The sequence below is a fragment of the Mustelus asterias genome, chromosome 8 (assembly GCF_964213995.1).
Source record: "Mustelus asterias chromosome 8, sMusAst1.hap1.1, whole genome shotgun sequence".
NCBI lineage: Eukaryota > Metazoa > Chordata > Chondrichthyes > Carcharhiniformes > Triakidae > Mustelus > Mustelus asterias.
Window position 1 is genome coordinate 124,252,140 of NC_135808.1, and position 53,950 is coordinate 124,306,089.

A 53,950-nucleotide genomic window follows, 5' to 3' on the forward strand; every position below is an offset into this window, starting at 1 on the left:
AGTAACTCACCCAAGATGTCCGCTATGGAACCCACCAAATCCATAACCTCCACTACCCAGAAGGACAAGGCACATGGAAAAACCATCAGCCCCAAATTCTCTTCCAACTTACGCACCATCATGAGTCAAGACGTATGTTGTCCTTCCTTTATCTTCACTGGTTAAAAATCAGCAAACTCCCTGCCTAACAATACAGTGAGAGCACCTTCAGACTGGGTTGAATTTTACATGGGAGAGGTTTGACTGGTTCACCTTACAGCCTATTTAATGGTGGTGGGGCCTTTAATGAGCCTGAGGCAGGTCCACCTCCAAGTCCCACCTCTGACATTGGCCACTCAAATGGCCAGTGGCTTTCTTGTCCCTGCAGCGGCACTGGGAGCGCTGGCCTCCGCTGGGACTCCTTCTGCAGAGGAGTCACCCATCAACTCAGAAGTCCAGGTCCTCACTCTGGCCAGGCTGCCAGTCTCTGGTGTGGGATGAGGGAAGGGCTGAGATGTCATAGGGAGGGAGAAATGTTGGATTCGGGAGTGGGGGTGGGTGGTAAAGTACCTTTGACAAGCACAGAGTGGTCAAACGGGAGAGCAGACCAATGCCACAAACCTGGCAGCCTGAAGTGGAGCCTTGGAGTGGACCTCCGCCAATGTGGGAAAAACCCCAGCAGCAACAGGAGGAGGCCCTTAAGTGACCATTAACTGGCCCATGAGGTGAGTAGGCCACCGGATGTTTCCCCCGCCACGGACAAAATACCATGCGGGCAGGGAGACAATGGGCATGCATGGAGCTGCCATGGCATTCAATCTTCCAACCACCCCCCTGCCCTCCACACAGCCTGGCGTCCCATCCTGGGGATGGACTGCAATGGTAAACCATGGGTAAGTAGGAATGGGTAATAAGTGTTGGCTCTGCCAGTGATGCCCACTTCTCAAAAATCATTACGGATGTGAAGGGACCTATGGCACTGACTGGAGGAATTTCTTCAGCCAGCGAGTGGTGAATCTGTGGAAATTTGTGCTGCAGAAGGCTGTGGAGGCCAGGTCATTGAGTGTCTTTAAGACAGAGATAGATAGGTTCTTGATTAATAAGGAGATCGGGGTTAAGGGGAAAAGGCAGGAGAATGGGGATGAGAAAAATATCAGCCATGATTGAATGGCGGAGCAGACTCGATGGGCCGAGTGGCCTAATTCTGCTCCTATGTCTTATGGTCTTATGGCATGTCCAGAGGGGATGAAGTGATGGAATGTGGTAATTCCAAAATTATAATCTTGGGCCTATTAAGACTGCTGTGTTTTTTAATTAAAAAAAAACAAATTCAGAATTAGCTTAACTACATCTATTTTACAAAGGACTTGCTTTGGCAAAAAAGCTAGTGAGGGAGACGGCAAGAATGTTTTTTACTTATGTGGTGAGTCGTTGTGGCCTCCCAGAAGGAGTCATGGAAATAGATTCAATAGGAGCTTTCTAAAGGGAATTGTATACGTGAAGAAGGAACAAGATTACAGGTCTATGTCAGATTTTTAAAAATTAATTCAAGGGACATGGGCGTCGCTGGTTGGCCAGCATTTATTGCCCATCCCTAGTTGCCTTTGAAGGGCAGTTGAGATTCAACCACATTGTTGTTGGTCTGGAGTCACATACATGTCGGCCAGGCCAGACCAGGACAGCAGATTTCCTTCCCTAAAGGGCATTAGTGAACCAGATGGGTTTTTCCGACAATCGACAATGGTTTCATGGTCATCAATAGATGCCTCATTCCAGATATTTTTTATTGAATTTAAATTCCACCGTCTGGGATTTGAAACCAGGTCCCCAGAACATTAGTTGAGTTTCTGGATTAACAGTCTAGCGATCATACCACTAGGCCATTGTCTCCCCAGATTAGGGGAGTGGAACTAATGGAGTAGGCCTTTCAATGAGTTGGCACAACACGATGGGCCAAATAACTTCCTTCCTTGCTGTATGGTCCTTTGATTCCTGCCCCGGGAATGCAGGCGACAGTTAGATCGTGGTAATGTTATTGTTACTCGTAATTCGGAGGTCGAGGCTAATGCTCTGGGGGCATGGGTTCAAATCCCACCATGGCAGCTGGTGGAGTTTGATCTCAATCAATAAAATCTTGAAGTGTAGAGCAAGTCTCATTAATGGTGACCACGAAAATATCGTCAATTGTCATAAAAATCCATCTGGTTCACTAATGTCCTTTAGGGAAGGAAATCTACCATCCCTACCTGGTCTGGCCTACATGGGACTCCAGAGCCACAGCAATGTGGTTGATTCTTACCTGATCTCTGCAATGGCCCAGCAAGCCACTCAGTTTAAAGGGTGTTAATGAATTGACAGCAAATGCCAGGCTTAACAGTGATGAAAGAATGAAAAAGAAAACATAGTTCTGCGTGATGTTCGTATTTGCTACAGGAAGCAAGATCAATTGGTGGTTTCAGACACCACAAGGGGAATTCTCCAGCTGTTCATGGCCTGCGGGATTCTCTGATCCCGCTCGCAGTGTCTGCAGATTTACGGCGGCTTGGGGTGGTTTCAATGGGAAATCCCATTGACAGTGGCGGGACAGGAGGATCCCGACGCCAACAAACAGCACGCCGTCTCCCACCGCTGGGAAACACACGACTGGGAGGCGGCGAATGCCACCCCACAGATATTTTCTTTGCAACAAATGACAACAAAATGCTTTTGAAAATGTAAGACACTCGTGTGATGTTTCCCTGAAATGCCATTGGAACAGAGGCAAAAATCCTTTCCAAACTGGTTCACACCTCCAATACAATAATGCATAAAGAAGTTAAATATTACTGAAGAGAGCAGCCTGTTGCAATGATCACACAACTATTTATACTAGATCCCCTTTACTCCTTCTACCCTCCCTTCCCCCGATTTTCTCTCCAATAATATAAATTGTAGTCATCGTCTGAAATTTGGAATTCTTGGCTGAAATTCTCTCTTCTCGCCCACTGCGGGAATTGTAGCGAGCGAGATAGAATATTGGGCAGACCGTCCAAAGATCTGTTGAGCTCGGGTGAGAATTTCCAGCATTGGGGTGTGCGCGGCCGGAGTTACCCACCCCTTGTGTGTGTCCTGATGAGTGCAAAACAAAAGGTTTCAGTAACTTGTCTCTCTTTTCAGCAATATTCATAGAGAAATGTTATACAAGGATATTAAAGGCTTCAATGCTTGTAACACAAAGGGCGGGATTTTCCAGCCGCACTCACCCCAAGGTTGGAAAATCCCGCCTGAGGTCAACGGACCTTTGCATGGTCCGTGCCCGCCCACCACAAATCCCGTGGCGGGTGGGATGGGAAAATTCCTCCCAAAGAGTAACTTCATAGGCCGTAATCTCCCATCCAGCCAGTCTTGTTAAGTAGTTTCCGATTTGCTGTTGCTTGGATTCTATCATTTTTCCTGATGCCGACACTATAGTTAAGAAAGCCCATCAAAGCCTCTACTTTCTCAGAAGACTAAGGAAATTTGGCATGTCTGTTACGACTCTCGCCAACTTTTACAGATGCACCATAGAAAGCATTCCTTCTGGGTGTATCACAGCTTGGTATGGCTCCTGCTCTGCTCAAGACCGCAAGAAACTACAAAATGTCGTGAATGTAGCCCAATCCATCACGCAAACCAGCCTCCCATCCATTGACTCTGTCTACACTTCCCGCTGCCTCGGCAAAGCAGCCAGCATAATTAAGGACCCCATGCACCCCGGACGTTCTCTCTTCTACCTTCTTCCTTCGGGAAAGAGATACAAAAGTCTGAAGTCACCTACCAACCGACTCAAGAATAGCTCCTTCCCTGCTGCTGTCAGGCTTTTGAATGGACTTACCTTGCATTAAGTTGATCTTTCTCTACACTGTAGCTATGACTGTAACACTACATTCTGCACTCTTTCCTTTCCTTCTCTATGAACGATATGTTTTGTCAGTATAGCGCGCAAGAAACAATACTTTTCATTGTATGTTAATACATGTGACAATAATAAATCAAATCAAATCAAAAAAACCAAAGACAAGATCTACAATATGTCCCAAGTCTGCTGCTCCCGCTCTTTGGAAGGAAAATCTCTCTTGGTAGGGTGAGAGAAAAAGCTTAAAGATTGGGCTTTGGGAAAGGTATTTGCAGAGTTATGTTCCTAAGTATCATACTGCAGCTTTGCCACTCCACTCCAGGGTGGCACGGTGGCACAGTGGTTAACACTGCTGCCTCACTGCGCCAGGGACCCAGGTTCAATCCCGGCCTCAGGTGACTGTCTGTGGGGAGTTTGCATGTTCTCCCCATGTCTGTGTGGGTTTTCTCTTGGTGCCCCAATTTCCTCCCACAGTCCAACGTTGTGCAGGTTTGGCCGTGCTAAATTGTCCCTTAATGTCAGGGGGATTAGCAGGGTAAATACATGGGGTTACGGAGATAGGGCCTGGGTGGGATTGTTGTCGGTGCAGGCTCAATAGACTGAATGGTTTCCTTCTGCACTGTAGGATTCAATGATTCAATTGCAATGATGTGCTGCTGAAATATATTGCTGTGCCAATGCTTCAACAGCACAGGTGGAATTGGTCACATCTGTAATTCCCTAGTCAGTGGGTTCCTGATCATCTGGTCATTATCACCTTGCTATCTGAAAAGCACTTTGGAATGTTCTAAGGTCACAGGCAGCACGGTGGCACAGTGGTTAGCGCTGCTGCCTCACAGCGCCAGGGACCCGGGAGATGGAGAGGGGGAGAGGTTGCAAAAAAAAAATCCAGAGCTCAGGACTGAGGCAGCTGAAGGCACAACCACCAAATGGAAGTGATCAAAGTCAGGAATGCCCCAAGAGGCCTCAACTATATGAGCGCACGTATTCAGAGGGCTGAAGGGCTGGAGGAGATTACCGAGGTAGGGAAGAGGGCAGCCACGGAAGGACAACTGGGAGTCAGTGTAACGCAGGTGTGTGCAGGGAATGGGTGAGTGCGACTTGGTGTGAGTAAGTGCACAGGTAGGATGATCTTAAATGCAAGACTTTCTTTCTCAGCTGCGTTCGTAAGCAGGTAGAGATGCTAAGCTGAAGAATTAAACCTGAGATGAGGAGGAATATCTTCAGCCAGAGGGTGGTGAATCTGTGGAACTCATTGCCATAGAGGGCTGTGGAGGCCAGGTCATTGAGTGGCTTTAAGACAGAGATAGATAGGTTCTTGATTAATAAGGGGATCAAGGGGAGAAGGCGGGAGAATGGGGATGAGAATCATATCAGCCATGATTGAATGGCGGAGCAGACTCAATGGGCCGAATAGCCTAATTCTGCTCCTATATCTTATTGTCTTATCGTCTTATATTCCAATGCATGAAGGGGGTATATCCAAAGGCCAAATCAAACCAAATTGCTCTCATACATCTACAAGTAACTGGCGATGGAGATTGGTCATGGACTGCTTGTTTCTTGCTCAAAGAATGGTGTTTGGCAAGGGGCAAAGTGAGGAGACTAAAATTAAAGGAGAGGGCATTTGACAATTGAGGCTGTACATTATTGGGGTCAGGTAGATTTTTGGCATTGTTGGAAATAAAGATCTAGCCCGGGGATCATCATTCTCTTCCATTGTGTACACTGTGTTGCACACAAATTCTGGCAAAGGGAATACAAGTCACTGGTTCTTATTTCTAAGCTTAAAGCTCTGCACATTTCTAGCTTAAAAGATGAAGGAATATATTTTTGGACTTTCTGCAGAGTGTGAGGTGAGGAAGGAAAGCGCTGCACTCTTAGCTGCACACTTCTCATCTTTCCATCATTATCTTCATTTAGTTAAAAAAAAGGCACATGAATTTAGAATAAAACAGTTCAGTGTTAAACTGTACATACAATCTTCTCTTCTATAAAGTACGGAATGGTGTTCACTGAAGCACAGTGGGAAAGGGTCAGTTGGCCCATGCACCCAAACCATCCAACAACAATCCAGGGACAATATACACCACCACACAACCTTCCTGAACAATGATGGAGTAAACTTCCAAGGAGAGGTCTCTGAAATATCCCCCTGTTAACCAAAAGCAATTATAGAATCCCTACAATACAGAAGGAGGCCATTCAGCCCATCAAGTCTGTACCGACCACAATCCCACTCTGGCCCTATTCCCGTAACCCCACACATTTACCCTTCTAATTTGGAGTATTGTGAGCAGTTTTGGGCCCCATATCTAAGAAAGGATGTGCTGGCCTTGGAAAGTCCAGAGGAGGTTCACAATAATGATCCCTGGAATGAAGAGCTGGTGGTATGAGAAACGGTTGAGGACTCTGGGTCTGTACTCGTTGGAGTTTAGAAGGATGAGGGGAGATCTTATTGAAACTTACAGGATACTGCGAGGGCTGGATAGAGTGGACATGGAGAAGATGTTTCCACTAGTAGAAAAAACTAGAACTGAGGGCACAACCTCAGGCTAAAGGGACGATCTTTTAAAATGGAGATGAGGAGGAATTTCTTCAGCCAGAGAGTGGTGAATCTGTGGAACTCTTTGCCGCAGAAGGCTGTGGAGGCCGGGTCATTGAGTGTCTTTAAGACAGAGATAGATAGGCTCTTGATTAATGAGGGGATCAGGGGTTATGGGGAAAAGACAGGAGAATGGGGATGAGAAAAATATCAGCCATGATTGAATGGCGGAGCAGACTCGATGGGCTGAGTGGCCTAATCCTGTTCCTATGTCTTATGGTCTTATGGCCTTATAATTCCCCGGACACAAGGGTCAATTTAGCATGGCCAATCAACCTAACCCATACATCTTTGGATTCTATTTCCTTAGTCCCTATCTAATGTCATTGCATTACTGCTAAGTGATTTCCATTTCACGCTGATGCATTGAGCAGCATTATAGCTTGGCAGGAGCTTGGCTCTCTGACCCAATGACTGAAAGCACCAGCACCCTCTGCTGTTGGACCAGTTGGTAGCCCAACATTGGGTCTGGCTTGAAGGAATCTTCTTGCTTTAAAGGGAAGCGTTTGTAATTGGGCAACCTTATAATCATTGTCATGCTAGAAATATTCACGTGTGAGTATATGTTCCATTATAAACGTGGGAATACAAACCTATAACGGGGAAAATGTCGACACAGATATGTGGTTAAAAATATGTCAACAGGAAGTAAGGCTTTGTAGAGAGCTAGTGCATGCGTATATCTAAACTGACAGAATGGAGCTGTGTACCTCCTGTAAGCAGATGCTCATAGAGTTATCTCTTAAGTCCGTCTACTATGCATTCCACAGTATAACTCTGGTTTGCAGGCACACATTACGATTCAGACCTTGTAATCTCAGATTGGCAGGACATATAATGGCAGGCTTGCATTTTTAAACTTACATTCTGAATTACCCTCTCCCATAAATAAAATAAAGTAATTGTATTGTGTATATATATAATATAATACACGCGTGCACATACAGACACACATACATGCACACACATATACACCCACACACACCCACACATACACCCACACACAGACACACACACAAAGTATATATAGACAGGTGTATAGTGCTTCTTTCCATATTCTCCTTAGAAATAACTTTCATTTAGCCATTTGAAGCCATATCTCTTGTCACTATGCTGCTAATTACCTTGTTGACCACATCACACTGCTTCTACCATGCTTTGCCAACCGATATATAATTGTTAATAAAAATTCCTTGCAATGTAACGAATAATTTTTATTTACCAACAGTTCTTTAGTAGCAGTTCAGTCACCCATCTTCTACAACATCATAAGCACTATATTGAAATGCTACACTGTAGCATGGTCCGTCTACCACTGCCTATACACAGTATAGACGCAGTTCAAACTGACAAGACCATGCACTAGTGTACCTCAGTTCCCAGCTACATGCTTAGCGTTAGTTCCACTCCAGCCTCCAAATATAGGCCTGTTCTAAATAAGTAACATCGAGGCATAATGGTTCCCACCCCAACCCCTCACCAACCCTCCAGTGTCCCTTCCATTGGTACTAGCTCATACTGAGTTACACAGTCAATGGGCCGAATGGCCTCCTCCTGTGCCATAATGACAATCCTTTAGTTTTAGTGCAAAAATCCTATTTTCCCTGCCAGTACGTTGCATTGAGTAATCGATAAACAATCAGTGTTTAAATTGGTTTGTGGTATCTTTGAGTGGTTTAGTGGCATGTTACACTAGCCTGTGCAGCAGTTCTGGGCATTGACACCCTACTAAAGGCACATTTTAAAAAATTTTTCTTGTTAAATAAATAAATTTGGGAGCAATCACCATCTCGTCTGGCCCCTGTTTACAGAGAACAGAGTTCTGATTTTATATATATATATATATCGTATATGTTTTAAAAAGGCTGGTCGTGACTTCACTCTAAGTGCACTGATAAATGTTTCCCAGTGCAGGAAGGCAATGGTCTACTCTGATAAGATTTCTCTGACACTGATCCAGAATTTTTGTAACACATTTAAAGTTCACTCCTTTGAAATCTGTCGACTACATTAGAGGCAAGACGTTAATGACTCAATCATCACTGATTCCATCTGTTGTTTCTTACAGTGCAGCTAAAATGAACACGATGGATTATAAAATACAAGATTCATGTAAAAACGTTGGCAGTAACTCTTGAGTTATACAATTTAAGAGCAAAAAAAAAGACAAACCGGAAGAAACCACAGCCAGATCACGACAGACTCACCCATCAAGGGTCACTTGACTTTAAAAGTGGCGACATTATGGATGAAACTTAGACTCGCCCCTTTTGACCACACGCTACTCCATTTTCATTTGTTCCCTGACGTCGGAAGGCAGCACGTCAAACAAGGCGTCCTCCACCAGGAGACCACTTCGCTTCAGTGCCCGGCAAGCCCCCAACTCGGCCGGCAGTCCTTCGAAGTGGTTCCCTCTCAGTTCCAGTACGGTGAGGTGCGCCAAATTGCCGATCTTTGGGGACAGCACCGACAGGTTGTTCTTGCCAATTTTGAGCGTCTTCAGCTTCTTGCAGAAGTACAGCTCGTCCGGCAAGCTCTCCACCTTGTTGCTGGTGATGGTGAAGTCCTGTAGGCTCTGGAGAACCCCGATCTCGGGTGGGATGAAGCGGATGTCGTTGTGACCCAGGTCCAGGGACCTCAGCTTGTTGCACAGGAAGAGGTGCGACGGCAGCACCTCGATCTTGTTGTGGTTAAAGTACAGGCGCTCCAAGCTTGACAACTTCTTGATGTGCTCCGGGATGTAAGTTATACTGTTGTGCCACAGCTTGAGGCAGGTGAGCTTGCGGCAATGTTGGAAGCTGATGATTTCCTCGACGGATTTCAGGTTGTTTTCCTTCAAGTCCAGGTCTTGGAGATTGATCAGGCTGAAGACGGCGTGGGGGATCCGCTCCAGGTCGCAGTGAATCAGCTCCAGCTCAGTGAGATTGACCATTTTCTTCAAGCTATTGAGCATCACCAACTTGGTGCCATCGTTTTGGATGCACAGCGTTTGAAGGTGACTCGAGGTTTCAACGATTGGCGGCGGGATTTTGGTCAGGTTACTCTTAATGTAAAGGACCTTGAGACTTTTCAGTTCCCGCAGGGAGTCCAGTGTGATGTTCTTAGAGAGGTCGGGACTCAAAAAGCCCTGGAGATGCAACTCTTCCAAACTCTTCAGCCCGTACATCCACTGTGGGAGCTCCCGAAGATCATCAAACTTGACGCGTAAAACCTTGAGGTTCTCCTTCAGGAATGCCAGGGCAGCGCTGTGGATCTTGACCGAGCACTGGTACAGGGACAGCTCCCGCAGGTCCTCGAGCTGCACGATGGTGGCCGGGATGGTGACGTTGTTGATGATCTCCAGTTTCAGCGACTGCAGCTCCGTGAGTTCGAACACGGTGTCCGGCAACCCCGACAGCATAAAAAGCTGCAGCTCCAGCCGGTTCTGAGCGTTGCTCTGCAACCTCTGCCGCAGCTTATCCGGGGTCCACTCGTTGTTCAGGTTCAACTGCTTCAGCTTGTTCTCGCTGACCTCCGACAGGAAGACTGCGAACCTCTTGGAGTACAGAGGGTCGTACTGGTCTATCAGGTGCAGCATGAAGGCAAAGTCGTTCTTGACATCGGGAATGTCATCGATGCCGGTCTCTTGCCGGACGTACTCAAAGGAGTATTCCTTAAGGGAGCGGTAAAATAGCCAGTAGAGAGTGTAAAGGCAGGTGAGGCCATAGACACTGACAAAGCACAGGTAGCAAATGGACAGCTTGGAGAATAGGTGGGCCATGGTGTGATTGCAGGAAAACTTACAGTAGCCTGTCATCTCCTGAATGTTGACCTCGCAATCCACCGTGAAGTTTACTTTCGAGACGAGGATGCTATTATACGCAATGATGAAAATGAACTTGATGACCTTGATGATGGTCTGACGCACGTACATGGAATATAGAAGATCTCCCTCCTCGACGTGCAGTCTGAATTTCTTGACTTTCTCAAAGAGCGCTTTGGCCTGCTCGCCTTCCTTTTTGTCCAGAGCGCTAACTGTTGGCTTCTCCACCACGATCCTCTCGGGGATGGATCGCAAGGACTGCGTTTTCACCAGGTTGCCCTCGGAGCTGGACAGGCCCGGCGCTACTTTGACCTGGTGGTTCTTCTGGGTGCTCTTGCTGTCCTTTTCCTCGGGATTCTCACCGGAGACCTCGGACAGGGCGCGGGTGGTCCACAGCGAGTCGAAGCACTTCCCCAGGATGGAGATGAAGTGTTCGATCTTGGAACTGGACCCGGGGAACTTGAACCAAAAGTTGCTGCACAGCATGAAAATCAGGGTGTGTATCAGGACAAGATAGGGAAAATACTTGGCATACCAGTGCAGCGCCCGCTCATAGCACATTTGGTTTATAAAGCTGTACTGTTGAAGGTCAAGATTTGTTTTCAATCCTTTCATTTCAACAGGAGGATGAGGAGAAGGGGAAGGACGCGGCAGTGGCAACGTTGCTGGTGTCACAAAGGGACTGGAAGAGATGTTGACGAGTGTTTGATTTTGAAGAGGGCGGAGGTTGTGGGGTGAGTTCCGTTTAGGAAGACAAATGATCTTGTCTTGCATCACCTGGGGCAGGGACATGGGGAGGAGAGAGGGAAAAGAAACAAGTCATTCAAAAGTATAACTTCTGAGCAAGTTTAAATGGAAACATTTATCAATGAATCATAGAGTCATCGCAATGATTAGACAGAAAGAGGTCATTGGGTGCCTGCACTCATCCCAGCTTTTCAATTAGTGATACACGTGCTGAAATGTTGCCGCCTGACCACCTGAGGCTTGTCAGGTCCCGCCCGAGGCCAATGGAGAATGCCGTTCCGCGACGCGCACCCGCCCCAAGCGTGCCAATAAAATTCCGGCCATACTCTCCATAACAGTATGTATCCTGCAGTGAAGAAAGAAACCGCTTACGTTGATGTGAAACATTTCAGATCACAAAGTGCCCGACAGCCAAATAAGTGTCTCTGAAGTGATGGATCTTACAATTTGCAGAAAGGAAGATCCCGTAAAAAGATATCACCAAACAATCTGTTCTTTTAGAGATGATACTTGAGAGATAAACATGGATCAAGACACAGGATTACACCGAATAAAAAATCCAGGGACAGGCCATTCGGTCCCATTAGTCCATACTGGCCTTTTTTGGCCCAGTGAAGCAGTTGAGGCTACCTCATTGAATGTTCTTAAGGCAAGGATAGATACATTTTTGAATAGTAAAGGAATCAAGGGTTATGGTGAGTGGAGCTGAGTCCATGAAAAGATCAGCCATGATCTTATTGAATGGCGGAGCAGGCTCGAGGGGCCAGATGGACTACTCCTGCTCCTAGTCTTATGTTCTTGTGTTTCCTCCCCTTGAGTCTCCTCCAAATTCCTCCTCATTATCGGAATAACCTGTGTTCTCTTTTCCATGAGATGCTTATGTAGTCTCCCTTTAAATGCATACTTTTCATCTCACTCTCCGTGCCCTATGCTAGCCAGTTCCACATTCTCACCATTCTCTGAGTAAAGGAGATGTTTCTGAATTCTCTATTGGATTTTGTGAATGTAGCTCAGTCAATCAGGCAAACCAGCCTCCCATTTTTTGACTCTGTCTACACTTCCCGCTGCCTTGGAAAAGCAGCCAGCATAATCAAGGACCCCACGCACCCCGGACATTCTCTCTTCTACCTTCTTCCGTCGGGGGAAAAAGATACAAAAGTCTGAGGTCACGTACCAACCCACTCAAGAACAGCTTCTTGCCTGCTGCTGTCAGACTTTTGAATGGACTTACCTCATTTTAAGCTGATCTTTCTCTACACTCTAGCTATGACTGTAACACTACATTCTGCACTCTTTCCTTTCCTTCTCCCCTTTGTTCTCTATGAACGGTATGTTTTGTCTGTAGAACGCTCAAGAAACAATACTTTTCACTATATTCCTTTTCACTATATATTGTCACTATGTGGCAATAATAAATCAAATCAAATAATTTATATTGATGACCTCTGGTTTTGTCCTCCCCCACTGGCACAAATACCCTCTCTATGTTTAATCTAATGAAACCTTATGCAAGTTTATTAAATCCCCCATTAACCTTCTCTTTCAAGAGAAGAGAGCTAACTCTGTTTTTCCTTTCGATTTGATTTGATTTATTATTGTCGCATGTGTTTGTATACAATGAAAACTATTGCTTCTTGAGCTCTATACAGACAAAGCATACCGTACATAGAGAAGGAAAGGAGAGGATGCAGAGCTAAGGTGCAGAGAAAGGTCAACTTAATGTATGGTAGGTCCATTCCAAAAGTCTGATGGCAGCAGGGAAGAAGCTGTTTTTGAGCTGTTTGGTACCTGATCTCAGACTTTTGTATCTTTTCCTAACAAGATCATAAGAAATAGGAACAGGAGTAGGCCATTCGGTTGGTCGAGCTTGCTCTGCCATTCAATAAGATCATGGCTGCTCTGATTGTGGCCATAACTCCACTTTGCTGCCTTCCCATTGGCTCCCTTGTAGGTCAAATATCAGTCTAATTCAGGCCTGAAAATATTCAAAGACCCAGTCCCCACATCTCTGAAGGAGAATTCCAAAGACTGGTAAATCACAGAGAGCAGAAATTCCTCCTAATCTCTGTCTTGACTCGGAGACCCCTTGGCCAGGATTTTTCAGGCTTACCTGGAAGTCTACGGACTGTTGACTGACTGACTGCATACCCGCCAGGGAAGAACCCACCACAGCGAGGCTGGTAAATCCCAGCCCTTATTTTTTTAACTGTCCTCCCTAGTTCTAGATTCCTCCATGGGCATCTACCCTATCAAGCCCCCTTAGAATCTTATATGTTTCAATAAGGGCCCCTCTCATTCTTTTAATCTCAAACAGGCCTAATCTGCTCAACCTGTCCTCATAAAATAACTCCTTCGTCCCAGGAATCAGCCTAATGAACCTTCACTCCTTCCAAAGCAAGTATGCTTCTCCTTGGAGACCAAAAGTGTACACAGTAATTTAGAAACCCTCCTGTGCAGAAGGAAGCCATTCGGCCCATCACGTCTGCACCGTCTCTCTCTGACAGAGTACCTTACCCAGGCCCTTTTCTTCAGCCTATCCCTGTAACACCACACATTTACCATTTACCACACACCTAACCTACACATATTTGGACACTAAGGGGCAATTTAGCTTGGCTAATCCACCTAACCTGCACATTTTTGGAGTATGGGAGGAAACCAGAGCACCCGGAGGAAACCCACGCAGACACTGGGAGAATGTACAAACTCCACACAGACAGTGACCTGAGGCTGGAATTGAACCCGGGTCCCTGGCGCTGTGAGGTAACAGTGCTAACCACTGTGCCACTGTGCTGCCCGAGATGCGGTCTCACCAATACAAGTATAATAGCAATCACCTTGAAGATCTGGAATCATCCTTGTAAATATTTTGTACCCTCTCTGTTGCTTCTCCATCTTATATATAATATAAAGACCCAGAACTGTATTTTTTTATTCACTCATGGGATGTGGACATCGCTGGTTAGACCAGCATTTTATTGTCCATCCCCCAGTTGCCCATCAGAAGGTAGTGGTGAGCTGCCCTTCTTGAACTGCTGCAGTCCATGCGGTGTAGGTGATGCGCTATCAATTAGGCAAAAGACTACTTGTGTGCCGATACAACTGTAAGCTTTTATTCATAACAAAATCAGGAGCACATCCAAACAGATAACCAACCTGGACTGAACAACGGGGAGGAGACAGCCACCTTTATACTAGGTGACGAGGGGAGGAACCGAACCGGCAGGGGATGTGTCCAGGCATAACAAACACACAACGGTGGTCCATGTAGGACAAAGGCACAACTGAAGTCCACCACATTCACCCCTTCCTTTAAAAAAACAACACGGGGGTGAAGCGGAAACAATATCACAAGTCCAGACGATCTGGTGGCTTGATCGGCCGTCGCGATCGTTGTAGTGCAGGTCGCAGAGTCGTCCGAGCAGGGAGCGGTGTCGGCCCAGGCTCCAGGCAGTGAGCGTCGAGAGGAGGCGCCAGGTGGTGTGAGGCCGACCCATCCGTCGTCCCGTCCAGTCGTCGGGTACTGCGTGGCGACAGCACCGGCGACTCAAGCGAGCTGTACATAGGGGTGAGAGGAGTGAGCAGTGGCCCTGGTGGCATATGGAGAACAATGGGAACTGGAGCTGGGGGGTGGGGGGCCACAATGGGCTCTGGGCGCACAACATGGGAGACTGGGACTGAAGGGGGAAGGGGCGTAGCGGTCTCTGAGTGGACAACACCAGGGACAGTGGGGCAGAAGGGCGTGCTGGCCTCAGGGGCACCCGCGGGTGCCAAGTCACGGACAGAGACCATGTCCTCCCGCCCATCAGGGTATGCTACATAAGCGTATTGAGGATTAGCGTGGAGCAATTGGACCTCCTCGACCATGCTTCCGAAGCAGAACGGGCCCCGGGGACATCAGCCAATCTGGGAACGAAGTACCCGAGGAGGACTTTCTGGGAAAAGAGAACATCCGCTCGTGAGGGGTCGTATTGGTCGCTGTACACAAGAGTGACCTAATTGAATGTAATGCGTCCGGGAGAACGTCTTGCCAACGGCTGACTGGAAGGCCCCTAGACCGTAGCGCTAATAGAACAGCCTTCCAGACAGTTGCGTTCTCCCGCTCTACTTGACCATTACCCCTGGGGTTATAGCTAGTGGTGCGGCTGGAGACAACGCCTTTGGCGAGCAGGTACTGCCGCAGCTCGTCACTCATGAATGAGGACCCACGGTCGCTATGAATATAGGATGGAAAGCCGAACAGGGTGAAGAGCGTGTTCAGGGTCCGAATCACCGTAGCCGTGGTCATGTCCGGGCAGGGGAAGGCAAAAGGGAAACGCGAGTATTCATCAATGACATTCAAGAAATAAACATTGCGGTTAGAGGAGGGGAGGGGGCCTTTAAAATCAATGCTGAGGCGCTCAAACGCGCGAGTGGCCTTTATAAGGTGCGCCCCACCTGGCCGGTAGAACTGCGGTTTGCACTCAGCGCAGACCCTGCATTGCCTGGTAATCGTCCGGACTTCCTCAAGGGAGTAGGGCAGGTTACGGGCTTTGACAAAGTGGAAAAATCTGGTGACACCCGGGTGACAGAGATTGTTATGGAGGGACTGTAGCTGGTCCAGTTGGGCGCTGGCACATGTTCCACGAGACAGGGCGTCTGGGGGCTCATTGAACTTCCCAGGCCGGTACATTATGTCATATCTGTAGGTGGAGAGCTCAATCCTCCACCGCAAGATCTTGTCATTCTTAATCTTGCCCTTCTGCCTGGTGTTAAACAGGAAGGCAATGGACCGCTGGTCCGTAATTAAAGTGAACCGTTGGCCCGCAAGATAATGGCGCCAGTGCCGGACGGCTTCCACGATGGCCTGGGCCTCCTTCTCGACCGAGGAGTGTCGAATCTCAGGGCCTTGTAGGGTCTGGGAAAAGAAGGCCACCGGACGGCCCCTTTGGTTAAGGGTGGCGGCTAGGGCAAAGTCAGACGCATCACTTTCCACTTGGAATGGGATGGATTCGTCCACAGCATGCATCGCAGCCTTCGCGATGTCCGCTTTGATGTTGTCGAAGGCCTGACGGGCCTCCTCCGCCAGGGGAAAAGAGGTCGATTTTAGGAGCGGACGGACTTTATCCGCGTAACGGGGAACCCACTGGGCATAGTAGGAGAAGAAGCCCAGGCATCTCCTCAGTGCTTTGAGAGTAGTAGGGAGGGGAAGCTGCATAAGGGGACGCATACGGGCTGGGTCGGGACCAAGGACACCATTTTCTATCACGTACCCAAGGATGGCGAGGCGGCGTGTCCGAAAAACACACTTCGCCTCATTATATGTCAGGTTCAGGAGAGTGGCCGTACGGAGGAATTTTTGTAGGTTGGCATCATGGTCCTGCAGGTCATGGCCGCAGATGGTGACGTTATCCAGATACGGGAAAGTGGCCCGTAGCCCGTGCTGGTCCACCATTTGATCCATGGCCCGCTGGAAGACTGAGACCCCATTGGTGACACCAAAGGGGACTTGGAGGAACTGGTAGAGGCGACTGTCCGCCTCAAAGGCAGTATATGGGCGATCCTCCGAGCGGATAGGGAGCTGGTGGTAAGCCGATTTTAAATCAATCGTAGAGAAAACCCTATAGTGCGCGATGCGGTTGACTATGTCCGCGATGCGGGGAAGAGGGTACGCATCTAGTTGCGTATACCTGTTTATGGTCTGGCTGTAGTCAATCACCATGCGGTGTTTCTCCCCTGATTTGACTACGACCACCTGCGCCCTCCAGGGGCTGGTGCTGGCCTGGATAATCCCTTCCTTGAGCAAACATAGTACTTCGGACCGAATGAAGGCCCGGTCTTCCGCACTATAGCGCCTACTTTTGGTGGCTATAGACCTGCAATCCGGGGTGAGATTATCGAATAAAAGGCGGGGGGGGGTAATCTTGAGGGTCGAGAGACTGCAAGTGGTGCGTGGGGGGCGCTGCAGTGACAGCGCCTGGCAGACAGAGAGCGGGGGATAAGGGCCATCATACTGCAGGGTGACGCTCCTTTGATGGGTGAGGAAATCTAACCCCAGCAGTACAGCTGCGCAGAGTCGCGGCAGCACGAGGAGCCGAAAACGCTCGTAGACTGTGCCCTGTACCGTCAGCGTCACCCAACAGCACCCGAGGATATCCACTGAGTGGGAATTCGAAGCCATGGAGATAGTCTGGCTCCAGGGTCGCACGGGAAGGGCATATTGACGCACTGTGCGAGGGTGTATAAAACTTTCTGTGCTCCCGCAGTCGAACAGGCAGTTTTCTGCATGGTCATTTACCTTGATCTCCATTATTGACTTGGAGAGTTGGTGAGGCTGCGACTGGTCCAGGCAAATCGATGCCACCGTCGAATCCAGGAAGAATCCATCTTCGTCCGCGTCTGATGACGTCACGGATAAAGCTTCCTGCTCGGCGCGTCTTGATGACAGCCTCAAAGATGGCGATTCCCGCGCATCCGGTGACCGCATCAAAGATGGCGACTCCCGCACTTCCGGTGACCGCACTAAAGATGGCGATTCGCACGCAGCTGCCACCTGCATTAAAGATGGCTGCGCCCGCGGAACACACGTGGCGCCATGAGACTTCAGGATCGGCTTCGCCTGGCAGACTTTAACGAAGTGGCCTAGCTTACTGCATCCGGAGCAGATCGCATCCTTCGCCGGGCAGCGACACCGAGGGTGCTTGGATAGGCCACAAAAGTAACATTTGGGCCCCACTGGAACAGCCGTCGCGGTGGAACCGTCGATGGAGCGGGATGCGGGGTAGGACCCGAGGATGCGAGAGGCCGCTTCTAGCGTTTCAGCCATCGTGGCTGTTTTCCGGAGATCCAGGCCATCTTGTTCAAGCAGGCGCTGCTGAATGTAAGTAGACTCAACGCCCGCAACGTAGGCGTCGCGGATCAGGTCCTCCGTGTTCTGAGCTGCTGAAACAGCCTTACAGTCACAAGCTCGAGCTAGGACCCGCAGGGTGCGCAGAAATTGGGCGCACGATTCTCCTGGCTGCTGCTTGCGGGTAGTTAGGAGATGTCTGGCGTAGACCACGTTAGGGCTCTTTCGGAACTGCCCTTTTAAGAGTTCTATAGCGTCCGCGTATGTAGTAGCGACCCGGAAGATACTGTAGACTGCATCGCTTACCCGGGTGCGGAGCACGTGGAGTTTAGTGTCGTCGGAGTCGACGGCCGCAGCGGCGTCGACGAATGCTTCGAAGCAGTCCAGCCAATGGTCAAATTTATCAGAGACTCCGACCTCTTGAGCGTCTAATGTTAACTTGTCGGGTTTTAAAAGCTGCTCCATGTCGGTCAAATGTTATGAATAAAATTGATGCGCTATCAATTAGGCAAAAGACTACTTGTGTGCCGATACAACTGTAGGCTTTTATTCATAACAGAGTCAGGAGCACATCCCAACAGGTAACCGACCCGAACTGAACAAGGGGGAGGAGACAGCCACCTTTATACTCGGTGACAAGGGGAGGAACCGAACCGGCAGGGGATGTGTCCAGGCATAACAAACACACAACGGTGGTCCATGTAGGACAAAGGCACAACTGAAGTCCACCACAGTAGGTGCACCCACAGTGCTGTTAAGGCATGTTATGTATTTAAAGTGGTTGCATCGCTGCTGGTAGAAGGTCATCTGACCCTGTAGTGTCGTAAGCAGAGGTTTTTGCGGGCCTTTGGGGCAAAATCCATCTTGGACCTTGAACAAACAACATCTCCGAAATAAACCTGCATCGTGTCTGACTTTAATGGGATGGCACGGTGGCACAGTGGTTAGCACTGCTGCCTCACAGCGCCAGGGACCTGGGTTCAATTCCTGGCTTGGGTCACTGTCTGTGCAGAGTCTGCACGTTCTCCCGTCTCTGCATGGGTTTCCGCCGGGTGCTCCAGTTTCCTTCCACAGTCTGAAAGACGTGTTGGTTAGGTGCATTGGCCGTGTTAAATTCTCCCTCAGAGTACCCAAACAGGTGCTGGAGTGTGGCGACTAGGGGATTTTCACAGTAACTTCATTGCGGTGTTAATGTAAGCCTACTTGTGACACTAATAAATAAACTTTTAAAACTTTAACGCATAAGTGTGGCACCTCATTACTCTCTGATTCAATTCCCGGTCACTATTTGACAGGGAGCAAAGGCGAGGATTTTGACCCAGCAACAGTGGAGAAACGGCAACATATTTCCAAGTCAGAACGGCGAGTGGTTTGGAGGGGAACCTCCAGGTGGTGGTGTTCCCATGTGTCCGCTGCCCTTGACTTTCTGGATGGAAGCAGTCATGGGTTTGGAAGGTGCTGCCAAAGGAGCCTTGTCAAGCTTCTGCAGTGCACCTTGTAGATGGTATCCACTGCTGCCATTGTGCATCGGTGGTGGAGGGAGTGGATGTTTGCGGGTGCTTGTTCACAGGACTCCAGCTGTTGTCTAATCTAGTGTTATACGCAATCTTAGCATAACGTTAGATTTTTCAAATCTATCCCTCTAGAAGTCAATCCTGGTGCTTGCTTTGCCTTATTAACCTGAGTGGTTACCTTTAGTGATTTAAACTGGAAAGAGTGCAGAGAAGATTTACAAGGATGTTGCCAGAACTATAGGGAGTTACAGGGAGAGGTTGGCCAGGCTAGGACTTTATTCCTTGGAACGTAGGAGAGTCAGGGGTGACCTTATCGAGGTGCACAAAATACCCTTATTGAGGCGTCTGTGTGGAACATAGAACATAGAACATAGAAAGCCACAGCACAAACAGGCCCTTCGGCCCACAAGTTGCGCCGATCACATCCCCACCTCTAGGCCTATCTATAGCCCTCAATCCCATTAAATCCCATGTACTCATCCAGAAGTCTCTTAAAAGACCCCAACGAGTTTGCCTCCACCACCACCGACGTCAGCCGATTCCACTCACCCACCACCCTCTGAGTGAAAAACTTACCCCTGACATCCCCCCTGTACCTACCCCCCAGCACCTTAAACCTGTGTCCTCTCGTAGCAACCATTTCAGCCCTTGGAAATAGCCTCTGAGAGTCCACCCTATCCAGACCCCTCAACATCTTGTAAACCTCTATCAGGTCACCTCTCATCCTTCGTCTCTCCAGGGAGAAGAGACCAAGCTCCCTCAACCTATCCTCATAAGGCATGCCCCCCAATCCAGGCAACATCCTTGTAAATCTCCTCTGCACCCTTTCAATGGCTTCAACATCTTTCCTGTAATGAGGTGACCAGAACTGCGCGCAGTACTCCAAGTGGGGTCTAACCAGGGTCCTATAAAGCTGCAGCATTATCTCCCGACTCCTAAACTCAATCCCTCGATTAATGAAGGCTAGTACGCCATACGCCTTCTTGACCGCATCCTCCACCTGCGAGGCCGATTTAAGAGTCCTATGGAGTGTGGAGTGTGCACATTCTCCCCATGTCTGTGTGGGTTTCCTCTGGGTGCTCCGGTTTCCTCCCACAGTCCAAATATGTGCAGGTTAGGTGGATTGGCCACCTGCAGAATACCTGCAGAAGACCAACAACCAGTGGGGACGTAAGTAATGAGGCTTGTACTGTTGAAATAAAACAATTTAATCCTCAGAGACAATTGTAAATGTTAAGGACAGGACAACTACTGGAATGGCAAAGTTCAGGTGCTTGGGCCCCGGACTGGTCACCTTCCAGGGTTGTCCGCCTTCAAGGGAAACGCAGTTCAACAATTCCTGCACTGACCACACGATGGCAGCACGTCCACTCTCAATCAACAAGCACCATTGGTCAGAGTCCAACGGTTCAATCTACCCAACCAATTAAGAGAAAACCCATTCAACTGTTGAATATCATTGAAATAACACAACATCTTCACTTTTGTGCCATTGCTTACCTGTGTCTAACATATTTACTGGATTGTTGTAGCTCCTACAACTCCAAATAATGAGGAATCTTTAGAAACAGAAAATAGGAGCAGGAGGAGGCCATTCGGCCTTTTGAGCCTGCTTGGCCATTCATTTTCATCATGGCTGATAATCCAACTCAATAGCCTGATACTGCCTTCCCCCCATATCCTGTGATCTGATATGTGCTCACTATTTTCCACAGCGTACTCTTTTTCACATCAGCTGAAGAATATTACATTATTGTATATTGCTGGCTCATATTTCAAAGATTAAGTTGGAGTGTGGACACGGCAAACTTGCACGTTTGGCTCTTGTTCAGAGTTGTTCAATGGTTGTAAATTCAGCACAGTGTGAAAGCTTGACACACAAATAAACAATGGCCGCCAGTGCATTAATGGTCACTCCTAATCCATTCCAGAGCATAAATCCCATGTACTTCCTGGTTTTAATTCATCGGGGCGGCACAGTGGCACAGTGGTTAGCACTGCTGCCTCACAGCGCCAGGGACCCGGGTTTGATTCCCGGCTTGGGTCACTGTCTATGTGGAGTCTGCACGTTCTCCCCATATCTGCGTGGGTTTCCTCCGGGGGTTCCGGTTTACTTCCACAGTCCAAAGATGTGCGGGTTAGGTGGACTGGCCATGCTAAATTGCCCCTTAGTGTCAGGGCGACTAGCTAGGATAAATGCATGGGGTTACGGGGATAGAGCCTTGGTGGGATTGTTGTCGGTACAAACTCGATGGGCCGAATGGGTCTCTTGCCCTGTAGGATTCTCTGATTCTAATTCACAGAGAAATGTCCCAAGCTGGTGAGGTGACTACGAATCATTCATCAGTGGCCTTTGGGACACTTTCATTGGAATTCTACAACCCGGTCCACCACGGAATCGGAGTGGGTGGGGGTGGACAACGCAAATGTCCATTGACCTCGGGCAGGATTTTCTGGTCTCGTGTCAAGTGAGGCCATAAAATCCCGCCCCATGAATCAAGGCAGTTTGTGCTTTTCTATTCATTCACGGGATGTGGACTTTGCTGGCTAGGCCAGCATTCACTGCCCATCACTAATTGCCCAGTTGAGAAGGTGGCAGTGAGCTGTCTTCTTGAACCGCTGCAGTCCATGTGGTGTCGGTACACCCACCCAGTGCTGCGAGGGAGAGTGTTCCAGGAGTTTGACCCAGCGGCAGTGAAGAAACAATGATACATTTCCAAATCAGGATGGTGTGTGACTCAGAGGGGAACGTCCTGGTGATGGTTTTCCCAGGTATCTGCTGCCCTTGTCCTGCCAGGTGGCAGTGGACATGGATTTGGAAGGTGCTGTCGGAGGAGCCTTGGTGAGACAGTGAGAGTTCGGATTAGGAGAATGGAACAGTAGAAAGAGGCAGAAAGAGTCTTTGGAGCATGTGCCACTCCCAAACTAATAGTTCAGCATCAGAGACTGCCGGGAGTGAGGACATCATAAAGGAGTGCAGTGCAGATGATGGCACCAATGGGCAAGGGACTACAGTCATTATAGGCGGTTGCATAGTTAGGGAGAGAGACAGATATTTCTGTAACCACCATGAGTCACACATGGTATGTGACCTCCCTGGTTCCAGGGTAAAGAACATCATGGAGCGGGTGCAGAACTGGGGGGAATGGAGTGAATTAGAAGTTGAGGACACACCGGTACCAACCACACAGGGGGAGCGGGAATTAAGGACCAATGGTCAGATTTTCGGGAGTGAGATAGGAATTTAAAAAGTAGGAGCTCAAAGGGCAGTAATCTCTGGATTTCTCCCCCTGCCGTGCACCATTGAGATTAGGAATAGGGAGGATCAATGCTTGATGTATATTGCAGGATGGAGGACTTCAGGTTCTTGGGTTATTGGCACCTTCTCTGGGGCAGGAAGCAGCTATTCAAAAGTGATTGGTTGTACATCGACTGAACTGGGACTGTTGTCCTCTTGGGAGGTTCACTAGCCTGGATGAAGAGGATTTTGGTGGGGTATATAAGCACGTAAGTTGCACAAAGGAACGAGAATGTTGGATAATACTTGCATAGGAAGTAGTACCATATTTGATAGGAACAGACTAAAAAGGACAATGAGGAATATAAAGACAGTTTAGAATGAATGTGAGTAAATGCACACAGTGTGGTGAATAAGGTTAGTCAGCTACAAGAACAAGTAGTCATGTTGTGTGGGAATATGATAGAATAGAATCATAGAATCCCTACAGTGCAGAAGGAGGACATTCGACTCATTGAGCCTGCATCGACAACAAACATTATGAATCATAGCTCATCCCATCAAGATAGTCGTCTTCCCATTTATAAATTCTGAACATTATGAATGTTTGTTGTCGATGCAGGCTCAATGAGCCGAAAGTCCTCCTTCTGCACTGTAGGGATTCTATGATTCTATTTTATCATATTCCCACACAACTACTTGTTCTTGTACAAAGTCAGAAATGTGCACGAACTACAGAGTGGCGATATTGGGGGCCTCCAATTACCCAAATATGGATTGGGAAAATGTTAGAGTAAGGGGTATGGAGGGGAAGGAATTTCCAGAATGTGTTCAGGAAAACTTCCTTAACCAGTGTGTCCTCAGTCAAATAGGAAAGAGGCATTTTTGGATCTGTAGCAGGGAATGGGTTGGGCAAAGTGGACCAGGCGACTATGGGGGAATACTTAGAATCATAGAATCCCTATAGTTCAGAAGGAGGCCATTCAGCCCATTGAGCCTGCACTGACAACAATCCCATCCAGGCACTATCCCCGTAACCCCATATATTTACCTCCCCCTGACACTGAGGGAGAATTTAGCATGGCCAATCAACCTAACCCACTCATCTTTGGGCTGTGGGAGGAAACCGGAAGGAAATCCATGCAGACACAGGGAGAAAGTGCAAACTTCACACAGTGACCCAAGGCTGGAATTGAACCCAGGTCCCTGATGCTTTGAGGCAGCAGTGCTAACCACTGTGCCACCGTGCTGCCCCTTGTGCCACCGTGCCACCCTTAATGGGTAAGAGTAATAGTGAAGTGCAAGGAATAATCTAAAATAGAATTTATAAATGGGAAGACGGCTATCTTTGAGGGATGGAATGTGATCCAGCCAGGATGAAATGGAACCAGAGTTCGACAGAAAAAAACTGTTACGGAACAATGGGTGATCTTTGAGGAAAAGGTGTTTCAGGTACAGGCTCAGAACATTCCAGCAAGGGGAAAGGTAGGGGAACCAGGGCTCCATGGAAGATCAAACATACGATGAGTGTGTATGACGCATAACAGGTGAATTCGCCAAGCAAGAATTAAGCCAAATACAATGAGTTGAGAACAGATGTGAAGAGGAAAATAAGACTGGGTCAGAGAGAGTATGAGAACAAAATGGTAGTTGACATAAAAAGGAATTAAAAATTATTCTGCCAACAGACTAGCCCAGGCCTGAACCTCAAAGCATATATCACCTCACAAGGGCCTAACAAGGTGATATACGCTTTGAGATTCAGGACTAGGTTAGGAAACTTAATGAGTACTTTGTATCGATGTTCAATATGAAAGAGGATGCTGACAATATATTGGTAGATGTAGAGATGGTAGATGCTTTCCAATCTTCCCTAGGTGCGAGAGTATTGGAAAGTGGCAAACGTTATATACTTATTCCAGGAAGGATGTAAATTCAGTTCCAGTAACTACTGGCTGGCTAGTGGTGAGCAAGTTTCCAGAAACATAGAAACTAGAATCGGGAGTAGACCATTCGGCCCTTCGAGTCTGCTCCGCTATTCATCTTGATCATGGCTGATCATCAAATTCAATATCCTGATCTCCCCTTCCCCTCATATCCCTTGATCCTTTTAGACCCAAGAGCTATATCTAATTTCTTCTTGAAATCAGACAACGTTTTGGCCTCAACTACTTTCTGTGGGAGTGAATTCCACACATTCACCATCTTCTGGGTGAAGAAATTTCTCCTCATCTCAGTTCTAAAAGAATTACCCCTTATCCTCAAACTATGACCCTGGTTCTAGACTCCCCCACAATTGGGAACATTCTTTCTGAGCCTACCCTGTCCAATAATAGCTTTAAATTGAGGGGTGAGAGATATAGGACAGATGTTAGAGGTAGGTTCTTTACTCAGAGAGTAGTAAGGGCGTGGAATGCCCTGCCTCCAGCAGTAGTGGACTCATCAACATTAAGAACATTCAAATGGTTATTGGGTAAACATATGGGTGATATTGGAATAGCATAGATTAGAGGGGCTTTAGATGGGTTTCACTGGTTGGCGCAACATCGAGGGTCGAAGGGCCTGTACTGCGCTGTAATGTTCTATGTTCTATGTTCTAACCCTGTTAGAATTTTATAAGTTTCTTTGAGATCTCTTCTTACTCTTCAAAACTCCAGTGAATATAATCCAAACTGATTTAGTTTCTCCTCATATGACAGACCTGCCATCCCAGGAATCAGCCTGGTAAACCTTCGCTGTACTCCCTCTATAGCAAGGACATCCTTCCTCAGATAAGGACACCAAAACAGCACACAATACTCCAGCACACCAACGCCCTATACAATTGCAGCAAAACATCCCTATCCCTGTACTCAAATCCTCTCGCTCTGAAGGCCAACATACCATTTGCCTTCTCTACTGCCTGTTGTATCTGCATGCTTACTTTCAGCGACTGATGCATGCATTCAAGTAATAATCTGTCTTCCTATTACTGCTACCAAAGTGGATAACTTCACATTTATCCACATCATACTCCATCTGCCATGCAGATGCCCACTCAGCCTGTCCAAATCACACTGAAGCATCTCTGCATCCTCCTCACAGCTCAGCCTCCCCCCAACTTTGTACCATCTGCAAATTTGGAGATAAAACATTCAGTTCCTTCTTCCAAATCATTAATATATAATGTGAACAGTTGGGGTCCTGACACAGATCCCTGTGGAACCCCACTAATCACTGACTGCCAATCAGAAAAGTACCCATTTATGCCAACTCCTTGCCTCCTATTTGCTAACCAGCTTTCTATCCATCTCAAAACACTACCCACAATCCCATGTGCTTTAACTTTACATAGTATGCTGTTAGGTGAGACCTTGTTGAAAGCCTTCAGAAAGTCTAAATAATTCACATCCGCTGGTTCTCCTCGGTCAACTCTACTAGTTACATCCTCAAAAAATTCCAGTAGATTCGTCAAGCATGAGGGTGATTCTTCACGCAGAAGGTGATGTGTACATGGAATAAGCTGCCAGAGAAAGTATTGAGGCAGGTTCAATAGCAACATTTATAAAGCATTTGGATAAGTACATGGATGGGAAAGAATTAGAGGGATATGATCAAAACCCAGGCAACTGGGACTAGCTGGGAGGGCACCATGGTCAGCATGGACTGGTTGGGCCGAAGGGCCTGATTCTGTTCTGTATTGCTCTTTGACTCTATAGAAGACTTTTTAAACAAATTTGAGGCTCATGCAATAGGTGGGTGAGGGTTAGCTTGGATAAAGAAAATTGAAGAACAGACAGCAGCAAGTCACGACAAATGGTTGTTTTTCAGACTGGAAGGTAGATAGGGGTGTTCCCCGCTATATATCTCTGTATATATAAAATATCAGTTTAAATTCTATTTATCAGTGTCACAAGTAGGCTTACATTAACACTGCAATGAAGTTACTGTGAAAATCCCCTGGTCGCCACACTCCGGTGCCTGTTCAGGTACACTGAGGGAGAATTTAGCGTGGCCAATGCACCTAACCAGCACATCTTGAAGACTATGGGAGGAAACCGGAGCACCTGGAAGAAACCCACGCAGACACGGGGAGAACGTGTAGAATCCACAGGCTGGGAATCGAACCCGGCTCCCTGGTACTGTGAGGCGGTAGCGCTAACCACTGTGCCACCATGCTGCCCAGTACACACGTATACATATGTTGGTTTAGCTCAATTGGTTGGACAGCTGGTTTGAGATGCCAACAGTGCGGGTTCAATTCCTGTACCAGCTCCTCGCCTGAGGTGTGGTGATCCTCAGGTTAAATCACCGCCAGTCACAGCCGATGGTCATTTCAGACCATGGTGACTTTAGCTTTACACATACATATATAACTGATCCTTGGGGAACAATATTCAAATACCTTGGACATTGGAATACAACATTTTATGATGATCCTAAACTTTGAGGCAACGTGGAAAGTGAGGATGATACCGATCAACAGGCCATTGGGGACCAAGTGTAGTGCGTCAAAATTCGCAGATGACACGAAGATGGGTGGCACAGCAAAGTGTTCAGAGGACGCTGAAAGTCTGCAAAGGGATATAGATAGTCTAAGTGAGTGGGCGAGGGTCTGGTAGATGAGGTACAATGTTGGTAAATATGATGTCATCCATTTTGGTAGGAATAACAGCAAAATGGACTATTATTTAAATGGTAAAAAATTGCAGCATGCTGCTGTGCAGAGGGACCTGGGTGTCCTTGTGCAGGAATCTCAAGGAGTTGGTTTGCAGGTGCAGCAGGTAATTAAGAAGGCAAATGGAATGTTGTCCTTCATTGCTAGAGGGATGGAGTTTAAAAACAGCAAGGTTATGTTGCAGCTGTATAAGGTGCTGGTGAGGCCACACCTGGAGTACTGTGTACAGTTTTGGTCTCCTTATTTGAGAAAGAATATATTGGCACTGGAGGGGGTGCAGAGTAGATTCACTAGGTTGATTCCGGAGTGGAGAGAGTTGGCTTATGAGGAGAGACTGTGTAGACTGGGGCTATACTCATTGGAATTCAGGAGAATGAGGGGAGATCTTATAGAAACATATAAGATTATGAAGGGAATAGATAAGATAGAAGCAGGGAAGTTGTTTCCACTGGCGGGTGAAACTAGAACTAGGGGCATAGCCTCAAAATAAGGGGAAGCAAATTTAGGATTGAGTTGAGGAGGAACTTCTTCACACAAAGGGTTGTGAATCTGTGGAATTCCCTACCCAGTGAAGCAGTTGAGGCTTCCTCATTGAATGTTTTTAAGGCAAGGATAGGTCAAATTTTGAACAGTAAAGGAATTCGGGGTTATGGTGAGCGGGCGGGTAAGTGGAGTTGAGTCCATGAGAAGATCAGCCATGATCTTATTGAATGGCGCAGCAGGCTCGAGGGGCCAGATGGCCTACTCCTGCTCCTAGTTCTTATGTTCTTATTAGCAGAATGGATGACAATCCATTTGCTGAAATTTAATAGAGAAATGTGAGAAGGTGCAACATGTAAAGAAGATGTACGGAAAGGCAATGTAGACTCAATGGCCCACAGAGTGTATAGAACAGAATGACCTGAGGTTCACGTGCATGGATCTTTGACAGATTGAGAGAGTGGTTAAAGAAATAAAGATGTCAATTTCTAAAGCTACTTTCATGACCACTGTACGTCTCCAAGTGTTTTGCAGCCTTTGAGGTGCCTTTGAGGAATGGTTCCTGCTGTAATTTAGCAATTGTGACAGCCAATTTTCACACAGCAAACTCCCACAAACAGCAGTATGGCAATGAACAGTTAATCTGTTTGTGACTGAGGGATAAATATTGCCAGGATAACAATGCAATGCTCCTTCAGTAATTCACTCGAATGTCAGCCTGGCTTTTTGTGCACAAGCCCGGGAGTGAACTCGGAACCTTGAAGGTGACAACACGACTAACTTAGCAAATTATATGAGATTCGTGACTTCAAAAATGAGAGCATTGAGTACAAAAGCAGGGAAGTTATGCTGATCCTTTTTCAAGCTCTGGTTCCGCCAGAGTGGGAGTATTGTGCCAAGTTTTGGTCACCACACTTCAGGAAGGATGTGAGGGTCCTCGAGGGGGAGATTTACCAGAATGGTTTCAGGGATGAGGGGTTTTAGCTACAAGATTGGAATTGGAGAAACTGAGGTTGTTCTCCTTGGAGCAAATGAGGTTGAGTTTAAAGTTTATTATTATTTAAGTTTATTTATTCGTGTCACAAGTAGGTTTACATTAATACTTTTTTAAAGTTTATTTATTAGTCATAAGCAAGGCTTACATTAACATTGCAATGAAGTTACTGTGAAATTCCCCTCCCTAGTAGCCACACTCCAGCGCCTATTCGGGTCAACGCACCTAACCAGCACATCTTTCAGACTGTGGGAGGAAACCGGAGCACCCGGAGGAAACCCACACAGACATGGGGAGAACATGCAGACTCCACACAGACAGTGACCCAAGCCAGGAATTGAACCCGGGTCCCTGGCGCTGTGAGGCAGCAGTGCTAACTACTTCGCTACTGTGCCGCCCGCTGCAATGAAGTTACTGTGAAAATCCCCTGGTCGCCAGCAAGGACATTGCAAGGCAAAAATCACCCCGGGATGTTGGAGCAAACACATAGTTGATCAGGTCTCAAGTCTCAGGAGACGTACCTGTAACGTGCATCCAAATACACCAATCATCAACATGGCGATGGCCAGGTAATCGGTGAAAACGTCCCACCATGGCTTCAGCACTCGAAACGCAGGCTGATGGTCAGTAAACTGCTTGAACTCCGTGACTGGAATCATCGTTCCTGTCGAAATAAGATCAATTTCAGAAAAAAATTGAAAATCTGGAGAAGCAGAAGCAAATCCTTATTTGTTAGTCGTTGAGTGAGAGTCTTACAAACGCCTTCAGAACTGATTTTGCACATTAAACCTCTGAGCTGAAATTGGTCGTCTTGTTCCGTACCAAGAGTGCTAATGAGTGGAAGATACCCATCTCATTAGAGATATAATGGCTGCTATTTAACCCAGGGGATTTTACCTATACTGCTGTGTATATACATATGGCTGTACCCACCTGTACTGCACTGTAAAATGTATCACAGCGAATGACTGTTCCAAACCCCTTCAAATGAGGTTTTAAAAACATAGCAGAAGTAAGCTACTCAGCATATCAAGTCTGTTTTGCCATTCAGTATGATCATGGTTGATCCTCTATCTCAACGCCATACGCCTGAGCTCTCCTCATACCCCTTGACGCTTTTAGTTTAAGTTTATTTATTAGTGTCACCAGTAGGCTTACATTAACACTGCAAAGAAGTTACTATGAAAATCCCCTAGTTGCCACACTCTGGCACCTGTTCGGGTACACTGAGGGAGAATTTAGCATGGCCAATGCACCTAATCAGCACGTCTTTTGGACTGTAGGAGGAAACCGGAGCACCCGGAGGAAACCCACACAAACACAGGGAGAACGTGCAGACTCCACACAGACCGTGACCGAAACCAGGAATCAAACCTAGGTCCCTGGCACTGTGAGGCAGCAGTGCTAACCACTGTGCCACCGTGCCGCCCAAAATCTAGAATTCGATCTATTCCTTTCTTAAATATAAATCACTTCACTTGACGAAGGGGCAGCACTCTGAAAGCTTGTGATTTCAAATAAACCTGTTCGACTATAACCCGGTGTCGTGTGACCGCTCATCTTTTCTTAACTACATTCAGTGACCTGGCCTCCACTGCCTTCTGTGGTAGAGAATTCCACAGGATCCCCACCCACTGAGTGAAGAAAGTCCTCCTCATCTCTGTCCTAAATGGCTGACTCCATATCCTGAGATCGTGGCCCCTTCTAGATCCATCCCTCCCCCCACCCCCCGCCTCCCCAGCCAGAGGAAACAACATCCCTGCATCCAGTCTGTCCAGCCCTGCCAGAATTTTATACGTTTCAGTGAGATTCCCTCACGTTCTTCTAAACTCCAGTGAGTACGGGGCCCAGTTGACCCAATCTCTCCTCATACGACAATCCTGCCACCCCGGGAATCAGTTCGCTGTGACCAGCTGCTTTCAGGAGTTTATAATTTGCTGCAGACAGGGTCAAGTTAATCATGTACATCTCAGTGGTAGTTTATTGACTGCGAAGCAACTCCCAGTGTGCCGAGTGGGTAGGTGCAAAAGTTCTTTCTTTCATCTTGGAAAGTTGCAATGTGAGAATTACAAAGTTTACCAACATTGCTTCACCAAAATAACCCCACTTTAGGTTTTCTATGCATTATGTTAAAATAAGCGTCTGATTTTACACGGGCACAGTGCTTTTAATATCTAAGTTAAAGTTTATTTATTAGTCATAAGTAGGCTTGCATTAACACTGCAATGAAGTTACTGTGAAAATCCCCTAGTCACCACACTCTGGCGCCTGTTTGGGTACACTAAGGAGAATTTAGCATGGCCAATGCATCTAACCAGCACGTCTTTCGGACTGTGGGAGGAAACGCACGCAGACACGAGGAGAACGTGCAAACTCCACACAGTCACCCAAGCTGGGAATCTAACCCGGGTCCCTGGCGCTGTGAGGCAGTAGTGCGAACCGCTGTGCCAATTAAGACACTAAGAGGCAATTTAACATGGCCAATCAACCGAAATTGCACATCTTTGGACTGTGGGAGAAAACCGGAGTACCCGGAGGAAACCCACGCAGTCATGGGGAGAATGTGCAAACTCCACACAGACAGTTACCTGAGATCGGAATTGAACCCAGGTCCCTGGTACTGTGAGGCAGCAAAGTTAGCCACTGTGCCACTCATACTAAAAGATAATAGTTATAGTGGTGGTAGAGACTCTAACTTTCTTTCCAATCACAGGAACCTTTCACATATGAACCATCTGCCACTGGTGTGTGTTGGCAGGGTAACACTCAACCTTGCTTGGCCATTAAGCCCTGGGATGGGACTTGAACCCAGAATTGCAGGCTCCAGGGCAGGGACGCTATCCACTGTGCTACAAGACCTTCTCTGTTAAGCTTGTTACACAACACCAATTCCTCTGTTACTCTGGAATTGAATGTGATATCTTTCTGACAAGAGAGCAGAATCTTATTTTCTATATTTGTTTCCTCTTGTTGCCTTTTAGATTTCAGATTTCCCCACCTCTCTTTCTCTCTCTGCCTAGTGTCACAGTTGACTCCATTCTGTACATCTACTCGATGGGACAACTTATTTCAAACTGAGCAACTAAGGTGAAGGGGCCAAGGAGTGACAGAGATGAGCCAAATCAGAGGAAGGGATTAGCTGGTTGTAAGTGCGGATTTTACAAGCTGGAAGGATGGTTGGAGAGCAGCAAGGGTTATGTAGGATAGTGGGAGAGGGACGGAAGAACAGTCGGAGTGATACATGCGTAGCTTAAATTAAAGAAAAATGAAGGTTGTTTGCCCATCAGTACTCACCCTTGATGACAGAAAAGAGGGAGAAGAAAGACTGTGATAAGCTTCTTCTTGTATCTTGTCTAGGTTTATGAGAAAGCTATTTGGAGGGCTTCCTTTGATACAAGAGCAGCAGCTATCTCTTGCCTGGTGGCCTCAATGGCCACGCAAGAATTAAAGAACATGCATGTGACAAAATTGAGGAAAACAAAACCTTGGAACAATAGAGGAAGAATTCCAAGAGTTCCAATTGTGGTCCAAGGAGATAGTGCAGCAAGGAATATCAATAGTATCGCTGAAAGGAAAACATTTTGTTGAAGTTTTTTGTCTTGCACTCATCAGGTCAATTGCAAGAATTTCCTGCAGTGATAGTGGAGTCAGACACTTTAGGAACATTTAAGCGGTTATTGGATAGGCACATGGAGCACACCAGGATGATAGGGAGTGGGATAGCTTGATCTTGGTTTCAGATAAAGCTCGGCACAATATCGTGGGCCGAAGGGCCTGTTCTGTTCTATGTTCTAAGAATAGCAATGTCAGGGAAACAACTTTATACTGTGTGAGAAGAGAGTGCTGATTGGTTGGTCTCTTCGCATACAGCATAAAGTTGTTGTTTCTCCTGACATTGTAATTCTTGCGATTGACCTGATGAGTGCCAGTCAGAAAGCTTTGACAAAATGTCTTTTTTCAGCAACACTCAAGGTTTGCACTACCAAATGATGATTTAAACGTAGAAACTAGAAGCAGGAGTGGGCCACTCAGCCCTTTGAGCCTGGTCCGCTATTCATTTTGATCAGGGCTGATCACCAAATTCATTATCCTGATTCCTGCCTTCCTCCCATATTCTTTGATGCCTTTAGACCCAAGAGCTATATCTAATTTCTTCTTGAAATCACACACCATTTTGGCCTCAACTGCATTCAGTGTGAGTGAATTCCACACATTCACCAGCCTCTGGGTGAAGAAATTTCTCCTCACCTCAGTTCTAAAACGTTTACCCCTTATCCTCAAGCTATGACCCCTAGTTCTGGACTCCCCCACCATTGGGAGCATTCTTTCTGAAACTACCCTGTCTAACCCAGTTAGAATTTTATAAGTTTCTATGAGATCCCCTCTCACTCTTCGAAACTCCAGTGAATACAATGCTAGTCGACTTAGTCTCTCCTCATGTGACAGACCTGCCATCCCAGGAATCAGCCTAGTACATCAGTGGACGAAGAACTAAAGATGGAGCCCTCAGAATCAGAACTAATACCTGCTGGTTGGTCTGGAGAGTCTTAGAAAGACTGGGCCTTAGCAGGATTAGAAGAACAAAGGTTTTAGTTGTCCCACTGTGTGTCATGGAGCAGCTGATGTAGTGATTCGATCAATGCATTGAGAGGAAGAGTTTGGAAGCACGTGACAGCATGAGATCTGAAGGAAGCTGCTGAATTGTAGAATGGAAGCACAAGGAGAAGATTGGATTGAGTCAGATGTTGAGCAGAGGAAGCCGTCGATGTGAAGAAGAAACGGAGTGGCAAAGTCCCAGGAAACCCCTGAGTGAAGTTTCCATCAAGCAGAGCCTTTTCAGAGGATGATAGGTAACATTGGTGAGAGACTGGCTAATGATAATTTGTTCAGCTACACAGAATGCCAGATGTTGTCAGATACTTCACAGATGTCCAAGGTAAGAACAGATGATTTGATTGATTATTGTCACATGTATCGGGATGCAGTGAAAAGTATTGTTTCCTGCGTGCTATACAAAGCATATCATTCATAGAGTAGATAGGGGAGAAGGAAAGGATAGGGTGCAGGATATTGGTCCGGATTTTACTGGCATGGTCGACCGAGGCTCTTAGGGTCGCGCCCAAGGCCAATGGGGAATGCCATCTGCGAGCCTTGCCCGCCCTGGTTTCAGGGCGACCATGTCGGTACAATCATTGCAGTTACAGGTAGGGTAAAGAGAAAGATCAGCTTAATATATGATAGGACCAATCAAAAGTCTGATGGCAGCTGGGAAGAAGCTGTTCTTTACTCGGTTGGAAGGTGACCTCAGACTTCTGTATCTTTTTCCCGACGGAAGAAGGTGGAAGGGAGTGTGTCCGGGGTCCTTGATTATGCTGGCTGCTTTCCTGAGGCAGCGGGAAGCCTCGACATAATCAAGAACAGAGTCCCATAGATGTATATCATTGGTAGCAAGAACATGAAAGGAATGCCCAGAACGAAACACACACTGATGGTAAGGGAACAGATCAGAACATCCAAGTTACTGAATCGTTGGAGACGGAGCAGGAGATGCTGTCGGAAGTTGCAGTGTGAGGGTTATAATGTCACAATTAATAAGTTGAGATGGACAACTGTTGTCTGAGCATGGGTAAAATTCCATGGAGAAGAAGAGGCGGATTGAAGATGAGATTAATGATGGCGGCATGTTCAGGAACACACTTCTTGGGTATATATTGGGAACATTCCATTCAGGATCACATGTTGGAAGCCAGAGAGAAGATGATCTGAAGGGAGCTTGCAGGATTAAATCTTGATGTTAGTCATACTGGCAGAAAAGGAAGCGATGGAAGGAAGTTCACAATTAGTGTGTTGCTGGAGAAAGTTGAAGCCATTCATGCGCACCAAGTCTATGTCTTGCATCTCTATGGCTTAGTGCATTAAATCCACCAAACCGGCCCTGGATTTTTCATTCCATTTTTGAAGGTGTTACCTCCTGCTGGAGTCAGGGCGTTGATAGTCTCTTGAGAACCATCATCCTTTTGGGCTGGAAGGATATTTGGGGAGCATCACAGCTGAAGCTGACCCTGTACTCACCCCCCAACATCCCAACACACATGTAAACACACACATTTCGGGCATCACTCAATCATGATCTGAAACAGAGATCCAGGAAGATTATCATCTTCCGATTTCTTGAGAACAGAGCTTAAAGAAAGAGCTTCTCACTCTACCCCCCACAACCCCCAGCTAGGTTGAATTTAGCAAACTCAGTGTAGACCAGACTAGTCTGGGATGTCCCGCACCTTACACCCCATATTTATCCGACTGCAGTAACAAAGCAACAACGGCCTCTGCAGTGCTCTTCACCCCCACCCACTGTTATTCATAAGCATTCTTGATTAAAGGTCAGGGAATTTCGGTATGTGTGTTTTGCAGACATCTACAAAGAGTGCAGTTCCTCTTTTCTAAAGGGTTATGGACATTGTAGCATGCACAACGAAAACAGTCACAGGTACGCACGTGGGACCGACATCTAGCGATTAGGAGCAAATGGTTTCCAATCTGCCAAAAAGAAAATAAAATAAATAAATGAATAAATGCTTGAACTATTAGATAATTTGGATTCAGAAAATGCATCCACAGAAAATTGGAAACTCATACGTTTAAGCAGCTCTCTGATTCAGCACTTTTTCTTTCAATACTAAATAAAATGGAGGGAGCTACAATTCAGGCACCCTAAAACAATCTCAATGTTAAATGTAAGATGCCTTGATGCAGAGTAAACCTCCTTCTACTCTGGTTTGAGATGGCTGGGGCTTATTTCTCGGACGCAGCACTGAAGGCCGCCTTTCATCCAATCGGCTGCAGTTGAACACCAACCCCTGTCGAGAAAGACCAGTTTCCAACCGTCAGCACGGACAAGACCCGCTCCAGACGCTGGCCTCAGTAACCCCAGTTTGTACGCAGTTTGAATGATCTTTCACACTTGCCTACAGGGAAGGATTGCGTCTTGCAGCAGGGAACCAAAAGAGGAGATGTTTAATTCTACGAATGTTCTTTTTCCAGATCTCCAGCCTGAAGACCTATCAAAACCTGCAAAACACAAAAGGGCAAACGTCTTGTAAAGCTGCTGGAGCAGTGGAAAAATAAACAGTGCAATTAAAAAAAAAACCCATCTGACCTGTTACAAGACCTCTTCTTGGCTCCAATACAGTTTAGATATAGAAGTATTCATTTATGCAGCCAATGCTTAGAATAGTCACGATCTGATCTCATTTTTGCGCAATCATCCAGCGTCACAGAAGGATACAGCACGCTAACAAGAGCATTTGACCCATTGTACCTGTACCAGCTCTTTGGAACAGATACCCAGTTGGTCCCACTTCTTTCCCCATAGCCCTGCAATTTTTTTCCCCTGTTTTAATCCAATTTCCCTTTGAAAGCTACTATTGAATTTACTTTTAGTCAGTACATTCCAGATCATAACAACACGCTATGTAAATGGGTTTTTTTCCTCCTCATGTTGTCTCTGGTTTATTTGCTAGTTGTTTGTGATTCTTGAATATCTCTGTCAAATCGCCCATTAACCTTCCCTGTTGTAAGGAAAACAATCGCAGTTTCTCAACTCTCCCCACTCAGCCCCGGTATGGTTTGAGTAAATCTCTTTTGCGCCCCTTTTAAGAATTTGACAGCCTTGCTAAAGTGTGGTGGCCAGAATTGACCCCAGTGCTCCGTCTTCAGCCTAACTGGAGTTTGTAAAGGTTCATTATAACATCTCTGCTTTGTACTCCAATCCTCCATTATTAAAGTCAAAGATCCCATCACTCCTTTTTCACAGCTTTCCCAACCTAACCTGAAGATACTGGGAGCCCCTGAGAACAGCATGGGAGAGTACCTGTTTGGCAGGCTCACCCTGAACTGACTGGGGTTCTAATGGAAATGGCAGTTTTGCTGCATTTGAAAATAAAAACATTTTGTCTCTGAAATTCAGTAGCTGATTTCATTATTTTGCAACAATAATGTGCACAATCTCAGGCCTCTCTGTTCCTGCACCCCCTTTACATAATTCTACAATGTCGTTTCCTCTTTGTACCAAACTACTGTACATTGGATTGCGTTTGCCACCAATCTGTCATTTCACCAGTGTGTCTTCCTCCTCTTGATTTAAAAAAAATTTTCAATAAAAAATCTGGAATTAGAGGTCTAACGATGACCATGAAACCATTGTCGATTGTCGTAAAAATCCATCTGGTTCACTAATGTCCTTTAGGGAAGCAAATCTGCCAACCTTACCCGGTCTGATCCACATGTGACTCCAGATCCACAGCAATGTGGTTGACTCTCAAATGCCCTCTGAAATGGAGGGCAGTTAGGGATGGGCAATAAATGCTGGCCCAGCCACGTCCCGTAAAAATGAATAAATAAAAAAGAAAGCCTGTTATAATCTTCCTCAATTACTACATTTCCAAAGTTCATAGGGCAGCATGGTGGCACAGTGGTTAGCACTGCTGCCTTACAGCTCCAGTGACCTGGGTTCGATTCCCGGCTTGGGTCACTATATGTGTGGTGGCTGCATGGAATTCAGAAGAATGAGGGGAAGTTGTTTCCACTGGCAGGTGAAACTAAAACTAGGGGGCATGGCCTCAAAGTAGGGGGAAGCAGATTTAGGACTGAGTTGAGGAGGAACTTCTTCACACAAAGGGTTGTGAATCTGTGGAATTCCCTGCTCAGTGAAGCAGTTGAGGCTACCTCATTGAATGTTTTAAAGGCAAAAATAGATAAACTTTTGAACAGTAAAGGAATGAAAGGTTATGGTGAGCGGGCGGGTAAGTGGAGCTGAGTCCACGAAAAGATCAGCCATGATCTAATTGAATGGCGGAGCAGGCTCAAGGGGCCAGATGGCCTACTCCTGTTTCTAGTTCTTATGTTCTTATGTTCCTCCGGGTGCTCTGGTTTCCTCCCACAGTCCAAAGATGTGCGGATTAGTTTGATTAGTCATGCTAAATTGCCCCTTAGTGTCCAGGGATGCATAGGTTAAAGGGATTAGCAGGGTAAATATGTGGGATCGCGGGTATCATGCCTGGGTGGGATTGTTGTTGGTGCAGACTCGATGGCCAAATGACCTCCTTCTGCACTGTTGGGATTCTATGATGTCATCCACACCTCTGAAATTATACCCGTACACCCAAGTCCTGTTCATTAACATGTAAAAAGATAAGATGGTCTCGGTTCCAACCCTTGGTGGGGTCCATTGCTGCACTCCTTCTTCCAGTCAGAGAAATAATTGTTCACCACTACTCTCTGCTTTCTGGACTGTACTGCCAAATTTGCATCCACACTGGCATTGACCCTTTATTCACAGGGCCTTTAATTTTGCTAAGAAGTCCATTATGTAGGACTTTGTCGAACGTCTTTTGCAAATCTATACAAACAAAATCAACCCCATGACCTTCATCAACCCTCTCTGCCCCTCTCAATCATATTAGTCAAACACAATTTGCCTTTAATAGATCCAAGTCTACTTGCATTTATTAACCCAGTCTGTGCTAGCACAGAGTCAAATAGGTACAAAGTAGTTCTTGGTCATTAGACCACAAGTCTCCCCCTTCAAATCTCCCTCGGGTTTGCTGATAGTCATTCTGAAGCAAAGAGTGCAAAACCCTCAGTAAGAGTTTATACCTGAAAAATCAATATGTTATCACAACATCTGCCGCCAAAGACGAAATTCTTTCCTCGAAAGGGTTTGGATTCTTTAGGACTCTCACAGAAATCACTCCGTACAGTAAAACAGTGGGATCATTCATGGGGTGGCTGTGTTGGAAGTTGGGTACAAGGCAACTTGCCCAATTAGAATGTAAGAACATAAGAACTGGGAGCAGGATTCAGCCATCTGGCCCCTCGATCCTGCTCTGCCATTCAATAAGATCATGGCTGATCTTTTCGTGGACTCAGCTCCACTTACCCGCCCGCTCACCATAACCCTTAATTCTTTACTGTTCAACAAATTTATCTATCCTTGCCTTAAAAACATTCAATGAGGTAGCCTCAACTGCTTCACTGGGCAGAGAATTCCACAGATTCACAATCCTTTGGGTGAAGAAGTTCCTCCTCAATTCAGTTCTAAATCTGCCCCCCCCCCCTTATTTTGAGGCCATGCCCCCTAGTTCTAGTTTCACCTGCCAGTGGAAACAACTTCCCTGCTTCTATCTTATCTATTCCCATCATAATCTTACATGTTTCTATAAGATCTCCCTTCATCCTTCTGAATTCCAATGAGTATAGCCCCAGTCTACTCAGTCTCTCCTCATAGGCCAACCCTCTCAACTCCGGAATCAACCTAGCGAATCTCCTGTGCACCCCCTTCAGTGCCAGTATATCCTTTCTCAATTTCCCGAGTGTTCAAAGATGTATAGGTTTAGGGGGATTAGCAAGGTTACAGAGATAGGGCCGTGGGTGGAATTGTTGCTGGAAAGTCGGTGCAGGTTCAATAGGCTGAATGACCTCCTGTAGGGACTCTATGATTCTATGACTGGAGTTTTCCTGTCCCACCCGCCATGGGAATCGTAGTGGGCGGGACATGGACCATGCAAAGGTCCGTTGACCTGGGACGGGATTTTCCGGTTTTGGGGTGAGCGGGGCCGGAAAATCCCACCCAACGTCACCGTCTCCCCGTTTAATTTAGCACAGACCAGACCTGGTTGTTCACTTATCCACATGGAACTAACAATACTGAACACAAGTATCTTTATCCATTGAGCTAACCTGATAACTCCTCTTAGCTCTCCACGATTACACAATAACCTCAGTGCTTCCATGTGTTAGCTCGTTGGGCTGAAACACTGCCCGTATTGTTTTTTTGGACCTCTGTGCCTCAGGTTTTCCCTGGGAAGATGCGGATGAAAGATCTCTGTATTCAGTTCCACTGAGATTTCTTCATTATTTAGAACATGGCTCCAATTTATTCTTTTCATTTCCTGTGTCAACAACTGGACACGGTTTTGGATGTCATCCAACAACGTTTCAGTGCTGAACTGTGGATGTGTTTTTTTAACCGCAGACTAAATTGGGACTGGGTTGATTCATTTTTCATTGGATGTTGAAAACTAGTAGAGAGAGGAGATTTTCAGTTGAAGGGTTTTAAGCAGCATCCCCTGCCCCCCACCTCTCCCCCCCTCGCCCCCCCCCCCCGCCCCACCCCCCCCCCCCCCCACCCCACCCCCCCCCCCCCCCCCCCCCTCCGTTCCCCTGGATCCCAGAAGCAAATCTGTGTCATACCACACAGCTCGACAAAGAACGCCATCAAAAAATCTGAATGCAAACATCTGAATTAAGTCTTCTTTTCCTCATTCTAACTCAACACTTCCCCCCCCCTCCCCCACTACCCCCATTGCCCCTAATTCCCTCAGCACACATTATTCTCCAGCTGCAAAGGGTTGGCCAGGAAATTTTCTCACATTCCCCTTCCAAAGCCGGACTGTCACTGTCTGCTGGAGGATGTCCTGCGATTACTCATCCTTTCATTCATGAATGCCTCTCGCTTTCCCCTCCTGTTCCCTTCCCTGACAGTTTACCGGAGATCAAATGGTTTTAGTTTAGTTAGGGCATCATGATCGGCGCAGGCTTGGAGGGCCGAAGGGCCTGTTCCTTTGCTGTACTTTTCTTTGTTCTTTGTATCAGAAGCTCTCTGTGACTGGGGACTTGCGACCACAAGTCTCTGTCTGATATTGGAGTTGATTTAGCTCAGTTGGCTGGACGGCTGGTTTGTGATGCAGAGCTACACTAATAATATGGGTTCAATTCCCATAGCAGCTGAAGTTATTCATGAAGGCTCAACCTTCTCAACCTTGCCCCTCGTCTGAGGTGTGGTGACCCTCAGGTTAAATCACCACCAGTCAACTCTTCCCCTCAAAGGGGAGAGCAGCCCATGGTTATCTGAGACTATGGCAACTTTACTTTTACCTGACAACTATAACAAAACACATTGTCAGATCGATGCAGTATGACATTGCAAAGCCTGAATTGCTTTTTAAATCATGAATTACAAAGTCTTCTATTATTCTCTGTTAACAGTATATTAATTATATTGTTAAGATACCCAGGTGAAGGTCATTGTTTAATTGAGTAATTAGAGCACTTATAAAGAGAGACTGCTCCACCAGGGGCTGTCACCCCTTTGATTGTTATTATTTAATCATATGTTTTTTTAAAAGAGAATATAAAGAGACTGCTGGGAATGTTATTAGTGGGTAGGAGGCAGATGTTGGTCGTGCTGCATCCTGTAAATAAACTTGTCACGTACCAACCGACTCAATAACAGCTTCTTCCCTGCTGCCATCAGACTTTTGAATAAACCTTCCATACAGTAAGTTGATCTTTCTCTACAACCTAGCTATGACTGTAACACGACATTCTGCACCCTCCCCTTTCATTCTTTATAAATGGCGTGCTTTGTCAGTATAGCGCGCAAGAAACAATACTTTTCACTGTATCCCAATACATGTGACAATAATAAATCAAATCAAATTTGTATCAACTTTCATATCTCAGCATCTACCTTGGGATCCAAGGGGCGCAGTGGTTAGCACAGCTGCTTCACAGCGTCAGGGAGCCAGGCTCAATTCCCAGCTTGGGTCACTGTCTATGTGGAGTCTGCACGTTCTCCCCGTGTCTGCATGGGTTTCCTCCGGGTGGTCTGGTTTCCTCCCACAATCTGAAAATGTGCTGGTTAGGTACATTGACCATGTTAAATTCTCCCTCAATGTACCCGAACAGGCACCGGAGTGTGGTGACTCGGGGATTTTCACAGTATCTTCTGTTGATGTAAAGCCTACTTGTGACACTAATAAATAAACCTTTAACAATTATCATTCCCTTCCCCTTGCCCCACACTTTAAGTACTATTGTTTGGTGAGACATAGTTGTGAAGAGAAATGATGGTGGCAAAATGCTCACACTTCTCATGGTGGGTCATACAGTTCATGTGGGAAGGGTCTGGAGCTTGTTAATCATAGAATCTGTGCAGTGCAGAAAGAGGCCATTCGGCCCATCGTGCCTGCACCGACCACAATCCCACCCAAGCCCTATCCCCGTAACCCCACACATTTACGCTGCTAATCTCCCTGATGTTAAGGGGCGATTGAATATAGCTAATCAACCTAGCCCGCACATCTTTGGACTGTGGGAGGAAACTGGAGGAAACTCACGCCGACACAGGGAGAATGTTCAAACTCCACACAGACGGTGACCTGAGGCCAGAATTGAACCCAGGTCCCTGACGCTGTGAAGCAGCAGCGCGAAACACTGAGCCACTGTGCCGCCACCAAGCACTCAAGTTGTCGAACAATCTTGTACACAAGGTAAGTGGCTAACTTACAGTGAGTTAGCACCAAGGTGGCATGGTCACTGACAGGAGATTAGAACCAGATCAATTCTCCATTGTAGACTAAATCATCTAACAGTTTGGTCAGGAAGGTTCACAGTGTGATGTTGATGATTCATAAATCATAGAATCCATACAGTGCGTAAGGAGGCCATTCGGCCCATCGAGTCTGCACCGACCACAATCCCACCCAGGCCCTATTCCCGTAACGCCACATATTTATCTTGCTAATCCCCTGACACTAGTCTCAATTTAGCGTGGCTAATCAACCTAACCCGCACATCTTTGGACTGTGGGAGGAAACCGGAGCACCTGGAGGAAACCCACGCAGACACAAACAGTGACCCAAGGCCGGAATTGAACCCGGGTCCTTGGCACTGTGAGGCAGCAGTGCTAACCATTGTGCCACCATGCTGCCCCACATGCCATGAGCTATCAACCCTGAGGTCATTGATAGGGGCTGGTCACTTTGACAATGGTCACTATGGCTATGATACTTTTCCCAAAGAGCTCAATAGTTGAAGGTTTTTCAGCACTAAACTCTGTGGTTTTAGTCATTTAGACTCCAGCTGTACCTTGGACGTACTTCAAACCGTGGCATTTCAACTCTGCACATTTCTACTTTGCAGTCCGGAAATCTCCCACCAGCTCATGTTTCGTGCCAGTTTCCTTCTCACTTTCCGTTTGAAAAGTTACCACAGTGTCTGGGCAATTTTAAAATGCGACTTCATATTGGAGTAGACTTACATTAGATTGAGTGCGAACCCCAATCATTCCTGATGGATTAGAATGCTGAGGTGTCACAGCAGGTACAGATGCCCAGGTTATGTTACCATTTTTCACCTAGGGCAGATTTTTACAGTCCCCCACTGGTGGGTATGCCTGTAAAATTCTCCGGGTGGTCTTCCCACTGCCCTCCCACCTGCTCCAATCTATATGCAATTTTGTAGGGGGGAACAAGGCTTGGGGAGGGCGGGGGGAGGAGGCGGGGGTGGTCCTACCCCTCTTGTCCCGATTGAGACCCTCAAATAGTGCCACAGTGGTTAGCACTGCTGCCTCACAGCGCCAGGGACCCGGGTTCGATTCCCGGCTTGGGTCACTGTCTGTGCGGAGTCTGCACGTTCTCCCCGTGTCTGCGTGGGTTTCCTCCGGGTGCTCCGGTTTCCTCCCACAGTCTGAAAGATGTGCAGGTTAGGTGCATTGGCCATGCTAAATTCTCCCTCAGTGTACCCGAACAGGTGCCGGAGTGTGGTGACTCAGAGATTTTCACAGTAACATCATTACAGTGAATGTAAGCCTACTTGTGACCAAAAAATAAACTTTATTGGCCACCTAGCTTTTTTGCACCCAGCTTCAGCTCTGAGGTTGGTGGATGGGGATCAGCCGGGGCAGAGGGGAAACCCCTTCCGTCATCCTACTTGGAGCTTGGGCAGAAGGAGGGGTGGAGGCTCTCTTGGGGGCTCTTTGTCCACATTGATGACCCTCCGCCTCCACCTCCAAGGTCAGCCCCGTTTGGTGCTCCCTCCCCCATAGCCTCTCTAGCAAGACTCCCACATCCTCTTGGGCATTACCTCCCCTGAGAATCCTCTGCATTTACCTGCTCCCCGACTCCGGGGTTTCGCATTTGTAGTCCCATTCCTGACCACTGCTTCCACAGGCACTGCTGGGACTACAGACCTACCAGCCAATCAGATTGGTGAGAAGCTCTCCCAGTCTGGACTACCGCCTGAGTAAGGGGTGGAGCCAATGTTTGCAGCCAATGAATGCTCCTCAGAGTGCAAAATGACTGTGGGGCTACTGTGACCCACCTACTCTTCAGGTGGAGTGGTGGGGAAACCAACTATCTACACAAAATTCTACCCCTCGTGACAAAATCAAAACTGTATTGGTGAGATGAGTATCAATATAATCCCTGACAAAGGGTCACTCTTGGCTGAGGGAAGAAAATGATTCACTCTGTGACTCAGCGCAACTTCCAGCTATCAGCACGATTCTTAATGGTGCTGCATATAGTCAAAGAACAAAGAACAAAGAAAATTACAGCACAGGAACAGGCCTTTCAGCCCTCCAAGCCTGCACCGACCATGCTGCCTGACTTAACTAAAACTCCCTACGCTTCCGGGGACCATATCCCTTATTCCCATCTCATTCATGTATTGTCAAGACGCCCCTTAAAAGTCACTACCGTATCCACTTCCACTACCTCCCCCGGCAACGGGTTCCAGGCACCCACCACTCTCTGTGTAAAATATCTGCCTCGTACATCTCTTTTAAAACTTGCCCCTCGCACTTTAAACCTATGCCCCCCAGTAATTGACTCTTCCACCCTGGGAAAAAGCTTCTGACTATCCACTCTGTCCATGCCTCTCATCATCTTGTAGACTTCTATCAGGTCTCCCCTCAACCTCCGTCGCTCCAGTGAGAACAAACCAAGTTTCTCCAACCTCTCCTCATAGCTAATGCCCTCCATACCAGGCAACATCCTGGTAAATCTTTTCTGTACCCTCTCCAAATCCTCCACATCCTTCTGGTAGCGTGGCGACCAGAATTGAACACTATATTCCAAGTGCGGCCTCAACATGACTTGCCAATTTTTAAACTCAATACCCCAGCCGATGAAGGCAAGCATGCCGTATGCCTTCTTGACTACCTTCTCCACCTGCATTGCCACTTTCAGTGACCTGTGTACCTGTACACCCCGATCCCTTTGCCTATCAATCCTCCTAAGGGCTCTGCCATTTACTGTATATTTCCTATCTGCATTAGACCTTCCAAAATGCATTACCTCACATTTGTCCGAATTAAACTCCATCTGCCATCTCTCCGCCCAAGTCTCCAACTGATCTATATCCTGCTGTATCCTCTGATGGTCCTCATCGCTATCCGCAAATCCACCAACCTTTGTGTCGTCCGCAGACTTACTAATCAATCCAGTTACATTTTCCTCCAAATCATTTATATATATTACAAACAGCAAAGGTCCCAGCACTGATCCCTGAGGAACACCACTTGTCACAGCCCTCCATTCAGAAACGCACCCTTCCACTGCTACCCTCTGTCTTCTTTGACCGAGTAAGAGTTTTAACAACACCAGGTTAAAGTCCAACAGGTTTATTTGGTAGCAAATGCCATTAGCTTTCGGAGCGCTGCTCCTTCGTCAGATGGAGTGGAAATCTTTGACCGAGCCAGTTTAGTATCCACCTTGCCAGCTCACCTCTGATCCCATGCGACTTCACCTTCTGCACCAGTCTGCCATGAGGGACCTTGTCAAAGGCCTTACTGAAGTCCATGTAGACAACATCCACTGCCCTACCCTCATCAATCATCTTCGTCACTTCCTCGAAAAACTCGATCAAGTTAGTGAGACACGACCTCCCCTTCACAAAACCATGTTGCCTCTCACTAATAAGTCCACTTATTTCCAAGTGGGAATAAATCCTGTCTCGTAGAATCCTCTCCAATAATTTCCCTATCACTGATGTAAGGCTCACCGGCCTGTAATTACCTGGATTATTCTTGCTACCCTTCTTAAACAAAGGAACAACATTGGCTATTCTCCAATCCTCTGGGACCTCCCCTGTAAGAAGTCTCACAACACCAGGTTAAAGTCCAACAGGTTTATTTGGTAGCAAATACCATAAGCTTTCGGAGCGCTGCTCCTTCGTCAGATGGAGTGGAAATGCTCCATCTGACGAAGGAGCAGCGCTCCGAAAGCTTATGGTATTTGCTACCAAATAACCTGTTGGACTTTAACCTGGTGTTGTGAGACTTCTTACTGTGTTCACCCCGGTCCAACGCCAGCATCTCCACATCATGACCTCCCCTGTAGCCAGTGAGGATAGAAAGATTTCTCTCAAGGCGCCAGCAATTTCCTCCCTTGCCTCTCTCAGTATTCTGGGGTATGTCCCATCAGGCCCTGGGGGCTTGTCTACGTTGATTGATAGAACCCCAATACCTCCTCCTTTTTGATCTCAACATGACTCAAACTATCTACACATCCTTTCCCAGACTCATCATCCACCAAGTCCTTCTCTTTGGTGAATACTGACGCAAAGTACTCATTTAATACCTCACCCATTTCCTCTGGCTCCATACATAGATTCCCTCCCTTGTCCTTGAGGCGGCCAACCCTCTCCCTGGCTACCCTCTTGCTCTTTATATATGTATAAAAAGCCTTGGTATTTTCCTTAATCCTGCTGGCCAATGCTTTTTCATGACCCCTTTTAGCTCTTCTTACTCCTTGCTTAAGTTTCTTTCTACTTTCCTTGTATTCCACACTTGCTTCGTGTGTTCCCAGCCTCCTAGCTTTGTCAAATGCTTCCTTTTTCTCTTTGACTAGGCTCACAATATCTCTCGTTATCCAAGGTTCCCAAAACTTGCCATACTTATCCTTCATCCTTACAGGGATGTGCCGGTCCTGAATCCCCATCAACTTACACTTGAAAGCCTTCCACATGCCAGATGTTGATTTGCCCTCAAACATCTGCCCCAAATCTACATTCTTCAGTTCCTGCCTAATATTGTTGTAATTAGCCTTCTCCCAGTTTAGCACCTTAACTTGAGGACTTCACTTATCTTTATCCATCAGTACCTTAAAGCTTACTGAATTGTGGTCACTGTTCCCGAACTGTTCCCCTACTGAAACATCGACCACCTGGCCGGGCTCATTCCCCAATACCAGGTCCTTGGATTCAAAAGTCAAAACAGTCATTGATTCAGTCTCAGGTACTAGTGGCTCCCAATCAGAAGAAAAGATGGGAAGCGAAATGATCTTACTTGAAATTAAATTCGGTGTGGCTCTGAGGGTTCTGTTTGTGGATAAGGTGGTAAAATGAAGCCAAGGTGACTGCGAAAACAGAAGTTTGAGGAAGAGTGGGACTGTAAACCTGTTCTCCTTCCCAATACTGATCCCTCGTTCAACATCAGATAAACTAGTTACTTATCTCAATGCTGTTAGTTTTTTTTTATTCATTCGTGGGACATGGGCGTCGCTGGCTGGGCCAGCATTTATTGCCTATCCCTAGTCACTCTTGAATTCAGTGTCTCACGTGGCCATTTCAGAGGGCAGTTACTGTGGCTCTGGAGTTACATGTAGGCCACACCAGGTAAGGACGGCAGATTTCCTTCCCTAAAGGACGTCAGTGAACTGGATGGGTTTTTCTGGTGAAGGAAGTGACAGGTTCTGTGCTCTCAGAGAACAGAGATCTGCACATGCGTAATTGCGCCCTCTGATGCCATCAGCCAGCTTTTGGGCGATTTACCCCCTACCTTCTCCCCCTGCTGGCAAACGTTTTGGTCAGATTGCCCCATAATCCCATGTATTTACTCTGCTAATCCCCCGATACTAAGGGGCAATTTAGCATGGCCAATTAACCTAATCTGCACATTTAATGGAGATTTGGCTGAGTGCCAACTTTTCCGTCATCGCTGGCAGTGGTGCCAGGGTGTGAACAGTGGAAAATTCCGGCCCATATATCCCTCCTTTAGTTGAGATAACTAACTATTAACTAAATTAACATTTGTGCACATTGGGCACGGCAAGTTTTGGATTCTACAAATCAGGCAACCTATTTCATTTACTAATCTGACTTATACCAATGCGATAAACATTCCGATGAGCAGTAATGGGTATCAGATAGAAGGAGATATTCCCTCAGAGGGAAGAGAGCTTAGGTTTACCAAGATGATGTAGGCCAGACCAGGTCACTTTTTAAGTTTAAAGTGAAAACTAGAAGTGGGCTGCTAAGGAGTCTGGGAAGGGTTTTTTAAGCACGTGAAGTATAAAAGGTAGGCTGCAGTATACAGCGGGCAGCGTCGGGAGCGGGCAGTGTAGTGAGTGGGAAGCAGAGTGTGAGCTATAAGGCTTTGGCTCACAGGGCTTAGGCAGTAAGGGCGAGCAGGGGTGAGTTTAAATTCATTTTTGCTGTTTCTACCTGGTACTGGCAAGGTATCTAGAGGGGATGGGTGTGCAGGCAGTGCTATGTTCCTCTTGCACTATGTTTGAGGTGAGGGACGACGACAGTGTCCCTGCTGATTACACCTGTGGGAAGCGCACCCATCTGCAGCTCCTCCAAAACCGTGTTAGGGAACTGGAGCTGGAGTTGGATGAACTTAGGATCATCAGGGACGCAGAGGTGGCCATAGACAGAAGCTTTAGGGATAGAGTTACTCCGAGGAATGAAAACAGATGGGTGACGGTGAGAGGGGCTGGGAGGAAGCAGTCCGTGCAGGGATCCCTGGTGGTCGTTCCCTTTAGCAACAAGTATTCCGCTTTGGATACAGTTGAGGGGGATGACATACCAGTGGTGAGCCGCAGTGAGAGGATCTCCAGCACTGTGTCCGTCTCTGTGGCTCGGGAGGGTAAGGGGCAGAGCGGGAGGGCAATAGTAATTGGGGACTCGTTAGTTAGAGGGATAGATAGAAGGTTCTGTGGCAGCAAAAGAGACTCACGGATGGTATGTTGCCTACCGGATGCCAAGGTCTGTGACGTCTCAGACCGTGTTTTCCGGATTCTGAAGGGGGAGGGGAAACAGTCACAAGTCGTGGTACACATTGGTACCAATGACATAGGTAAGAGAAGGGACGGGGATTTAAAGCAGGAATTTCTGGAGCTGGGCTGGAAGCTGAGAGCCAAGACAAAAAATGTGGTCATCTCTGGAACGTTGCCGGTGCCACGTGATAGCGAGTTGAGGAACAGGGAGAGAGTGCAGTTAAACATGTGGTTGCAGGGATGGTGTAGGAGGGAGGGTTTCAGATACGTGGATAATTGGAACACATTCTGAGGAAGGTGGGACCTGTACAAACAGGACGGGGTGCACCTGAACCAGAGGGGCACCAATATCCTAGGAGGGAAATTTGTTACGGCTCTTCAGGGGGGTTTAAACTAATTTGTCAGGGGAGTGGGAAAAGGAGTTGTAGTCCAGAAGTCAGTGAGGGTGGTGAGGTATTGGGGAAGGTATCAGGGTCAAGGGTGGGTACTGGTAGACAGGAAGGTGGGTTGAAGTGTGTCTACTTCAATGCAAGGAGCATCCGGAACAAGGTAGATGAACTTGGGGCGTGGATTGGTACTTGGGACTACGATGCTGTGGCCATTACAGAGACGTGGGTAGAACAAGGACAGGAATGGTTGTTGGACGTTCCGGGGTATAGATGTTTCACTAAGTGTAGGGAAGCTGGTAAAAGAGGTGGAGGAGTGGCATTGTTAATCAAGGATAGTTTAACGGCTGCGGAAAGGCACTTCGAGGGGGATCTGCACACTGAGGTAATATGGGCTGAGGTTAGAAATAGGAAAGGAGCGGTCACATTGTTAGGAGTTTACTATAGGCCCCCAAATAGTAATAGAGATGTGGAGGAAGAAATTGCTAAGCAGATTATGGATATGTGTAGGGGTCACAGGGTAGTTGTCATGGGGGACTTTAACTTTCCAAATATTGATTGGAACCTTTGTAGGTCAAATAGTTCGGATGGGGCAGTTTTTGTGCAGTGTGTACAGGAGGGTTTCCTGACACAATACGTGGATAGGCCGACAAGAGGTGAGGCCACATTGGATTTGGTACTGGGAAATGAACCGGGCCAAGTGTTAGATTTGGTTGTGGGAGAGCACTTTGGAGATAGTGACCACAATTCGGTGTCTTTTGTTATTGCAATGGAGAGGGATAGGGCCGTACGGCAGGGCAAGGTTTACAATTGGGGGAGAGGTAATTATGATGCGATTAGGCAAGAATTACGGGGCATAAGTTGGGAACAGAAACTGTCAGGGAAAGGAACTAATGAAAAGTGGAACTTTTTCAAGGAACAAATACTGGATGTCCTTGATAGGTATGTCCCTGTCAGGCAGGGAGGAAATGGCCGAGTGAGGGAACCATGGTTCACGAAAGAGGTGGAATGTCTTGTGAAAAGGAAGAGGAAAGCTTATGTAGGGATGAGGAAACAAGGTTCAGATGGCTCGATTGAGGGTTACAAGTTAGCAAGGAATGAGCTGAAAAAGGGGCTTAGGAGAGCTAGGAGGGGACACGAGAAGTCCTTGGCGGGTCGGATCAAGGAAAACCCCAAGGCTTTTTACTCTTATGTGAGGAATAAAAGAATGACCAGGGTGAGGTTAGGGCCGGTCAAGGACAGTAGTGGGAACTTGTGTATGGAGTCAGTGGAGATAGGCAAGGTGATGAATGAATACTTTTCTTCAGTGTTCACCAAGGAGAGGGGCCATGTTTTTGAGGAAGAGAAGGTGTTACAGGCTAATAGGCTGGAGGAAATAGATGTTCGGAGGGAGGATGTCCTGGCAGTTTTGAATAAACTGAAGGTCGATAAGTCCCCTGGGCCTGATGAAATGTATCCTAGGATTCTTTGGGAGGCAAGGGATGAGATTGCAGAGCCTTTGGCTTTGATCTTTGGGTCCTCGCTGTCCACGGGGATGGTGCCAGAGGACTGGAGAATGGCGAATGTTGTTCCTCTGTTTAAGAAAGGGAATGGAAATGACCCTGGTAATTATAGACCGGTTAGTCTTACTTCGGTGGTTGGTAAATTGATGGAAAAGGTCCTTAGAGATGGGATTTACGACCATTTAGAAAGATGCGGATTAATCCGGGATAGTCAGCATGGATTCGTGAAGGGCAAGTCGTGCCTCACAAATTTGATAGAATTTTTTGAGGAGGTAACTAAGTGTGTTGATGAAGGTAGGGCAGTTGATGTCATATACATGGATTTTAGTAAGGCGTTTGATAAAGTCCCCCATGGTCGGCTTATGATGAAAGTGAGGAGGTGTGGGATAGAGGGAAAGTTGGCCGATTTGATAGGTAACTGGCTGTCTGATCGAAGACAGAGGGTGGTGGTGGATGGAAAATTTTCGGATTGGAGGCAGGTTGCTAGCGGAGTGCCGCAGGGATCAGTGCTTGGTCCTCTGCTCTTTGTGATTTTTATTAATGACTTAGAGGAGGGGGCTGAAGGGTGGATCAGTAAATTTGCTGATGACACCAAGATTGGTGGAGTCGTGGATGAGGTGGAGGGCTGTTGTAGGCTGCAAAGAGACATAGATAGGATGCAAAGCTGGGCTGAAAAATGGCAAATGGAGTTTAACCCTGATAAATGTGAGGTGATTCATTTTGGTAGGACTAATTTAAATGTGGATTACAGGGTCAAAGGTAGGGTTCTGAAGACTGTGGAGGAACAGAGAGATCTTGGGGTTCATATCCACAGATCTCTAAATGTTGCCACTCAAGTGGATAGAGCTGTGAAGAAGGCCTATAGTGTGTTAGCTTTTATTAACAGGGGGTTGGAGTTTAAGAGCCGTGGGGTTATGCTGCAACTGTACAGGACCTTTGTGACACCACATTTGGAGTATTGTATGCAGTTCTGGTCACCTCACTATAGGAAGGATGTGGAAGCACTGGAAAGAGTGCAGAGGAGATTTACCAGGATGCTGCCTGGTTTGGAGGGTAGGTCTTATGAGGAAAGGTTGCGGGAGCTAGGGCTGTTCTCTCTGGAGCGGAGGAGGCTGAGGGGAGACTTAATAGAGGTTTATAAAATGATGAAGGGGATAGATAGAGTGACCGTTCAAAGACTATTTCCTCGGGTGGATGGAGCTATTACAAGGGGGCATAACTATAGGGTTCGTGGTGGGAGATACAGGAAGGATATCAGAGGTAGCTTCTTTACGCAGAGAGTGGTTGGGGTGTGGAATGGACTGCCTGCAGTGATAGTGGAGTCAGACACTTTAGGAACATTTAAGCGGTTATTGGATAGGCACATGGAGCACACCAGGATGATAGGGAGTGGGATAGCTTGATCTTGGTTTCAGATAAAGCTCGGCACAACATCGTGGGCCGAAGGGCCTGTTCTGTGCTGTTCTGTTCTATGTTCTATGTCTGGACTCCGAGAGCTACATTACAAAGAGAGATTAGACAAACTAAGGTTGTATTCCTTGGAATTTAGATGGGTAAGGGGTGATTTGATTGAGGTTTTCAAGATAAGTTGGGTTAGGTTGATAGGTTAGGTTTGATTGGCCATGCTAGATTGTGTCAGGGGAATTAGCAGAGTAAATACGTGGGGTTATGGGGATAGGGCATGAGCGGGATTTTGTTGGTGCAGGCTCGATGGGCCGAATAGCCTCCTTCTGTACAGTAGGGATTCTATGATATAAAGTGAAAAAGGTAAATAGAGAGAGAGAGAGATTGTTTCCGCTGGTTGAGGATTCTGGGGCCAGGATCATACTCTAAAGAATTTGAGTCAACATTTTAGGAGTGAAATTAAGAAACATGAGGGGTGGAATTTTCCTGTCCCGCCTGCCACGGGAATCGTAGCGGGCAGGACACAGACCATGCAAAGGTCTGTTGACTTCAGGAGGGATTTTCCGGTCTTTCCGGGGCCAGCGTGGCCGGAAAATCCCGCCACAGAAGTTTGGAATTCTCTTCTGAAAACAGCAGTTGCTGGGACGGCACGGTGGCACAGTGGTTAGCACTGCTGCCTCACAGCGCCAGGGACCCGGGTTCTGTCTGAGGAGTCTGCACGTTCTCCCCATGTCTGCGTGGGTTTCCTTCGGGTGATCCGGTTTCCTCCCACAGTCTGAAAGGCATGCTGGTTAGGTGCATTGGCCGCTCTCCCTCTGTGTACCCGAACAGGCGCCGGAGTGTGGCGACTGGGGGATTTTCACAGTAACTTCATTGCAGTGTTAATGTAAGCCTACTTGTGACACTAATAAATAAATTAATAATACGAGATCAATTGTAGCTTTTAAATCTGAGATTGGTAGATTTTTGTAATCCAAAGGGATAAGGAACAAAGGCAGGTATATGAAGTTAGATTGCAGATCAGTGATGATCTCATTGAATGGTGTAACAAAGGCTCAAGAAGCCAAATGATTTATTTCTATTCATGTGCTCCACAGAAAACACGGAATTGGTGTCATTTTTAAAATTAATTTGCACCATTGTTTACTTATAGAAACAGAGAAGATAGGAGCAGGAGGAGGCCATTCGGCCCTTCGAGCCTGCTCCGCCATTCATTACGATCATGGCTGATCATCCAACTCAATAGCCGAATCCTGCTTTCTCCCCATAACCTTTGATCCCATTTGCCCCAAGTGCTATATCCAGCCGCCTCTTGAATACATTCAATGTTTTGGCATTAACTACTTCCTGTGGTAATGAATTCCACAGGCTCACCACTCTTTGGGTGAAGAAATGTCTCCTCATCTCCATCCTAAATGGTCTACCCCGAATCCTCAGACTGTAACTCCTGGTTCTGGACACCCCCACCATCAGGAACATCCTTCCTGCATCTACCCTGTCCAGTCCTGTTAGAATTTCTGTAAGTCTCTATGAGATTTCCCCCCTCCTCATTCATCTGAACTCCAGAGAAAACAATCCTATCCTAGTCAATCTCTCCTCATACATCTGTCCCGCGATCCCTGGAATCAGCCTGGTAAACCTTTGCTGCACTCCCTCGAGAGCAGGAACATCCTTCCTCAGAAAAGGAGACCAAAACTGCACACAATCCTCTCGGTGTGGCCTCACCAAGGCCCTGTACAATTGCAACAACACATCGCTGTTCCTGCACGCGGAACCACTCGCAATGAAGGCCAACATACCATTTGCCTTCTTTATTGCTACACCTGCATGCTTACCTTCAGCGACTGAACAACCTGGACAACAACCTATATCAGACACATAAAGGCAGACGTAGATAAAGGGGACATGGTGGTGTACAAGTAATGTCACTAGACTAGCAATCCAGAGGTCTAGGTTAATGCTTTGGGGATATGGATTCAAATCCTACCTTGGCAGCTGGTGAAATTTGAATTCAATTATGCTTGACTCAGAAATCATAAAATAGAATCCCTAAAGTGCAGAAGGAGGCCATTCGACCCGTCGAGTCTGCACTGAC

The 53,950-nt window shown here is 46.9% G+C and overlaps 1 protein-coding gene across 2 annotated transcripts; it reads right to left on the minus strand.

The window, feature by feature from the left end:
* Positions 1-2,890: 2,890 nt before the first annotated feature.
* Positions 2,891-29,384, minus strand: LOC144497520 (volume-regulated anion channel subunit LRRC8C-like). Of its 2 annotated transcripts, XR_013498554.1 has the most exons (3): positions 29,238-29,375; positions 8,666-11,037; positions 2,891-3,087 (listed from the first exon to the last, which is right to left on the minus strand). XR_013498554.1 is itself a non-coding variant. In XM_078218912.1 (2 exons), exons 1-2 carry the CDS (start codon positions 29,373-29,375, stop codon positions 8,740-8,742), a joined length of 2,436 nt encoding a protein of 811 aa, XP_078075038.1. In that variant the 5' UTR covers positions 29,376-29,384; the 3' UTR covers positions 7,951-8,739. The 2 variants fall into 2 exon arrangements, 1 of the variants encoding a protein (XP_078075038.1); XM_078218912.1 differs by lacking the exon at positions 2,891-3,087 and having other exon boundaries at positions 7,951-11,037; positions 29,238-29,384.
* Positions 29,385-53,950: the final 24,566 nt, after the last annotated feature.

Coding starts and splice junctions, on each gene's coding strand:
- LOC144497520 (XM_078218912.1), bottom strand. CDS start 29,375: ATGATTCCAGTCACGGAGTTCAAGCAGTTTACTGACCATCAGCCTGCG. Junction 11,038..29,237: donor TATTTGGATGCACGTTACAG/GTACGTCTCCTG, acceptor TCCCTGCCCCAG/GTGATGCAAGACAAGATCAT.